This window comes from Neovison vison, chromosome X, assembly GCF_020171115.1.
Source record: "Neovison vison isolate M4711 chromosome X, ASM_NN_V1, whole genome shotgun sequence".
Lineage (NCBI taxonomy): Eukaryota > Metazoa > Chordata > Mammalia > Carnivora > Mustelidae > Neogale > Neogale vison.
The window spans coordinates 119662637-119723584 of NC_058105.1; the positions used below are offsets into that span (position 1 = coordinate 119662637).

Below are 60948 nucleotides of genomic sequence, written 5' to 3' on the forward strand. Positions count from 1 at the left end.
TACGTGAGATAAATTTGTCCTCAGACCTTGGATCTGGAAATGTGGCATTGGAGCAAGTAATTGCCTTTCAGGATGACAAAATTATCTCTGAATTTCCACCTGCATCTCGGCTTTCATGGCATTCACACCAATTTCAGCATCTGCGGTGGAGAAAAATGATAGAGGTATCTTTCCAGCAGGTCACGGAGAAGATACCTGCAGCTTCAAGGCACATCAGTCCACTTAACCGCTTCAGCAGCTTCCAGCAAATCAACTGTCTTCACTGCAAGTAACCACTGGTTGTTAATAAGCCCTGCTATGTTGGTATCATTATCTGCAAAGTACAGAAATCAGGTTCTTTTGTCTAAGTACCTTTTTTTTTTTTGAAGTTTTGATTTATTTATTTACTTAAGCAATCTTTACACCCAATGTGGGGCTTGAACTCACAATCCAGAGATTAAGGGTCTCACAGTTTTCCAACTGAGCCAGCCAGGGTCCCCCAAGTGATGTTTGTTTTTTTTTTAAAGCATGTTATTGCTGGTTTTACATCTTATTTGACCCACAGTTTGGGAAGCACAGTTGGTAGCACTTTGCATACTGTTAGGAAAGGAGTTCCTGTTTATTAAAAATGACAATGAATTAAATTCATGCTTCCTTGAGGTTAGTGATTCCCCAGGGAATCCGATTTGGTAGTTTGAGGTAGGACCTAAGAATTTACGTTTCTGCTGAGCTCCCAGGACACTCGGCTGCGGGTGGGGAGCCCACGCTTAGAATAGCTCTGAGTTAAATACTGACCTTGTCCCCGCCCACAGACTTCAGATGTAGGTCTGGCTTGCTGAAGGCATGTCCGTCTGCTCTCCTTGTTTTGCCAATTTCTAAGCTTCTTTCCTAGGAAACCATTCAGCTCTCCGTTTTAATTCTTCTTTTTTAAACAGTGGTATTGAGACACAATTCACATACCATGTAATTCACCCACATTAAAGTGTACGAGCCAATCATTTTGAGTATGTCAACAAAGTTGTGCAGCCACCAACAGACTTTCGGAATATCTGCATCACCTCAGAAAGAAACTCCGTATCTTTAAGCTATCACCTGCACTTTCCCCCGCCCCCCAGTCCCTGGCAAACACCAATCTACCTTCTGTCTCCAGGATCTTGCCTATTCTAGATATTTTAGAGAAATGGAACTGTACGGTCACCCTCTGCCGGTACATGTTTCCTTGAAGGGACAGGAGCTCGGTAATATTTGTCAGGACCGAACAAGATTAGAAAAACAACTCTGCTGGGCACCGTTCTTTAAGAAATGAGGCTCTCAGGGATGACATCTGCTCCTGAACAGGGTCAGTGGCATTGGCGATGAAGGTTATTTGGATTTTGGAGGTTTATTGTTTGCTGTTGTGCTGGGATCTACTTATCATATGTGGCCACTACCCCACCTTCTGCCACAACCCATTCTTTCTTCTGGAGGCCTGCCTTCCCTGCACAAACGGTGCTGCTAATCACAATACCCTCCTCCCAGCTCCCATCACCACCCCGCCACTCCGCAATCCATGTTATGGACTGAACTTTGTGTCCCCACAAAACTTGCGTTGAGATCCCTGCTCCTGGTGCGAGGGTACGAGGAGGTAAGATCTTTGGGAAGTAATTAAGTCCGGCCAGAGCTGCACGAGCGGGACTAGTGCCTTCCAAAGAGACATGACCAAGCTTGCTCCCTCTCCCTGCACTCTGCCGGTGCGAGGACACACCAAGAAGATGGCCATCTAGAAACTGGGAAGAGTGCTCTCACCAGAACCCGACCATGCCGCCCCTGAAGTTCCTGCTTCCCGACCTCCACAACTGTGAGACGGAACGGCTGCTCTGGCCACCAGCCCGCGGTATTCGGCGACAGCTGCCTGAGCTAAGACAGCCTCCAGCAGGTCTGAAGTCTCAGAAGCAGAAACTTGTGGTAAATGAACGTCTTCTGTCACCAGTCTCATGGCAAATGAGGAACTGTTTTGTGTCCATTTCTTATATCTGGCAAGCAGGCAAGCAGGTAGCCAGGCTCCCTGGTATGACTAAAAGGGGCTAAGAGAGTAAAAAGACCTCCGAAGAAGAGGCAGGTGAGTGTTTCTTCTACCCAGTAACATCGTCACTCTGCGCCCACGGGCCGTAAAGGGATCTTGGAGGACTCAAGGATGCCAGCCACATCTTCTCCTGCAGAAGATGCAGTTAAGGTGCATGAAGCTAAGTTTCTGTGTCTTTTGACATCAGCGAAAACACATTCCTTTAACTCTGTCTATGGCATCTTTCCGCCAACCATATCACTGCCCCACTGAGAAAACGGAGCGATGAATTATCCCAAGATCCTTCTAACAGATCCCTTTTTATCTAAACTCCTTCTTGGTTGCTTTATGATCTGTTTTCAAAAGTTCCAATGAATATAACTACTGATGCCAAGGAATTTGATCACCATTCTGCTTATCTAAAGCTAAGGCACTCGCTATACTTCTGTGCAAAATATGACTATATAGCACTGTCGAGCAGAATGTCGCATACCAGCTGTCAATCCGGGGCGGGGGTGCAGAGCACTGCGTACCAGCTATCATAGGACTCTAAACACTTCTGCCCATTTCATGATGCCATCAGAGTTGCCAGGGAAGACACAACACGGTCAAGCACCGTATGGAAAGATGTTGGGCTTACACGGGGGAAAACACAGAGAAGACCAGTGTTGATAGTGGGGGGTCGGTCCCCCATGGCCAGCAGGTCCCCTGGGCAGCCAGTGCAGGGCAGTTGGCCTAGGCACACCGCTCTCGTGTGACAGCAGAACTCTGACCACTCCCCATGAAGTCTGAAATACTGCAAGTTAGGTGTGAACCTGTGGGCCATTGACGTACAGGTTTAAGCAGAGTGAAGGACAGTTCACTGAGCATGAAACACGGAAAGACACTCCCACACAAGGCAGTCAGCCCAGCACAGGCTGCGTGGGCTCCTTACCCCTTGGTAAGGAAGTGTTCCAGGTCCAAGGCCCGGTCTTCTGTAACCGAGTGGGGAACTGTGTATTGTGAGCTGGCCTTCTTTAACAATAACCATATCCACTTGCAAGCTGCAGAAAACCTAACTCAGAACTGGCTCAGGTAACTGATAGGCTCCCACAGCAAGGGCCCCAGACCCCATTTCCTTGTGACTCTTTGCTCTGCCTTCCTACGTTGGGTCACAACTATTTCAAGACAGGCATTCTTTACGGAAGCAAAACGGGTGCAGATTTTGTCTCTCCCGACATTAGACTCTTCTCTAATTGGACAAACTCAGCATTCCTGAAACAAAAGGGGAAGGGATTAAGGCTGCCACCTGTTGCAAGAAGCAGTCGTAACGTCTGTCACATTGACCCTAGTCTCTGTTTGAACTTAGCTTAGTTGATAATGGCTCTACTTTCGCTCTGAACCAGGCATTGCTGATCAAGTAGCAACAGCCCTGCCCTATAGAAGAGCACAGGCTTCTACCCAATTCATAAATACTTTCTTTGCATGTAAAATCAAAATCTCATTTAAAGGCAACGTAAGAAACCCAGAGGAGGGTACTTCGCCTAAGCAAGGGTGTTGTAACGGCTCCCTCGTAAATATTGGTGGCGTCTGCCCTTGACGCTTCCACTCCCCACAGAAGCTCCATGAGGCCTGACCCCACAGTATCCGCTCATCCCCGACAGGGACTGGCTCTCAGACCATCCTTGATCTGTTCCAAACCAAGCCTTTGCATAACTGTATTCTAGCGCGTTCGTGGTTTTGTTTCCATTTTCAGCCAGTTGTTTGTTCGCTTGTTACATTCCCTTCCGCTACCTTCTGACAGTGTAACATTCTTAGCGGCCCTCCTCCCTTTGTTCTCACAGCTTTCCATCCTCTCCACCTACAAATGAACACTTAGTTTTCATTTTCCAACTCATGGAGACACAGTAGCACTTCTCAGAGCCAAGTCAGAGGCTACTGGAGAGGTGAGAACTAACATTTATTAAGCACCAACCATGTACTGGCACAAGAGTAGACTTTTTTTTTTTGGCATCCATTTCATTCTCAAAGAAGTCTGTGAGATAGATCTAGTCTCCCTGTTTTACAAAGGAGGAAATGAGCCCAGAGAAGGTGGGTAACTGTGGAGAGTTGTGCGGCTGCTTAGTGAAGAGGTAGAAATCTACATCCAAGGCCATCTGATTTCAAAGTTTTTCCAAAGCTGTTTTCTTCATTACCTATTGATTTCCATTTTGGCTGTAATAAAAATCATCTGGAGTTAACACACACACACACACACACACACACACACACACACGACTTGGGTGCCACTCCTAGACAGGCTTATTTTCAAAGGGTGGGGCCCAGGCCTCAGCATTTTCCTTCAAAGCTCCTTGGATGAGTCTCGTGAAAACTCGGGGTTAGAACAAATTGTATTAGAATACACTCGCCTCCCAAACCATATCAATAAATTTCATGAAACATAGCAGAGGCCGGACAGCACTTCAATCTCAACATCTAAAAACAGCTAATAGTGGCGCCAGTACACAGTATGAAAGGAAACCGGGTCAGTTCACCTAGGATGCTTCTCATGCAAAATGTTTATGACCGGCCTGGGACCAACTTAACAAACCCGATCCCAGACGCCTGCTCTGGACTCTGTCTCTGAGCCTGTGTATGACGTTTGACTTCTCGGCACACACCACGAATGTCCTGCCCCCTATGCCCTCTCCCCTCCCCCCACGGGTTCACTTGCCGCTACCGGCTCTTCCTAGCACTTCTGGAGCCATCCACACTGTCTGGGAAGCCCCAGGGATTTCTTATTGCCTGGGACAGCCCTTAACCAGCAACGGACAAAAGCCTCTTGATCGCCAAAGGGGGAAAACATTTCCGAACACCATCACAGGAGGGTTATGGGATGGATGCCACGAGCTTTAATTCTTGAGAGAAAAGTCTACTATTATCATAATGAAGACAGGCATAGATTCATACCCTGCTGACTCTATTTGACTCTTTTAGTGGGTCCTGCACAAGAAAAATGATCTATTCAAGCAAATATTAGAAATAATTCTATGGTTTTACACAGGAGACGCTTAAGTAATTAATTAGTGCACCAACATCAGTGGGTTGTGGGTGGGTTTTTTTACACTTGATCTTAGCCAAAAGGCCGAGAAGCGATTGTGGGTGGGTTTTTTTGACGGTTTATCATGAATAATCATTCATGCCTCATTATATAGGATTTTATGTTAAAAATATGTGTTGTGGAAACAGTCTTCATTGAGTTAAAAGCAGTATGACATGGGTCACAGATTAGGGATAATGGAAATTCTACATTTTTTTTCTGTCCTATAATTTAAATAAAATGATATTAAAAAGGGGGAGATCACTGGGGTTGCAACATGAAGAATAATATTCCTTGGCCATTACTTTGCAACATACAAAAGATTCTGTTGGATATTATAGCTTCTAGCAGTCTTAGCTGTAGAGAACTTTAGATAAAATTGACTAGCTCAAGGAGAGGATATTATTATTGTGAGAATAAGAATGAGCAAAAATGTACAGCGCTCTCTCTCTCTCTCTCTCTCTGAATCTAAATCCCTAATGAAATGTATAATCCTGCAGCAGAAGAATTCGATTGAAGCTATTATTGTCCCATCTGTGCTGAGTCAGGGCTGGCCACCTTGTACTTTTCTTCACAGAAAGTAGGGCTTCGTTCTCAGTAGAATTGCAATCTTTTTTCTTTTCTCTACAATTTGGACCTTTTTACTGCTGGTTGGATTTCTATTATTCATACCGTAAGGAATTTTAAAGCATTTCCTTAACAAGATTAGAAGTTTTAAGTCTCTATAGGAGGGAATCACCTTAACCACATAGTTAACTTTCTTCTGGTTTCATTTTTTTTTTTTTTAAGATTGCTATTTTTATGTAATGACTCCACACAACATGGGGCTCGAACTCACAACCCCGAGGAGATCAAGAGTCACCTGCTCCACCGACTGGGCTAGCCAGACACCCCTCATATTTACTTTTCAAGAAAATCAAAATGATTTCTTAAAATGTCTAAGCCACAATAACCACAAATGAGCACTTGAACTTCCAGAGTTGTTTTTTCTTAACCCACTGGCCTCTGACCTTACATAAAACACACTATTTCATTTCTCATTTGGGATCATTCATCTTTTGGTCTGAGTGGTCAAGATAAACTGGGGAGCAAAGTGGGTGTTTCCTTATAGAGTCTGGAAGTGTAAAGGGGCAAACTGCTTCTCAGGAAAAAAAAACAAACAAAATAAAACAGGAAAAAGTGCTGATCCTAATTGTGTGACTGAGAGGGCAGGCCAGATATGGAAGCTGTCTGTCTAGGCTCACTGAACCCAAGGGCATGCAAACTGAAGAGAGAGGAATTTGCAAACACTTAAATTAGTTTGAGGCAAAGGCAGTGGGTGGGTAGAAAAGAGACACTAGAAATCAGTGAAGCCCCCAGAGAGAAGGTGAATTTGCTAGTAACTGCGTACTTGACCACCTCAGTATAATCAGACTTTCTAAAATATATAAACAAGTCCTGTTTTAGTCCTCAATCCCTACCAGAACATTCTGTACAGGCTTGGCTCGGCCTATAGTCCAACGTTTTTATTCTTGATAATAATAATATGAAGACGTTCATGTATTAATTAAAAATGGTGTCAGTGTTCCAGATCGTGAGGCTTCAGGACAGACTGTAGAAGGTAAAATATTAAAAAATGTATTTATTCACCTGTTTTCCTGTGCTAAATTAATATGATGTTATCTTGAGGAAGCAGGAAGATGTAATTTTTTTTTAAGATTTTATTTATTTATTTGACAGACAGAGATCACAAGAGGCAGGCAGAGAGAGAGAGGAGGAAGCAGGCTCCCCGTGGAGCTGAGAGCCCGACTCGGGGCTCGATCCCAGGACCCTGGGATCATGACCTGAGCCGAAGGCAGAGGCTTTAACCCACTGAGCCACCCAGGCACCCCAAGATGTAATGTTTTTGTCGACATTTTTCTTTGGGACTTTTTCATCTTTACTCTCGGTTTTTAGATTGTGGCTAGAAATCATTTTCTTTTTTTTAATTCAAAATGCATTCACATCTTCTTTGAAGCAGATTTTTTTATCTAAAGGAGCTGATTATTTGTTATCAGCATTCCAAAAACACGTTTTGGGGAATTATTGCCCTCATTGAGCTGTGCTTATTTCTATAACTTATCAAATACCAACATTTTGGTTTGCAAGTAACGTTAAGAAACAAAAAGGTATTGGAAATACTGAGATTAAGAGAGATGGCAATTTTGGTGTTTCCTACCTGAAGACTGTCTGAGAATTAGCTCTGTTGTTTTAGAATCATTCAGTTGCCCCATACTGACCTGAATTTTTCTGTTACTCATGAAGATGTCATTTTATCCAGATACAGCCCCGAAATTTTACCCTGGACTTTAGACTGATTCCTGTTGTTCTCTTTGCTAGGGGTAAACACAGATTTTTGATATGTGAATTTGCACTTCTGAAAAGTTTTAAGTAATCAGTTAAGTTCACATACTACCGCATAACACAGAATTCTTGTTCATGTTTTTAAACACCAAATATTACTTCAAAATCATGCCCGCTGTAGCATTCAAATGAGTTTTCCGTTAGCGCTTGGAAATTATAATATTCTTGGTTGTTTTATTTGACAGCTCCCTTTCTCCTACTGCTGTTTGGGTGTTGGAGAAACAATGCAAGCCAAAAGACTTAAGTTAGAGTCATGGGAATGTTATAAATGGGAACAACCGGAACCAGACGAAGGACATAGATTTTTCTCGGTCACTGTATGCATTTTGTTCTGGGTCTGGCTAAGAGTTAGGTCCTTTGATATCAGCTAAAACTGTCAAAAGTAGTCAGTTGTGAAAATGCAAACCTGAGGAGGCATTCTTCATCTGAAAATCTGTGTTAATGCTAACTGTCCAGGCCCCCAGGAGAAAATCTGGTGAATAAGATTGCAAGAGCAAATTCGAATTTTCTAATGCATGTTTCCCAGTTGGAAACAAATCACTTTTATTACCTTTTTCTTATTTTTTCATTTGCAATTTGTGGACTCATAAATATTATACGTAGTTTAAAACTGAATGGAATTCTATGATTTACTTTTTCATAAATTTTTTAGAAAGTAATTGGCTTGTTCTTTGGTGCTCTCCTGATACTGAAGATGAAAAATGTTATATAAGCATTTTGATGGATTTCGAGGTTTTAAAAAATTTATGGTGGGGAAGTTCACTCTAGAATAATACCGTTTCTGATTTGGTGTCTCGATTGTACTTTTTCTACTCCCACCCTTACCCTCATGTGCACACTTCACTCATTCATTACAATAGGTATGGTACCTGGAGGGGCACATTCCTAGTGAAAGCTGCTCCTAAAAAGTGGAGGAGAGGGGCACCTGGGTGGCTCAGTGGGTTAAAGCCTCTGCCTTCAGCTCAGGTCACGATCCCAGGGTCCTGGGATCGAGCCCCGCATCGGGCTCTCTGCTCGGCGGGGAGCCTGCTTCCTCCTCTCTCTCTCTGCCTGCCTCTCTGCCTGCTTGTGATCTCTGTCTGTCAAATAAATAAATAAAATCTTAAAAAAAAAAAAAAAGTGGAGGAGAGATATCAGTACCTCAAGTGAAATGTTTGGTAACCGGTGGGTTTGAGTTTGCCAACTCAGAAGGAGACACACTGTTGAGATTTTCACATTCATCTGTTGTGGGATACTGGAAATACATTCAGGAACTTCGAGTGTATTCCTTGGTGGGCTACTTGGGTAGCCTCTGGGTTCTTGTTAAGGGCACCAGTAACTATTTTCGTGTTTATTTTTCTTAAGCAGGTATTTATTCCTTCCAGCTTTTGTTACACTTTGAAGGAAAAACTAGATCCTTAAAGTTAATCTTGGAGATCTATATTATATTATATTATATTAATGTGTTAACTGACCTAGAAAATCTCTGAGTTTTTTCCAAAGGTGGCCCATCTGACCCACTCTGAACTCGTGATGTTGGAGTATTTAGATACCCTTTGGGAGGAGAAAAAGAAGAAAAGAAAAAGAAGAAGGAAAAAAATCACAAATAAACATCTGATTAGGTTTTACTCATCTTCCAGGCTTGCTGCAATCTTTCAAAATCCTCATTCAGAATTTGGCATCCCATCCGCTCGGGTATTGTCTGAAAATCTGATCGATGTGCCAGCTCAAGAGAGCCAGATGGTCTACTGGAAGGGACTGCCTCCCCTCGGGGAACCTAGTGACAGGCTGTCTCACAGGAAGGACTTCAGCTGACAAGGGTGGTTGCCTTGTGCAAATTCCAAGACTGGGGTGACCCTCACTCAGCAGGGCCATTCCAGAGACCATCCACCCCCGGTCTTCCTAATTCCTGATGATGCATTCCCGATCGGATGCCTCCTGGCCCTCTCAACTTCTGCATGAGTACAGAGGAACACAGGCCTTCTCCCGGAGCCAACCCTGCTGACTCCAACTGTACCTTTCCCCCAAACACTTTCCTACAGGAAAGGAAAGAGAAGCGTTGGGAGGAGGGCACATACAACGCATGTGTGATATTGTCTATTGTATATTTCATTGGTCCTCTCTAAGTTTCCTCAATAAGCTTGCTTCACCACTGCATTATGTACTAGGTATAGTACTTGATGGGGCCTTGGGATTTCGGAGCTGGTACTCAACGTAGGGCAAACACCACCTGACCTAATGCTATGATCTTTTGGGAACACAGAAGGGTTCACCCAGGGGTGAGATACATGTTCCCTGGGGTTGTTGGCAAGTCACCAAGCTGAGCTGGAATGACCAGTGATAAGGTGATCACAAGGCTTATGCCCAAAGGCTGCAGAAGTCCTAGAGCAGTGTATCTTCGATGAAAGGAAATGTGGAATGATAAAGCTGCCCATGACTTTATCCCCTGGTTCCTTCTCAGCAGTCTGAAGATCGTTCCAAGCCCTAAAGATGGCAAGGAAGGTGTGGAAGGCAGAATAATGGGTCCCAGAAGACATCTGTGTGCTAATCCTCAGAACATGGGACTATGCTACATGTCACAGCAAAGGGGAATTAAGGTTGCTAATCAGCCGGCTTTAAAATAGGAAGGTTATCCTGGGTTACTGGTTGAGCCTGATGTGGGTTCTTTTTTTTTTTTTAAAGATTCCACCCATTTACTTGACACAGAGAGAGAGAGAGAGATCACAAGTAGGCAGAGAGGCAGGCGGGGTGGGGGAAGCAGCCTCCCCACTGAGCAGAGAGCCGGATGCAGGGCTCAATCATGACCTGAGCTGAAGGACCCTGAGATCATGACCTGAGCTGAAGGCAGAGGCTTAACCCACTGAGCCACCCAGGTACCCCAGTCATAAGGGTTCTTAAAAGTGGATGAAGGAGGCAGCAGAGTCAGAGTCCGTTTGTGCTGGAAGGCCACCTGCCTAGGGGACGAGGGTGTGCAGAGGCCAACACCTCCTGCTGTGTTAGATCATCACCCAGGCCAAGTCAAGCAGGCCCTGCAAGGCCTGAGGAAGCAGTCAAGCAACTCCTGATCACCTCCTGGGATATTGTCTTGGGTATGAGCGCACTGAGAGCTCCACAGAGCTACATGAGCGGCCCTGTTATTACTGTTATTACTGTTACTACTTTCTGGACTCTTCCTAGTAACACAGTGTCTTGTCTAACCTGTGACTTACTGTAGAAACCCTACTTATGGCCCAGTTAATTTCTGCCCCCGAGACGAAGCTTGTATTTAATGAGCTCTGGGAGGAACGTCTGCAAGGTCTTATGCCTGAACGAAAGCATCACCATGTATGCGATTGAAAGACTCATAACTCCTACAAAGAAAATGTCCCTAGATAACATCAAAGGAAAAAGAGTTCTCTGATGAGGGGGCTCATGGGGGGAAGTGAGCAGTGTTTACTGACAGTCAGTAGACGGGTCCGGGAAACACTGAAAGAAGTCATGGTGTAGAAGATCATGTTACTACCACAAGACAAACTAAAGAACCATAAAAAGAAGAAAATATAGGTCACATAATTTATGAATTTATGTTTAAATCTTGCCAACCAGGGCTGATGGTAATAGCCTGGAACACATTTAGGAGGCAGGTGCAGAAACAGAAGTCCCTGATTGCCCTGTTCATATACAGAAATGCCTTACTTTTTATAATTTTGAAGATTTCATGACAGAAACGACTGGAGACTCCAGTACTGTGAGGAGCATGGCTATGCAGATGAGGGTTAAGTGACAGGTAATCAGGTCAGTGGCACGGGCCTGTGATCTAGGAGTGTGAAGACACAGAAGAAAAGGAGAAAAGTCTTGGCACACAGACTGACGCCAGCTTGGACAGAAAGGAATTTTTATGATAACATAATAATGGCATAGAGGAAACATATTCTATACAACTGAAAAAAAAAAAGACTTCACATCATCACTTTTATTTCATTAATCAAAACCACCATTATCATCATTTTTGTTTCATCCAATTATCCTTGCCTAACCTTTACTATTCACGTAACTTCTTGGTGATCCAGCCTCTGCATTACTTTCTATGCCAAACAACTTTTATATGTTAAACACCAACACATCTACGATCGTAACTGGACAGGATTTACAGTATCTATACTATTATTGTACCTGGACATCCCTTTCTAGAAGTCATCCCCTTACTGCTTTTCATTTCTTCAATTTATATTTATCAACCCAAATGGGTGGACATACCACATTACTCAATGGATATCTGGGCAGCTGAATTAAATGAAACGTTATGCTAATATAAAATAAATCATCAAAACAAATAATTTTTAAAAATATACAAAGGACTTAAATAGACCTTTCTCCAAAGAAGATGGAGAAATGACCAATCAGCGCATAAAAAAAATGCTCAACGTTCGTCATTAGGAAGATGGAAATTGAAACCATGTTAAGATACCATTTCATGCCTACCAGGATGGCTATTTAAAACAAAAACCGGAAACCAGAAAGTAACAAGTGTTAGTGAGGATGCGGAGATACTGGAATCCTCGTATATCGCTGATGGGATTATAAAATGGCACAGCTGGTGCAGAAAACAGTTTGGCAGCTCCTCCGAAGTTTAAACATGAAGTTACCACACAAGCCAGCAATTCTACCCCTAGGTATAGACGCGAAACAATTACAAACAGGTGTTCAAACAAAAACTTGTCCACAGAGTTCAGAGCAGGACTATTCACAGTAGCCAAAAGGAGGAAACAATTTTCCACATTTCCATCAGCTGATGAATGGATAAACAAAACGTGCTCTATCTATATAATGGAATATTATTTAGCTACAAAAAGGAGTGATGTACTAACACAGGCTACAACATGAATGAACTCTGAAAACATGATGCCACGTGGGGAAAAAAACAACAGACAAAAAAGGCTGCATATCGTACAATCCCATTTATATGAAATACCCAGAAGAAGCAGATCCATAGATACAGAAAGCCGATTGGTGGCTGCCGGGGACTGGGGGAGGGGAGAATGGGGAGTGATTGCTTAAGGGGTATGGGGTTTCCTTTTGAGGCGATGAAAACGTTCTGCAACTAGATAGTGGTGATGGCTGCACAACATCGAGGATTTACTCAATACCACTGAACTGCATATTTTAAAATGATTAAAATGGCAAATTTTATGTTACATGCATGCAATAATAATAAAAAAATAGAACAAAGCCACCTAATAAGATGTCTGTCCATCTTGACCACAAGAATACCGAGACCTTGCCAAATACCTTGCAGAACTGTCTGTACGCTATTTGCTCCACATCACTTTGACCAACCACCCTAACACCATTAGTAAAGGTACATGTAACAGGAAATCTAATGACCGCTGTGATGTACTTAGTGACCCCAGCACCCTAGCTCCTACAGCCCACCCATTTCCTGTGGGTGCTTGTAAATCATTCTTTGAATATTGTGGTCAATTGCCTGGGAGTAATATCAAGTACCCTAGACTGTTATTGTTGGTTCTGTCTCATTTTTCAGAATGAGGCACCCTCCTCTTCTCCACACCCTTCCATTCCTCTGGTTTTCCTCCTAATTTCCAACTATAGGAATTCAGGGTCTCATTTGTAAGTTCTTGTTGATGGCTTATCGTATTTACCTGGGCTCAAACCCCAGTTCTTATGGCTGATCAATGCTGCCTTTTTGTTCGTATTTCTTCTTCTCCTCCTTCTTCTTCTCTTTGATCTCACCTCTCGCCACTCTCCTCTTCACTCACTACTCCAGCCTGGCCAGCTTCCTTCCAATCCCTCACATCAAATATGCCATGTTTCCTCCCACCAAGCTTGAAGATGTGGCACTCTCTGCTCTGTCTGTCTGGAAAGCTTATCCCCCAGATTCCACTGGTTCATTCCCTTACTTTCTTCAGATCGGTGCTCAAATATCACTTATCCAGGCAGGCCTTCCCCAACCACTCTATCAGAAATAACAGCCCCCTCTGCCCCTCTCTGGCATTTCTCTCCTGCTGTTTATCACCTCCTGACTTCTTTGTTTATCCACTTATTGTGCGTCTCCTGCTGTCACTCCCTTCCCCCTCACCTCTTGGCACTTCTCACTACCTGACAGAGTTTTTGTGTTTATTTTTGGATTGTCTAGCTCCCCTGGGATATCACGGGGGCTCTGTATTATTTAGGTAATAAATCCAGGGTGGCCTTCAACTCTCCCCTGGCCCATTCGCTCAATCAACTGAGGGTTTTGGGGCAATCTTTATACTTGACCGTATCAAGTCTCAGAGACCCGGAAAATGGAAAAACGTGGCCCCTGCTAGCAAGGAACCTCTGGACTAGTGGAAGTGCCTGGACAACAACAGGTCAGAGAAGGGACTGTGATCTAGGGAATGTTGAGGTCTCACAGAAGAACGGGAAAGGGCTGAGAAAGGCTTCCACAGGTGTTCAGTTACTGAGGAGGAAGAGAACACAGGTCATTCAAGGAACCTTAATATTCTGAGGCTGCAGCCCCAGATGCAAAGCACTTATCATCATCCGATCCTTTATCATTTATCTGTCCCCCACTTTCTTTCTCTTTCCTTCTTGGGCTTATCACCTCCCATGCAAACCCCAGGAGCTTGGCCATGAAAAGCCAGCACGCAGTTTGACACCTGCAGGAGACAGAACATGCGGTCAAGAAGACACAAAGGAGGAAACAAGGCAGGGAGGCCAGCGGCATGCTGTGTGTACAAAGCCCTCATTATTCCGGCTTGCAGATGGCTGCAGTACTCGAGAAAGCTGCCAGGTCAGATTACAATCAATCAAGAGTGTAGAATATGGGTCCGAGGTTCAACAGGCAGAGCCACTGGTACGGGAGTCATGGCTACACAAAAGCCTCCCTGTTTCAGGGTAGGCTGGAGCAGGGCACTGTTCGGGGAAAGGCTGGTTAACCAACCCAGCATATAATTGAGTCTGTTCTTTTCTCTGTTCTACTAATCATTCATTAAGCAGAGTGTACCACTCACTGTGATCCAGACTCATGACTTCAAATCAAACAGAGGAGGCCAATTTCTGCAAAGCACAGGAAGGAAACAATCAGTGCCCTGGGCTTGGTTAGGCCAAGAAGCCTGCAATTGCTATTCTCTGGGCCAAACATCCTGGGAAAACCATAGCTTCAGACCTAGGCACACAGCTGGCAGCAGAAAAGGTCTAGGATAATGAAAAACACACGCCTTGGACTTGGTTACCATCACACCAATTATTGTTTCAACAAATCTGTACAAAATTATGACGTTAGGACATTTTAGCAGTAGCTAAATGATTAGATTAGGGAAAGAAATGGACAACTGGCACAGAATATTTTAAATAGAAATATTATAGGGTAAGGGGCACCTGGGTGGCTCAGTGAGTTAAAGCCTCTGCCTTCGGCTCGGGTCATGATCCCAAGGTCCTGGGATTGAGCCCCGAATCGGGCTGTCTGCTCAGCAGGGAGCCTGCTTCCTCCTCTCTCTCTGCCTACTTGTGATCTCTGCCTGTCAAATAAATAAAATCTTAAAAAAGAAAAAAGAAAAAGGAAATATTATAGGGTGAGGGGCACCTGGGTGGCTTCGTTGGTTAAGCCTCTGCCTTCAGCTCAGGTCATGATCCCAGGGTGCTGGGGCTGAACCTGGAATTGGGTTCCCCGCTCCTCCCACTTCCTCTGCCTGCTGCTCCCCCTGCTTGCGCTTGCGCGTGCGCGTGCACACACTCTCTCTCTCTCTCTCTCTCTCTCATTCTGTGTCAATAAATAAATAAAACCTTAAAAAAAAAAAAAGAAAGAAATATTATAGTGTTAAACTAATTTGACCTGTTACTTTAAGGAGAGCTGAGAATTGTTGGAAAGTTGCTATTTGAAGAATTAATAATATTCAAATGCCACTTTATACCTACTATATCCAGTGCTTTATGACAGTTCCTTGGCATCCTCTATTTCATTCCAGCTTCAAAATAACTTTCTGAAACATATCTTTTGAAGACGTTTTTTTAAAGTAATCTCTATACCCAGTGTGGGGCTCGAACTTAGAACCCCGAGATCAGGACTCACGTGCTCTACTGACCAAGCCAGCCGGGCGCCCCTCTGAAACACACATTATTAACCTCATTTAACAGATGAGAAAACTGAGGTTATGAAAGATGAAACAAGCTGACCAAGTACAGGGAATAGCCAAGATTTAAAGCCCGACTCTGCCTGACATGCTGTTTTGGATGAAGCCCTGGAAAGCTTTCAGGCTTTCAGTACCTTAAAAAACAGACCCTGTTGGAGAAAGCAAAAGATGAGAATTAGAAAAGTATTTTTGCTGAATGCGAATTTGCAATGATGGAAATTGCAGTAAGGAAATACAGTTTCTTCAGTAGTTGTGAAAATGCAGGATTCTCCGCCCAAATTAGCAGATACCCGCAAGCAAAAAGAAAGCAGTTGAAAGGAAAGACTTTTATTTAAGAGAAAAGAAATCACCTCAATTCAAGGTTAAATCATGAATATAAATGAGGCATAAAATAAGAGAGCATCTTTATGAGCAACACAGAGAAGCTTCAAGAAAAGAGCCTCTTGGTTGAGTGCTTGTGCATTCAGCATTATGACGGAGAACCAAAGAAAATTCTAGACACTGGCCTTCTACTTAATTTGTGCCTGCTAATTCTAGACTTTTGGTATGCAACTCATGAAACATCTCACTTCTGTTTAGGGTAGAGAGAACACCAAAACATACACATAAATCCCAAAACAATGGCAGACTTCAAGTGGTTGAAAGGACCTAAGGTTCTGAGTGTCCAGCCCTTCGTGCAGCAGAGGAGTCCCCTCCACCATGTCGTTTGTCTGAACACCTCCAACAACCCAGAGCTCACCTACTTCAATTCCAGTCTCCTAATTATTAGTAGTACCTGCTTTATGTTATCTGAAATCTATCACCTTGTAACTGTCATCCATTGATCCCTGTTTTCCTCTTAGAACTAAACATAATTCTGCCTTCTATCCCATCTCTTTCAATGCTGCAAGAGAGACATCCTTTTGCCCCCTAAATACTTTATTCCATCTTTACTCATTTCAGTTTTTGCTCCTATTTCATGATTTATGGCACTAGATGGTATGACTCCTAGGAAGGAGTTGAAGTTGGTCTACGTCCCTCGTGAAATATGTTTCCCTGAATTGAACATAATAAATCAAAAGATGGTAAGATTGATTATCAAAAGCACAGAACAGTCAGAATACTATATTTCTATTTAAACAGCCCAAGATTCCTTTGGGTATTTTTTTTCCTTCTATTTTGTAGCCTCATCATGCTCTTGGCTCTTACTGCCTTCAGGCCCCTGTAATCCCCGAGCCTTTTTCCCCACATGCTGCTATTTCACAGTTCTCCCTATACCCTTAACTTTGGTTCCAAGGATAAAACACTCAAACTTGTCATATTTAAATTTCATTTTGATAGAGATGACCACTTACACATTTATTTATGAATTTATCCTGCCTTATTCTAAAAGATACTGGCTGATACATCATCCCTGGGACAGTGCCAGTTTGCAACCTGCTTTGCCGTCTGATTTATTCACACTCCCTCCCAGCTTCTTACTCTCCATGTACTGATAACCAGGTCCACTCAGTCCATATTCAGGTTACTTAAAAAGGACCATGCTAGGAAAACATCCCTGTTCAACACAGACCTGCAACAAAATCTGCCAGATTTGACAAAGATCCATCAATCAGGATTCTTAGGGTAGAGTGGTCATGCAGCTAAAATTTTCTTATGGTCTATCCAGTTTCCCCATCTCTTCCACAAGGATGCCATGGAAGTCTTTGAAAAATGCCTTGCAGAAATACAGAAACTCTAGGTCCAGAGAATTCCTTTGATCTACTAGTCTTTTTTTTTTTTTTCTTTTAAGATTTTATCCGTTTATTTGACAGAGAGAGACACAGCGAGAGAGGGAACACAAGCAGGAGGAGTGGGAGAGGGAGAAGCAGGCTCCCCGTGGAGCAAAGAGCCTGACACTGGGCTCCTTTCCCAGGACCCTGGGATCATGACCTGAGCTAAAGGCAGAGGTTAATGACTGAGCCCCCCAATCTACTAGTCTAATAAACATATCACAAAAGAAACCAAAGCCTGCCCATCAGGCTGTCTTTTCTTAGTTAATTCATGCTGGTTTCTTGAAGGATCTCCTCCTCCCTCTCTGAGAATTCACACACCACCCGTATATATTCTTAATGCAGAATTAACACTGAAATCCCTGTTCACACTGGCATCACCCACCTTCTCCCCCTTTTGAAAACCAAGACATTTGCCCATCTCCGGTCTTCAGGAAGCACTTCTCTTTCCCGTAGACTGCAGATATTTTAAGGACCTCTTTTGAAAACTGCTTTCATCTTTTCAGTTATGGCTTGTCCAAACCTGAAGACTCGTATTCTTTTAGTTTGCATCCTTTGAGTGGGAGTGATAGCCCAGAACGGTTTCCCTGGAGAATGGGGGTACTGTTTTTAGGAGTGAGGGATCCTGCGCAAACAAGAGATTCTACTGCCGCTGTGAACCTTAAATTCAAATACCCTTCAGCAAGTCTCAGTACTCTTGAGTTCGTCTTTCTTGCATTAGTGTTAGAGGTCTGTGTTGTTCTTGTGGTTTGAGCCTTTGATTGCTATCTCTTTCCTCCCAGGTTTTTAATGTGTCTCTTAAAATCTGAGCTCCTCCAAAAAGCCTTAGCCCCTCTTACCAGCACACTTGGTTTCTTGGATTACTTTCTCCACTCTTATTAATAAGGGTCTCTCCATGCCTTCATACAGACAACAGTCCCTTATGCTCACTTGTAACTGATATTTCCTGGACGTAGGCCCTGATCCTACAGAAAGTGATTCGCACACGGTCTGTTACTAACGTGGTTGAAAATTAGCCAAAGACCAGAAAACATGAAGCCATCGAGGGCTTCCAAGGTCAATAGGCTAGGAAAGATAAGGTATTCCATTATCAGGATGAAAACTGAATCCTCACATTAATGTTCCTAATGGCTTGCTTACCTTGTTTTTATACTTTCTAAGTGAACAGGAACAAAGCCACTTGCTGCCGCTCTCATTAACACTAATGATCAATAAGCAGAAAAAAATTTTTGCTGATTCTTATATTTCGTTCAAGATTATGTATGCTTAATTTAGAGCTTATTAGGGCATTGCCAATTTTGCTCATTATCTCCTCTCCAAGATGAATGTGTTTCTTAAGCAAGTAGTTACCATGAAGCAACAATGACTGACTCAGTCTTTGTAATTAAGCAAGGTCTTCAGTTATCTTTACTGCTAGGGGCGGGGAGGGAAGAAGCAAGCATTAGCATTTAATATTGACTTATTTTAGATACTCCCAAGAGAAAGAGGTGCTTATAACAAATTCAACGCTGTTAATGACCAGAGCTGACTTGGTGTCCAAAGGAAGCGTTTGCCTCACATCCTTCCCTAAGCTCTTTTGAGGTTCTTTCCACCCATTAAAATCATGCTTTGAAATGAAAAGCCAGTACACGCTACACCATGAAGAAGCCCTGGAAACACTATGCTAAGTGAAGAAAGCCAGAAACAAAGGACCATACATTGTATGCTTCCATTGAAATGAAATGGCCAGAAGAGGCAAATCCACAGACAGAAAGCACATTAGAGGGCTGCCTGGGTGGCTCAGTGGGTTAGGCCTCTGCCTTCGGCTCAGGTCATGATCTCGGGGTCCTGGGAATCGAGTTCCGTATCGGGCTCTCTGCTAGGCGGGGAGCCTGCTTCCTCCTCCCCCTCCCTCTCTCTCTCTCTACTTGTGATCTCTCTCTGTCAAATAAATAAAATCTTAAAAAAAAAAAAAAGAAAAAGAAAAAAGAAAGCACATTAGAGGCTGGTGGGGGGGTGGGGGGAGTGGAGGTGGGCGTAGGAGGCAGTGCTAGAAAAATTAGGGGGTAATCCTAAGAAGTATAGGGCTTCCTTTTGGAGTGATGAAAATGTTCTGAAATTGATGGTGGTGATGACCACACAGCCACGTCAATGAACTAAAAGCCGCTGAACTGTATACCATAGATGGGCAAACTGCGCAGCATGTGGATCACAACTCCATAAAGCCGGTTTTTCAAAATGACACCTTAGTCTTTAGCAACTGGATCACCGTCGCCTTTTCCATCAGGTCCTGCTGCCATCCCGAATGACTAAACATCCACACAGGTGACCCGCTACTCCACACCCAAGTGAGTCCGCTCCTTGGTCTTCTTCTTTTTTTTTTAAGATTTTATTTATTTATTTGACAGATAGAAATCACATGCAGGCAGAGAGAGAGAGGAGGAAGCAGGCTCCCCGCTGAGCAGAGAGCCCGATGTGGGGCTCGATCCCAGGACCCTGGGATCATGACCTAAGCCAAGGGCAGAGGCTTAACCCACTGAGCCACCCAGGTGTCCCCATTCCTTGGTCTTCTCTGCTCCAGAGAGCCTCACCTGCTTTCTGCTCGGCCCCCCACTCTGCCCTGACGTGTTGCATACCCCACCCGACCCCCATCCTCCTCCACCTCTGAAATAACGCATTCATGTATTTCTCTCCGAACACAACTTCCCATACTTCTGGCTGTCTCACTCAGTTGTTCTAATTACAACCTGGCCTTGATAGCTGTAGGGTCTTCCTCTCCCTCAGCCCCATTAGTTTCTCTCTTTCTGCTCTATCAGTATCCCCGAGGCCCCTCCTTCCCACCCTCCCTCCCTCCCATCCTGAAACTCCCCACTCTCCCTGTCACTGCTTCTCTGGTCTGGCTCGAATGCCTCCCCTCACCACTTCAGTCTCTTGTCTGTCCATCTCAGTCACCTGGCAAATCTCAACCCTCCATCAACGCTGCTAATTACAGAATGACCCAGTCCTAGATCTTGTCTCCACTGCACATTCAGCACCCTCAGTTATCCTTTCCTATCGCTGCAGAAGCTTCTCTCCAGTTCTCGAAGGTCTATAGTAGAAACCTGCTTCACAGTCCTCAACCCATCTCCACCTCCCTCTTTTACCCAGCAGATAATCCAACCTCCTCCTCTATGTCAGAGAAGAAGGACCTCCTTCCCTACTACCAAACTATGTGCTTTATCTACATACTTTCTTCCTCCTCTACCATTCACTGCTCATACCCTCATCCTCGCCCTCTCTGATTCCTACCCACCAGCAAGCAACAACAGCACCTCGAACTCGATGCCCCACCCTGTCCCAGCTACCTCTTTTCTTCCTGCTCTTTAAACATAAACCTCCTTAAAAAAAAAAGCTGTCTTCACTTCTCCCTTTCCACTTTTTCCTCCACAGGCTGCAATGACTATTTCTACCCATCACCTCACTCAAATGGCTCTTCTGTCTATACATCACTTTCTCAAATGGCACATTTTTTTTTTTTTAAGAGACGGAGGTGAGGAGGGGCAAAGGGTGAGGGAGAGAGAGAATCTTAAGGGGGCTCCAAGCCCAGTATAGAGCCCAACACGGGGCTCGATCTCACAACCTTGAGATCATAACCAGAGCAGAAATCAAGAGTTGGATGCTTAATTGGCTGAGCCACCCAGGCGCCCCTCAAATGGCCTTTTGGAATCCAGTGAGCTCCTTCTGTTCCTACTTGAATTCTCAGCAATATTTGGTACATTGGACAACTTTCTCCTTCTTATCAGGATCTCTTTTTTTAGCTTCGTGACTCTACACACTTCTGAACTCCTCCCATACTTTTGATCACTCCTTTTCAGTCTTCTTTTGAGGCTTTCCCTTGCCTGCCCCCTAAAAGTTAGTACTCTTGAAGCGTGCCCTGGTATGTGTATAAGCGATCTATTAATGTGTTACAAATTAACACAAACTTAGCAGTTTAAAACAATATCCACCTATTATCTCTCAGCCTCAATGGGTCAGGAGTCCAGGCACAAGTTTGCTGGGTCCCCTACTCAGCTCTCACGAGGCTAAAGTCAAGGTGTTGGCTGAGGATGCATTCTCATTTGGAGCTTGGGGTCCTCTTCCAAGCTCATTCAGGCTGTTGGCAGAATTCAGGCCCAGATATCTGATCTTGGAGCTTAAAAAATGAGTTCATTCCACCAGCAGTCTGCTTTTTCTCTGGGGTTCCCACTCTCAGAAAATCATCCCCTATTGTCATCCTTGACTCTACACCTGCTCCCTTTGCCCCCACATCAAAGCAACCTACACCAATCAATCCTACCTCCCAAACTTTCCAATCTCTCTCCTTCTCTTTACTCCTTGTTCAGGCTACCTTCACCACTCATGTGCATCATCAACCAGCTTCCCAACTGGTCTCTTAGCCACCAGTCTTAACCACTGCCATGGACATTGTAGACCTGCTTGCTCAATATCCATTCCAACCTCCTGGCAGTGCTTGTTCCAGAAAATGAAAAACGACATTCTTTAGCTAGGCTTCTGGTTGAGACGTAGATTCTAACAATCACGTGTACTCATGTAACATTTGGAAGAAGGCAGTGATAGATCGTGAAAAGTGGCCTTGCCTCTGCTCTTTTAGCTGGCAAGCTTGGTTACAGAAGCATTTGGCTTTCAGTGGCAGTTGGAAAGAGAGTCCAGACCCGAGCCATATAACGAGAAAAAAAGCAGTACCCAAGCATCCATTTCATTGGCAACAACTTCCTGATTTCTTGCACACAGCAGAGGAGGCATAATCCTGAAACCAGCAGTTACGGAGACAGCGTAACATTCCAGCTCACTGATCATGGCAGAAACAACAGCTGCCTGGCCATCAAGTTCTATAGTGTTATTCTGGAAGGTTTTCTGGAAACTGAGCCTAGGTTTTACTTTCCTAATCATTTTTAGACTTCTTCGGTCAGTATTGGTTCGAATGGTTCATTCTATCTGCAGCTAAACTCTGACTACAATATATCCTGCAATTAGCCACATTTCATCCAGCAAGATCCTTCCGAAACCCTAAAACTCAAATCCTATACCACACTGCCCTTGCTTAAAATCTTTCAATATCCCCCAATATCCTTGCAGGAAGCCCAAATCTTGTGAATCTGGTTTGAAAAGTCCTGCATGATATGGTTCTCCTGTCCTCTGCAGACTCGCCCTTCCCCAAGTACTCTCTGGCCACGCTTATACTCAGGTGTTCATCTCTTCAACCTTGCCCATGCTATTCTCCCTTCGTGGAACACTCTTCCCCTGTCTTCTCTTGGTTAATTCCTACCCCCACTTTAAAAAATAATAATATTTAATTGTCAGAGAGAGAGAGAACACAAGCAGAGGGAGTAGCAGGCAGAGAGAGAAGCAGGCTCCCCACTGAGCAAGGAGACTGATGCAGGACTTGACCCTAGGACCCTGGGATCATGACCTGAGCCGAAGGCAGACACTTAACTGACTGAGCCACATAAGGGTCCCTCAAATGTTGGACAAAGACTGTGTCCTCCAAACAATCTTCCCTGACTCCATCACACATCACTAGTACCAAAACTCTGGGTTAGGCCCTCGCTTATATGCTCCCACAGCACCCAGGCCTTTCCCCTTTGAAACAGCTACTCCGCTGTATTGGGATGGCCAACTGTAAACTGTACTCCCCGGACCTTTCCACCCCATGGACCTGGTGGGACGTTCCATCTAAGCGGTCCTCTATTTTATCCCCAGTACTGAGGGTCTGGCCCAGACTTGGGTGTATAAATTCAACGAAGTAACAAAGAAATTGAAGCTTTTTATTTTTTTTAATTTATTTGACATACAGAGATCACAAGTAGGCAGAGAGGCAGGCAGAGAGAGAGGAAGGAAAGCAAGCTTCCTGCCGAGCAGAGAGCCCGATGCAGGGCTCGATCCCAGGACCCTGGGATCATGACCTGAGCTGAAAGCAGAGGCTTTAACCCACTGAGCCACCCAAGAGCCCCCAAATTGAAGCATTTTAAGTAGAAAGTCTAATCTCTATTAGATTTATGTTTTAGAAAAAACACTCAGGTGGCCATGTGCATGCGGAAGAAACTGTAATGACATCATAGAACAATGGCATGTAATGTGGAAGGAAGGGGCTGAGATAGAAGGTCCAGTTTCTTGGTCTGACCTAGTACAATATTAGTGGGGATGGAAAGGATATCTTGCACGAAGGGGAAGAGGGGAAGGGGGGGCACAGAAAACTGGCAACATTCGAGAAGTAATAAGACGGGGCTTATTAAACCTTCTTCTGGCATGCCAATTCAATGTTCTCTCTCTCTTTTTTTTAATTGAAGTATAGTCATCCAATTCAATTTAACTAACATTTTTTGAGCGTCTACTTTATGCAAGGCATTGCATTAGGTTATGTGAGACAGAGATTCGTAAGATACTGTCCCAATCTTGGAGATTCCAATGGTTTCAGTTGGCTACCAGAGACACAAAAACTTTAAAAGAAAGCAGAGCAAACACAGGAGGAAGCACCGAAGACTTCACATTTTGAGGGGCTCTGTGTGTGTGTAGTTTTCCAGTTTATGTGTTTGTCTCTTTTTGCCTAAAGATAAGGGCTAGTAGTTTATGGGCAATAGCGTACTGTAGTGGAAAAAATATTGCCTAGAACCAGAACATAGGGGTCTTTGTTCTTCATGGCCACAAACCAGGTAGTATGATCTTGAAAAATTTGTTGAACTTCTCTGGGCCTTAATTTCCCTATTTGTAAAATGAAGTTTTTCAGTGAAATGACCTTAAAATGTTATTATTTCATATATTTGTTATATTTTATATATATGCAGTATTTCTAAAAGCTTTACAAGTCATTCAGTTAAAATGTTCAAGAATTCTTTTGGATAAATGTTTTAACTGTGTTTTATAGTATTTAGAAGACAAAAAAAGAAGAAGAAGAAGAAAAAGACAAAGACAATCTGGTCACAAACCATAAACTTTGGTTTCTTGATTCAAAGAGATGATGATAATATTATCCACTTTGGACAATTAGGTACAGTTTACTGGAATGTGCCCTCCACCTCCATTACCTTGGCTGTTTCAGCCTATGATTTATTTGTCTGTTTCATTTTGACTTATCAGGGCACCTGGGTGGCTCAGTCCTTTAGTGTCTGCCTTCAGCTCGGGTCATGATCCCAGGGTGTTGAGACCGAGCCCCACATCTCCCCGCTCACCAGGAAGCTTGCTTCTCCCTCTCCCAATCCCCCTGCTTATGTTTCTGCTCTTGCTCTCTCTCGCTCTCTCTCTGTCAAGTAAATAAATAAAATATTTTTTAAGTAAATAAATGGGGGTGCCTGGGCAGCTCAGTGGGTTAAGCCTTTGCCTTCAGCTCAGCTTCATGATCCCAGGGTCCGGGGATCAAGCCCCGCATCAGGCTCCCTCCTCTGCGGGAAGCCTGCCTTTCCCTCTCCCACTCCCCCTGTTTGTGTTCCCTCTCTTGCTGTCTCTCTCTCTGTCAAATAAACAAATAAAATCTTAAAAAAAAAAAATTCTGGGGGAACCTGGGTGGCTCAGTGGGTTAAGCCTCTGCCTTCGGCTCAGGTCATGATCCCAGAGTCTTGGGATCGAGTCCTGCAACGGGCTCTCTGCTCCGCGGAGAGCCTGCTTCCACCTCTCTCTCTCTGCCTGCCTCTCTGCCCACTTGTGATCTCTCTGTCAAATAAATAAATAAAATCTTTAAAAAAAAATTCTGGGCTCAGACTACATGAGAATTTTCTTTAAATTTCAATGGAAAGGAGCACAAAAAGTAGGTTTAGAATCAAGAAAAAGAGCTATCTTCTTGCTCTCCCCATCACTGTTTCTTTCTCTTTGTAACTAAGTGTATAACAGCTTAGGAGAATGGCCAGTAGTGCTAGCAACTGTACCAGATGAACCCAGAAAAATCACTGGCTTGATACAAAGTTCATCCTTTCTTTCTTTCTTTTTAAAATATTTTATTTTAAAGATTATTATTTTGAAGACTCAACCATCTTAAAAAAGAGTAACTTCCGATGTTGCCCTGGATGTCAATCCAGGGGACAAAAGTAGGGTTGAGGAAAAAGGGAGGGAGAAGAGGCCTTCCTGTGCAAGGTTTTTCTGGGCCCTGCCTTGATATCACACTTCACTTCAATCAGCCCCGCAGGATACCTAACTGGAGGGATGACTGAACAACGGGGTCTAGCTAGCTGTGTGCCAAGGAAGAAAAGGGGCAGATTTTGATCACTTTATGTTGGGTTTCTTCTATTTTCAGAGATACTGAATCTGTCTAGCTGTTACCTCTCAACTCTCTCCTTCCTACCTCACGTCTGTAATTGTTAACAAAATATTTCAGAGGTGATTCCTACTTGGCATGAGTAGTTGGAAAATATTTTTAGAGCAGTGATATTCACCAAGTAAGCACCTGATTTTTATGGTGCAACCTTCAAGTTTCTCTAAGTGCTCTAATTTCTAACTAACACCAACACAGTACATTAGTGTGTAGATGGCGAACAGTGCTCCTACGCGGGTTTGTACGTATCGATGTAGCTTCAGATTCATATAACTGGGAATATTAATCTCCTAATGTTATCAGACTTAGTAAGATCAGCCACAAAAAATATTCACACCTCAAGTTTCCTTAAGATCATCAGTCTTGGAAATTACATCAAAATTGCTGGCTTGAGAATTTACCAGTTAGGTATCTTGGGGGGGGGTTTTGTTTTGGGGGTTGGGGGGTTGGCATAGAGCAGTGGTTCTTCAAGTGCGGTCTCTGAAACAGTGGCAACAGCAGCACCTGAGAACTTGTGAGAAATGCAATTCCCAGGCCTCACCTCAGACCCAGTGAATCACAAACTGGGATGGGGCCCAGAATCTGTGTTTTTTTCATAAGCCATACAGAGAATAACTTAGGACCAGTCATCTAGTTGAATTAGATTACTGCTGAAATATTTCATTCCAAGGACCAGGTCAAAAGAATATTATCTGAAATCGTTTTGTTGAAAACACCTCGACTTTCTTAAGCTGCTGTGAATTCAGAGTGCTATGGAAAACTCACAGAATGAAAAGGTCCCTGGGAGCCCCGGGAGGTCATTAGGGCAAAGAGTTTCCAAAGGGGTCCGTCATGGAAATCCAAGGTTCTAAGAAGCACCTTTAGGCGCTACCCGAAAGAAAATGTGTTCTTATGTTTGATTGAGGACTGCTGCTCTAACCACCCAGAATTGGTCCCCAAATGACATGAAATTCTGTGTCAGGAGAAATGGTTTTAGAGCTTTAGGAAAGAGCCATCATGTTACTCATCTTTGTATCCCCATTATCTTCCAGAGTGGCCAGCAGAGTAAACCATAAGAAACATAATAAACCAGCATAATAAGCATCTATGTTAAATGAATGAAGGGATGGAACAGTCACCTCATGGATTCAGGTTCTAAATAATTTCCACGAATATTCTGGGGTCATCTAGGGAAAAAAAATCCCATTTTAAGAGTTTATTCTAGCTACCATTAAAGAATACTGACTGCCTAATGTAGGCGAACAGTCTTTTCAGCAGTTAAGAATTTTAGCTCTCAAATATTTAAGAAGGCCTCCAACTCCTCTAAGAAAGAAAGAAAAAAAAAAACAAAAAAACACAAGCAAAACTTATGTAAAGATAGTGCGTGTTCCGTTTCTTGAAATACCTATAAAAGCGCTCGGTTACTGCACGCTAACCTTTTTGATGACTAACTTGGAGCCCCTCAGCCTCAGCACTGTTGACATTTGAGGCTGGATCATTTCCCAGGGGAGTGTCCTGGGCACTGTAGCAACAGCACCCCCGCCTGCCCCACACCTGGGTGCCGAGATGACAACCACAATGTCTCCGGACACTGCCAGGTGTCCTCTGGGGTTGGGAGGAAGGGGTGGTGGATAAAATTATCACTGCCTTGGCCTAATATTAAAAAAAGAGTCATTTTCCCGCATTTTATTCAAAGCTCTGGAAACAGGCTTCAGGGAAAAGTGGATGTCCCACATTTATCTTTGGCTTATTGTTGGGGACTTTGGCAGTGACAGCTCTATCTATTTGAAATGACTGATCCACAAATCCTCATTATTTTGGGCCAGTTTTCTCCTTGGAACAAGTTTATCATTGGAGATGCAAATCCAAAACTCTAAGCATCTTTTTTACACTTACTGTGCTCTTCTACATTGATTCAGTGCTGAATTCCATTACAAAGGCATCTTTATTTAATAATTTCTAAGTAACAAATAGACAGGCTAAAGGAATGCTGTACAAGTCCATAATATAGTGTTAACACTAACAGAAGAATTTTTACCTACTTCATTACAATATTTTAAAAAATGGTCTAAGGAAAACTTGCACTAAAATAAAATATAATAATAACCTTAAATACATCCTGCCTCAAGATTCTGTCCCTGGAAAGAAAGTCATCATTGCTTCTAATTTACTTCCTGGTATCTAAAGAATACACTAATAATGCTATTTTTTTGGTTTATGTTAGATGTTATCTATTTTCTTATTGCCAGTGCCTGAAGATTTAGCATGATTTCAACATCCCCTCATTTCTGCTCCTCTGTATTCCCAATATAAATATATTACAATTTTTACCTAAATCACAATGAGCCAACAGTGCACCGAGACATCCTTGATGACCCCCTCATGCTAATGTCCCCTGTCTTATTGCCCATGTGAGTATATATATCAAACATTCCTCCTTTTTTTTTTTTTTCCGTTTAATGGCATTTTGCGAGGGAGAGTAGATAAAAGCATATGGCCAACACACATTTAACAGGAAAGTAAAACTAAAGCTATTTTTGAAAACTTTTAAAAGATTACATTAAAAGTCTCAAAATTTTATTGTTAGAAGGCCCTCAACTCTTGCATTTAGCATAAATGAAAGCTAAGCACTTTTTTTTTTTTTTAAAGAAACCAGTGATATTAACTAGAATTACTATGGTGATCATTTCACAAATGCATATAAATATCAAATTATGTTGTACACCTTAAGCTAATATAATGTCAATTATATCTCAATAAAAAAGAAATAAAAGGCAGTTTACCAGAAATACCTCATTTGTTCCCCTTCTGTATACTTGGGACACGGTTATTTTTCCCACTTAAGGACAGATCTGTTCTTCTTTCTTCTGACCTTGCTGAGTTTCCTTTATCCGCCTGGGCCATTGAAACCCGGGAAACATCAGGAAGGCTTGCACCATGAAAGTCCATGTTCCTTCTTGTTCCATGAGAAATGATGTTGTAATAAATGTCTCCTGTACCAAAAAAATAAATAAATAAAAATAAGTATAACATCTGATTTTTAATTTCTCATAAGAAATTATTTTCATATCAATATTAACCACCAAGAAATCAGGACCACCCACATAACAAAAGCAGAGGATAAAGATACCCTATTAACATGACAGATGAAGAAGATACTAGGTGAGAAGAAATATGTACATAAGAAAGCCCACAATTTGGAAAATGTGGGAATCAAAGTCAAGCAGTTAATTACTAACAGTGCTTCTTTTGTCTTTCACAGTGAATGCACAATTAGCACTTAATACTAAGACTGGGGAAAAACCATCTATAATCTACTGAAAAAGACCATCTGCTTCTATAAATTTGTTCTTATACACTTGCCAAAAAAAGAGAACATATTAACAAAATAATGGGCCCTGCATTGTTAATTGCTAGGTTGTTTGCAGTTGTGCTGCTGCTATTAGAATTTAATAAGCCATTCCTTCTTCTAAATTAATAAGCAGCCAAGATTATGTAATAGCTGCTTTCAGCTGCTAATTATTTTTCCCATAATTCCTTTCCCTCTCTATCCCTCACCCCCTCCTTTTCTTGGCTAGGATCACCAGAGACTGCCAATATGTCATCAGCAAGCCTGCCGTCTTCATTTTCAGAACCACAGACCAACATTAGGAGCATAACCAATGGCTTTAAACTTGGAGTGGTTAGCTTAAGAACGTTGAGGATATATGTGCTTTGTACAGAAAAAAACAAAAACAGTCCTTGGATTCAGAGTGCACGATTTCACTGCATAGTATTCAATCTATCTTTGAACTGGTTAATGGCATCTGTTTTGTGTAGTACGGGAGAAATGGGGCATTAATATGTGACTTTGGAGTACGACCGGTTAGGAAGCAGAGAGAAATCTGGGCAGGGGGCCTAAAGACCACAGAATGTCAGTTCTGTGCTTTGTGTCGGCCACTTGTTTTCCAGTACACATTATCCTACATATTTGTAGGAAATTTTCCTAGCAGTATAGTAGTGCTTAAAAAGAGAGAGGTATTATACATTTTTATTTTGCCAAATCGGGGCAATAAAAATGCCTTCAAATCCCTTTTATATACTATCATAGTTTTATAGACCTTTTACCACAAAAAAAAAAAAAAGAACAATCCCTAATAAATGATTCCTTTAAATTGATTAAATTTAGCTTCGTGAAAAACGTACCATTTCTTTTTCACTTTGGGTCATTAAAAAATTCTGGCGACTATGTTTGGGAACCTCTGCAAAAAGGGCATAGCGCAATAAAAGCAATTTTCCAGCTTCCTTTGTAAGGACCTAAGTGACTGGGGTAATGAATACCATTCAACAGGAGAAACCAGTGGCTGTTCAAGCAAGGTCACTTAATCCCATGGGGCTCCCCTTTCCTCATCTGTAAAAGATGAGTCGGACTAGATGATTCATCCGTCCTTTTCATTCAAAAAAATATGGACATCCATTATGTGCCAAGTATAATGCTCAGCACTACGGTTCTTAACAAATCTATCATTTTATAGTCCTCATCAGTCAACTCCCACTTATTAGATGTGTTATATACCAGGCAGTGAACTAGGTTGGGACGAAAAATGAAAAAAATTCAAGACGTGCTAAATAGAGGCAAATGGACACGTGGGGATGCAAAAATGAATAAAATTCAAGATGTGCTTAGCAGAGGCTAATGAACATGTGGGTGAAAGAGGGATTCGTTCTTACAGGGTTTGAGGGTGAGGCTTCATAGATTAACATTTGAGAGGAAGTACACGCCAGGCAGAGCAAGTCTTCGGCAAGGCTAACTGGAACCCAGGCGGCTTTGGGGCGGAGCGGCGGGGACCGCGACTCCGTGTGAAGGAAGTGGGATCTCAAACACCAGATGCTGTCTGGGCTTCTCAGCAGAGGACGGACCTTAATTCATTAGGTCCGCAGCACTGAGAATAGGCGAGGCAAGCCCAGGGAAGAGACACTTGCACAGCTTGGGGCAAAAAGTGTCTGGGGCTGTAGCAGTGCGATAGGTCGGACCGGCTGGAATCCAGGCGGGTTGGAAGCAGAATAATTGCAAAAGGCCCTCTGAACGCGTGCACTAGCTCCACGACAGAGCTGACTTGTTTTCCCCAGAGGTGCAGCACTCCCTCTCTCCCCTCACCATCATCACGGGCAGTCACGCCTCCCCGCCCCACCCTCTTTGGGCTCGGAGAGTTATCGGAGCTCGAATTTGGCTCTTCGCAATCCTGACCTTCCCTGCCCCGCACGGCGGGGTCGACAAAGGGCACCGCAGAACCCTGACCTCCCACCACCGGACAGCCGGGGAAGCCGCCTGCCCGAGTTCGAAATGCACAAGCAGGAGCACGCAGGCGCGCCGGCCTTGGCAGCAGCCGCTTCCGGGTCACGTGGCCTGACTTCCGGCCCAGACCACCCCTCTCGGTAGAGACGCGGCCAATCGGCTTTCTTAGATTGTGCGGTCTCCGGCGCTGCCTCCGGTGCCGTTGGCGAAGGCCGAGCTGCTTCCCGCGCGCCGCCCCGCCCCCCCTCCTCTCGCCGCAACCCCGGCTCCTCCTCCGTCCGGCCCACGGGGCGGGGTCTGCCGGCTCGCCCTCCCCTCGCCGCCTAAGCCTTCCCTCCGCTAACTGGGTCCCCTCCCCACAGCAACACGGCTTCTCTTCCTCAGCCTGGCGACAGGGGCTTCCCCTCAGCCGCCGCCGCCGCCGCCGCCACCACCGCCGCCGCCGCCGCCGCCGCCGCCGGCCGAGCTCAGCCGCGCCCGCGGCCCGCGGCCGCCGTAAGTCCCGGGGGACGAGCGGGGGCGTCGGGGACAGGGAACCGGGAGGGCGGGTTGGGCGCGCCCTCAGACGCCCCGCTCGCGCCCCGACGACCCCACCCCGCGCCTGGCCGCCCCGGCCCGCCAGGGGGTCGCCGCGCCCCGCAACTCACTTCTCTCCGCGTCCGCGCCGGTCCCCACTCCGCGCCGCGCCCCGGGAATGCGGGGGGCCCCGCGGCACCTGTGGTTTGGGAATCACCTCAAGTTTTGCGGGGCATTTTCCGGAGGGGCCCGCGCCCGGGGGCGGTGGCGGCGGAGGACCCTTGGCGCCCCCTGCGCGGCGGCGAATGCCATTGTCTGCCCCGCGCCTAGCCTGTCACCTCGCCCGGGCTGGGTCAGTGATGGACTGCGGCCCCATGGGGCGGCGGGGAGGCGTCGGAGACGGCCGGACGGAGGAACGCTGGCCCTGAGCCGGCTCCGCAGCTGAGCCTATTGTTTTTAATACCCAATCTCGAGGAACTGAGGTGCCCTGTGATTTGCGGCAAAATCAAAGCATTAGTTTTTAACCGGAGGAAAGGAATACTTGTGCCTCGCAACCGGGTATCGTCCCATGTTAGCACATCATTTATTTTAAAGAGTGAATTACTTATTCTATAAAGTGGTAGGGAGGGGATGCAGACAGCCTCGAGCTCATACTCTTTCAGAAAGCAAACCGCCACTCCCCCAGGTCGTCGGGGTCCTGGAATAGGGGTCCGTTATTCTCAAAGTTCCGGTAACGGGTTTGCATTAAACGTCCAGTTGATGCTTTAGTTGCTGTTCCCCTCCGAATGCCGCTGTCTTAACAGGACCTGTATGGGAGGCACTTTGACATCAAAAATAGCGTTCGTTTATTTTGTGCCAGTGAAGGTTTTAAGTGAGGCGTAATAAGCCAATTTTGACTTTAATAAAGTTAAATCGCCACATCATAAATTTCTAAATACCTTGTCGATGCCCGTTAATTTCTTTGCGAAATTTGGAGCCCATTTTTATTCTAAATTGGCCGTGTAGATTCCCCCACCCCATATTCAGATCTAAGGTGGTGTGGTGCATATTAAGAATCGGGCTGCAGTCTTGTAGTAACACCGTTGAAGGAACTTAACAACAGTTGGGGGGGGGGTAGACCTGTCTGAATTCTACCTTTAAATTACTTTTGTAGAAACAATGCTTAATGTTTGCGATTGGGAAGACCGGTTGGATTACAGGAAGCTTTCCTTTAAAATTAAACATGTAAACTAATCAACAGATTTGAGGTTCCAAATACACGTATACAGAATAGTTTAAGATAACAGTAGAATTCAGCATCCACTCCATCTGTAGATGCTTGTTTTAAAAATTGTTTTAAATGAGGTATTTTGCGTAATGTCTCTGCATGTGTGTCTCTAAATTTTGGCTTTTTAAAGGTTTATATTCTCTTTCATATTGTTACATTAACCTACTTCTTTATTGTGTGTATATTTATGTTGGAATTTTAGAAAGCAAAGATGAGAAGAGACACTTAAAAGTCAGGCTTTTATTAAGAAAAATGTGCATTTATGGGTTTTTTTGTTGAATATTTTAGATCTTTTGTTTTGCTTAAAATGTGTGAGCATACACTGAAGAGGGCATTCTGAGTGATAGCAGTCTAAATACAAGTAATTCAGCGGGGACTGGAACAGCCTCAGGATGAAAAATAGTTGTAGATCTGCTGTTTCTTTCAAATGTATCTAAACCAGTTGATGTCAACAGTTCTCTTTTGAAGCATACAGAGAATGTGAAATGTACAGCACAGGTAGACAGTAGTTGTCTTAAATTGCAAGAGTTATCTTTTTTTTTCCTCAAAAATTTCACTTCAGCTTTTTACCTGTTTTTTTAAAATTATGATTATTATTTTTTCCCACGCACTACTCTCTGAACTTAGTGGAACGGGGTGGGGTGGGGAGATTTGCCCCTAGTGGGAAGATCTTTCTACAAGCATTTTCCTGCTATTTTAACTGGCGTAGAAATACTGATGGCTGCTAATCATTTGTCAGTTAAAGACCCTGCCCCTTAAGCTTCTCTAGGAACCATGTCATCTTAATCTTTACGGAATGAAAGTGTTGCATGTAATCTTGGCTCTATTTATCTTAACAGATGCAGTTTATGTTGCTTTTTAGTCGTCAGGGAAAGCTTCGACTGCAGAAATGGTATGTCCCACTATCAGACAAAGAGAAGAAAAAGATTACAAGAGAACTTGTTCAAACCGTTTTAGCACGGAAACCTAAAATGTGCAGCTTTCTTGAGTGGCGAGATCTGAAGATTGTTTACAAAAGGTATAATTTTCATTTATTGGAAAGGCAAAATTGGATTAAATGTTCAGTCATTTATAATGTGGCAATGGCAGACTTTTGAGCGATGACATTTACAAGTAATGATTAATAATGATTTAGGTGGAAAAGGTTTAAGTTAAAGCTTTATGTCTTTTAAATAACTGTTGTTTTGATTGATTGTCCAGTCAAAAAAATAAAATCAGAAAAGTCGATTTAAAACTAATTATGTAATTAAAGGCATAAATGATTATTTCTACTTAATCATCTTTTTAGAAAAATTAAATGAATTTCATTGCAGGTGAAAATGGGGTCATATTTTAAATGGTGTAATTCTCTGAATTTTGACAAACCTTGCTTAAAAATCTATACAGTAATGACTGATAGTTGACATGCCTTTTTTCTGACTTCTAGAATCTCACTTTTGAACACCTTGGATGCATCGATCATTTAGTCATATAGAGGTTTTGAAACTCTCTATATAAGAGTTCTTTGTTAGTAGTATTTATTAATTTGAAGTACACTTGTTGCTGTCATGGAGGTATAATTAGATCTGATAGATAATTTTGTGAAGAATAGATTTTTAAATTTTTGATGTTGAAAAATGACTCACACATTGGCTTTGAACACTAAAATTTTTAAAAAATGTACATCTTTATTAATATCTAGAAGTCTTTTAATACCCTAAAATAACATTTGTCAAGATTGGGCTAATCAGGAGTTAAAAGAAATTAATTACTTTGTTTCTTCTCCATTTTCCCTCCCTTACAAATAATTTACTCTATTTAAGAAGAGTGTCTCTGCATATAAAAAATTGTCTTCTATAGGGGAAGTTCAGGGAACTAACAGTATGGGCTGCAAGGGGGGGTTGAAGAGAAGTCTGGGTTTTTACCTCTGTTCCTTTATTCTAGGTGTGGATGGGTTTTGTGTATATGTGGGGGGTGGGTAGATGGCAGAGGATGTGATGGGAGATTATAGGACATAGAGAATGTTTTAAATACCATAGAACTCTTTGCAGTAGAATAAATTTAGTCATCTTTGGGTGATTTTGGTTTAGTACTTGTTAAGAAAACTCATAGCATTTTAGAGCTGGGAGAAGTTTTGGAATAATGTAGTCAGGTGATAAAAGCTTTTTGCTGGGCACCTGGGTGGCTCAGTGGGTTAAAGCCTCTGCCTTCGGCTCAGGTCATGATCCCAGGGTCCTGGGATCGAGCCCCGCATCGGGCTCTCTGCTCGGCGGGGAGCCTGCTTCCTCCAATCTCTCTCTCTGCCTACTTGTGATTTCTGTCTGTCAAATAAATAAATAAAAATCTTTATAAAATAAAATAAAAAGCTTTTTGCCCAAAGGTTAGAACCTTCGATGAATCAAGTGGAAGTGGAGGTGCTCTCATGAAAACAGAACCGGGATCTCATACCTCTGCTCACTTGGCTTGTGCCCTCTGCCTCAGAGATGGTTCATGAGCTTTAAAATCACTACTGGTTCTTTTGTTGTTGTTTTTAAAGATTTTAATCATTTTATTTTATTCATGTGACAGAGAGATGCACAGCGAGAGAGGGAACACTAGTAGGAGAGGGAGAAGCAGGCTTCCTGCCGAGCAGGGAGCCTGGTGCGGGGCTGGATCCCAGGACCCTAGGATCATGACCTGAGGTGAACGGCAGACGCTTAATGACTGAGCCACCCAGGCGCCCCAAAAACCACTACTGTTGATTAAATTTCAATTTTATGAAAGGAAGAATTTGGGAAAAGTGACTTGTCCAAGGTCATATTCCAGTTAGTGACTGACAAGGGGCCTAGAACTCAGTTCTGAAGTGTGGAGGCAAAGGTTTTAAAACAGGGATGAGAAAAGAGCAGATAATGCCTTTTGAAAGGATCCTCGTAATTGGAGAATGAGTAGGGGGGAGGGCTGAGGCTGGCACCCGAGACATCTCTTAGGAAACTGCATTATAATGAGGCCCTGAAGGAAGACCTCTGCTGTGGGCTCAGCAGGTGGAATGAGCTGTTCCTACTAGGTAAGGTTTTTTGGTTTTTGGTTTTTGGTTGTTGTTTTTTTTTTTTTTCTGCCAGAAGCCGGGAGGGCAGGGATTCCACACTTCTGTTCCAGCTGACAGTAAATGTGAGGTAGCAGACATGTTGACTTTGAGATGCTTGGTTTTCTCTGAGTGGGCTTGGAAGTCAGGGCAGAAATTAGGCATAAAGTGGTAAACCACCAACATTCAAGGGGCAAGCAAAGAGGGAGAGACTAAGTATAGGGTCAGTAATGTCAGGAAGTGGGAGTGAGTTTTGAAAATTAAGTCACCAGGGCCAAATGTTGCAAAAACAATAAAAGTGAAGAAAGAATCTATTAGGTTTTACGTGAGAGTTCAAAAAATGCCATTTGTCGGAGGAACATTTTCAGTGAAATAGTAGAAACTCTCGAAGAAATGGGGCAAAGTGTGAAGAGGTGGAGACTTTTAAACAGCAAATGTAGACTATTTCGGGAGCTTCCTCAGATGCAAAGAGGTGGTAACTGCCCATAGACACAGGAGTGAGGGACAGAGTTTTTAAAAAGGCGTGAGAGACTTCAGCTTATTTCTAGATAGGGGAAGGAGTCCCCCGTGTGGAGGAGGAAAATACCAGCAAGGGAGTCAATCCCAGGAATCGAGTTTCCTGCCGCTGAAGGCAACGGCCTGTTCCGACCGAAGGAAGGCAAGCACTGGCTGGGGTTCGGTACGCAGCACTTAGTCCGCCCGCGCTGGCCTACCACTTTTTCTTTTAAATAAAGGCTGTAAAGGGTACTCTCACCGGAGTCTGATACTTTTATGAAGCTCCTGTAAGTAAAAGATGTACTTTAAAAAAACAGCTTTATTGAGATAAGAGTCACATATAGAACTTAGAAATTTTAATCAGTTTTTCTATGCATCTGCCCTCATTTCATACTGAAAACCTCATTTATCGTACTTAAGAACATATTATTTGTTACATAAACGAGTGATTTCCCCCCCCCCAGTCCAGCTGGAAGAGAAGACCTTTTAAGCAAAAGGATTCTCGCTTCTGAGAAACTCTGAAGCAGCACTGTCTCTGTTCCTGTCAGCAAGTGGTCTTTAGGCCTGCCTTCTTCCACTTGTCTCAGCCGCATTCTTCTGGCTGAGCATTTCCCATCGCTCCCTCTCTTGGGAAGGGTGCCGGTGGGTAGGGCTCCATAGGGAGAATATAGCTAAAAATCTGGGCACTTGAGTTCTGTTTGGTTTGCACCCTTAGCTAGTTTTGTGACTTGGAACAAGTCATTGTGTGTGTGTCTCCCCATCTCTGAAATAAATGCTCTTGAAAATCCCTGAAAGACCTAACACTGTATGCTTTTTTGATTCCCATTTTATGCAGCGTGTTAGAGAAGAGGCACTAGATTGAGTTATACAGTGAATTTAAACATACATTTATCTTACTAGTTTGAGACTTTGCCACAGTACTGTATTTTCTTGACTAACTAAAGAATATTTAATGACATACCAGTGGGTACTGAGAATAGTTGAGTTACATTCACGCACAGTCAGCTGACACTTAGCTGACTGTGGAGAAGTCCTGTGTTTTGAATGTAAGAATAGGCACTTTCAGCTGGTCTCTGAGTGCCAGTAATTAGAGTAAGCCTTAATCCATTCTGCTAAAAATAACCAAACATACCTTTCTTCTTACTAGTCTATTATTAATTTCACTTCAGGTTTAGACTTACAAATAGGTACTAAGAGATCAAAATGAGCTCATAATTGAATTTTTAAAAAGCATTTGGTTCTAAAAATAGGGAGTATGCTTCAGGTTCTCTTGGTAATCTTTTACTAAATCAGTATAACAATTTTTCTCTCCCTCTTCAAAGCTCTTAAATATTGCTTATTCTGTTTTAATTTTTGCCAGGTGCAGGATTACTTTATTTAATACAGTTCCTGGCTATAGTTTTTAATATAAACCCTTAACAGGGGCTTTGGAGTCAAATTACTATTCCTGGGAAGGTTACTCAGTTAAGCTTGGGTCTCCTATAAATGCAAGTTAATAACAATATCTTTCTTGAAGAGTTGTTGTGAGGATTAAAATGGCAAAATATGCAGAAGCCTTAGAGCTTAGTGTCTCACTCGGAGTGAGGACTCCGTGAATGTTACCTGTTAACTGTTCTGTTTCTTTCTTCCATAAGCTTTCTGTAGAGAGGGGCATTATAACCATAACTAGATAATCACCTACAACAAAGAATTTGTCTGACTGATGGCTCTTTTTCCATTCTGAGTGAAAGCAAGCATTAAGGTAGTATTGCAGAATTTTTGTATTTATTTATTTATTTGGTATTGCAGGATTTTTTTTTTTAATATCTTATTTATTTGAGGGAGAGAACAAGCATGGGGAGCAGCAGAGGGAGAGGGAGAAGCTGACGTGAGACTCGATCCCGGGACTCTGGGATCATGACCTGAGCTAAAGGCAGACACTTAACTGACTGAAACACACAGTTGCCCCCCTGTATTGCAGGATTTTAAAAATATTGGTTGATGCTTGGACACCTCAGTCCTGGTGATATGTAAATTAATATTTCTAAATGATTCACACAATTAAGGACCATTGACAAGTGCTGTTTATTTGTAAGTCAAGAGGCAGTACTGTGGGTAAGGAGCAAGGATGGTATAAGCATTAGATTGCTTAACAGTAGCATCGTAGGAATGCTGACATTAAGAATAAAAGGAATTTTATCCAAAACTATTAATAAATTCCTTCTAATTGGGATTATTTAAATAGCTCACTCTTCGTGTCAGCTAGTCATATCTGTTTTTTATCTACCATTTTTAATGTGAATTCCTTTAATCTTTAGTTTTCTTGATTTGGAGATTGGTAACATGTCATTTGTATCAGTTTCCTCAAATTCAAAACTATTTGGTGAGTATGGGTTGGAGAGGATGGAGAGTTGGAATTGCCTTTCTTTTTATTATTTTAATTTAATTTTTATTTTTTTAAAGATTTTATTTGTCAGAGAGCACGTACAAGCACGGGGAGCTGCAGGCAGAGCAGGCAGTGGGGAAAGCAGGCTCTCCGCCGAGCAAGGAGCCTGATGTGGGACTCAATCCCAGAACTCTGGGATCATGACCTGAGCCGAAGGCAGATACTTAACAGACTAAGCCACCCAAGCATCCCTAATTTCATGTTTTTAGAGAGAGCGTAAGTGCGCATGAGCAGGGCTAGAATGGGGGGTGACAGAGGGAGAGTGATAGAATCCCAAGCAGATTCCATGTTCATTGCAGAGCCTGACACAGGGCTCAATCTTGAGACCCTGAGAACATGACCTGAGCCAGAATCAAAAGTCGGACACTTAACTGATGGAGCCTCCCAGGCGCCCCCCCCCGCCCCCATTTTAAACAGATTAACACGAAACCTTAGGGTAAGAAAGAGAGGATGCACTTTGTTCAAGTTGGAAGTGGTACCCTCTTGGGCCCTTCATGCTAATAAATGAACACATTCAAAAGCTTCCTCTTCAAGATCACAGGAGACCTGCCATTTTAAATAACATATTAATTAGGTAGAGTGGACAGGGCAAAAAAGGGCAAGCTGTGTGTGAAGAGGGCGTCCCTGCAATGGAGTGGGAAAAGGTCTGAAGATCGGATTTCTTGTCCCAGAATGACCACGTGGCCGGCCTGGACTCGGGCCTCTTTTTTTTTTTTTTTTTTCCTTCCCCCAGTCAAGAATGATGGTGCTTGCTGTTGGAAAGATCAAATAATTGATCTTTATTTGGGCAAGTTGATAATATGAATAGAGCATTCTGTAAATACCAGTTACTCTCCTATTGTAGAGTAGGAGTTCATTGAATTCCAAAACCGAGTTTATATGTACATGTGATTTTCCATTAATGCTATGAGCAGTAATTGCTCCTTATGTTTTCTAAAAATCACCGAGATGCTCCTTGGTGAAAATTACAATCGAAACTGAGACTTGTTTAGAATGTCTTGGGTTTTCTGCTTGTGTTTTTTTCCAAAAGCCTGTAATACACTTAAACTATTTGTAAAATGCTCTTTTAATCCTCCTCAAAAGACTTGGTCATTGTTTGTTATGCCTCAGGGTTGTATGTTAAGTTTGGCTTCCTTGGGTCAAGTACAATGTAGCCTCATGTGCTAGAATCCTAATTAGGAAGAGAATATGAGTTTTCCAATGTTAATATTCAAGGGGTAAATAACATAAACTTTCATTTAACAGGTAGAAGTTGGAAAATTTGAGAACAGGTCTCAGTTTCCCCTGTTCTCTTTCTCTGACTTCTGTAATAACTTAGAACTGTTCTTTTCTTGGAATTTATTCCACAGTCCTAGAAACCTTTAAAAACAATTCTATGCCGTTGGGAGTCAAGATAGTAGTTACCCTTGGGGGTGGCAGATTGTGACCTAGAGGGGTTAGGAGAGGGGATTTAGGAGTTCCGTAATTTGTTTCTTGATCAGGGTGCTGGTACACGGGGTGGGTTCACTTTGAGAACTCCTCAAGCTGTACATATGACTTGTGTTCTTCTCTGCTGTGTATACTAACGCTTCAACAAAACGTTTCAGTCCTTGGCCTTCACATTGACAGAATCTTCCATAAGTCCTGCAGTCGGAGAGTTTCTCTTCTTCCCTGTTTACTTGATGTTTGAATTAATCACACAGCGCATTTTGTTTTAATTAGGTAAACATAAGATGATATTTCATACAATTTAGGACCATTTCTTTCATTGTATTTCATAACTGGGTCCAGCTATGTTTTAGATATTCATAGAAGGCAACCTAAAGAAGAAGAGCAAAACGAGTTCATCTTTCTGCATTTCTAGATGGTATGATTGAGTGATTGTATTTTGGTATTTTGCTTGCCTGTACTTTTCATACTTTCTCTACATGCATTCATTCCTTTTGTAGTGCAGGAGAAAAATCTATACTGTTGTGAAAGGGGAAGTAAATTGTGTAAGTATGGGATCTTTCACAATAGGATATGAGAACATATTTAGGTTATAGGGTAAAATTTCTTCCACATTTGCTCTGTTACAGATATGCTAGTCTGTATTTTTGCTGTGCTATCGAGGATCAGGACAATGAGCTAATTACCCTGGAAATAATTCATCGTTACGTGGAATTACTTGACAAGTACTTTGGCAGTGTGAGTAGTATTTTGTTTTAGGAAATTGAATGTCATAGTATTTTCTAAAAATCTTCCCTGTAACAAGTTTATTGTTTGATTGCCTTAGGAATTCTGTTTGAAAGTAGCTGCAGAGGTGGGGAAGGGCTCTCTTTTGCCAGCCGGCCCAATCACTTAACTCCTGCAGTGCTTGACCCCACAGCAGCCCTGCTCATTTAATGATGGTTGTGAGAATGAGGTTTAAAATAGTGAAACAGAAAGGAGTTCAACTGCAAAGATTAATGTTCTGGAAGTGCTTAGTATAGAATTTAGATTTGGTAAGCAGTTACAATCACATTATATAGGAAGTATGTATTTAAAAAGATCATTGTTTATGAGTAGAGAATTACTAAGTTGCCCATGTTGAGAACTTCCAGAATTAAGTCTTATTTCGTTTGTAGGCCTTGTGTTTCCAACTACTTGAGACTTGAAAATTAAACTGACTAAATCAGTGATACTTAATTATTGGCAAGATTGCCATTTTTAGAAAGAATTAAGATCGATTCACTGATCACCTTTTTATTCACTGCTTGATCGTGGGTAAGTATCTTTTGCTTTCTTCAATTTTAACATTGTTTTTCTTGCTTCTCAGGTGTGTGAACTTGATATCATCTTTAATTTTGAGAAGGCTTATTTTATTTTGGATGAGTTTCTTTTGGGAGGGGAAGTTCAGGAAACATCCAAGAAAAATGTCCTTAAAGCAATTGAGCAGGCTGATCTACTGCAGGAGGTAAGCTAATTGGAGTTCTCTTTACTACACATTAGCATGTTTTGCTATTGCTAGGGAAGTCTCAGTTATGTTCCCCCATTCTTCAAGTTTCAGAAATTACTCTGAAGCATGCTTGGCATGTAGTGTCCATGAGCAGTACATTGATTGGAGTATGTGTCAGTCACATCAACTTAGTTGTGAACGGATTGATTGCTTTAGAGATGGTCTGTCATGTTGATGGCCCAATTTTGGAGCCCAAAACGCTAGGGTCTAAACGTTTAGAGGACAGACTAAGAAGCGAAAAGATTTTGTCCAACAGTAATTTGAGAAACCTCCATCCATTGTTCTCAATTACTGCAGGTAACTCCTTCTCGCATAGTGTGGATGGGTCATCAGCCAACTGTGAGACTGTGTCATTTTCATCCCAGATTGGTTCATATTTTCACCTCATGTCCATTACGTGCAAATGTAGCCAAGCCAATGATAGTGTTAAAATTACACCCTTTGTTGAACTCTCTAGTTCTGTGTTAGCAAAACCAACTAAAAAGTATTTGGCCTTTTCTTTGCTCTCTTTAAAGGTTTTATTTATCTGTTTATCTGAGAGAAAGAGAGAGTGCGCGAGCACAAGTGGGGGAAGGGGCAGAGGAAGAAGGGGAGAGCAAGAATCTCTTAAATGGACTCGGCACTGAGTGGGGGACCCAGCTCAGGCCTCAGTCTCATGACCCTGAGATTGTGGCCTGAGCCAAAAACCCAAGAGTCAGATACTTAACCAACTGGGCCACCCAGGCACCCCTCTTTGCTCTCTTAACAAACCCTGTTCTGTCCAATGACTATATTCTTACTTTGCCTTGATAGCACAAGAACTGTTGATAAGCCCCTTCCATTTCCAGTTTCCACAGTTGTTCTGAGTTCATTGTATATTTGCTATTTCTGACTTGCAATTTCTGAAGTTTAAAATTTCATAGATAAGGCCACCTTTTTCAAAATACTTAAGAATACCTTAATTCAGATACTAACTTGAATTATGCTTTAGCGGTCATTGTGGTTTTAATCAAATAGAAAGTCCGTAGCACAAGGAGGAGCTAGTCAATTTAAAAAAATGTAGTGTGTTTTCATCGAGTTAATTCTCTTTGTTAGTCTTAAAGGAGGCTTTAAATCCAATTTTTTTTAGCATTCCTGTTGTAACTGAAATGTGAACTAAAAAGAGTAAATGTCTCTTTCTTGACGGTGGGCCTCAGTGGGAGGGCGGGCCTTGGATGACGGCTCTGCGTGAGTCACTGCCCGGATCAGTTGGGAGGATTGCTCCAAGTGGCGGTGACGTCATCAGAACATACATTTATTAAATGTGAGACAATACGCTGTACATGTCTCGATCTTGAGTTAACCAAACAGTGGTTAAGGTGCCTGCAAAAGCGGAACCTTTTTTGGCAGCCCTGACGCTAGCCACTGGCAGTAGTGAAATGAGCACAGCCCCTTTTCCATGTGCGTGGTCTGCCACAGTTCTCTATTTAATTGACTGCAGATATGTCACTGGGGAGATTTTTTATTTTTTAACATCTGATATTGTGACCTCAGGCTCATATTCTCCTATTATAAAATTGGTTTTGAAGTTAGGACCTCCTTATTTTGCTATTTACCAATCAGACTTTTCTAAAAATAAGGTCAAACCAGAATCAGGAACTGGGAATTTTATATATTTGTCTCTTTCCTTGTTCACTTTTATATTTCATTATTATGGAACTGTAATTTGCTCTGTCAGATCCTGGTTCTTCATCATTTCCTCCAAGTTCTTCATCATTTCCTGATTAATGACATCTGTCTTAAAACATTTCTAAAGTTATTGAAGTTCACCTTTTAATTTTTATATATTTTTTTCTGAAGACCAGTGTTTAGGGCACTGATCTTTCCTGTGTCTGGATGGTTTTTTAAATTGTACTCATTGCTAAAGACTTGAAAATATGCCCGATATACTAAGTTTACTTTATAGCTTGTATTCGGGATAAAAATGTCATTCCAAGTCCATATTTGTATATGTGTGTGTATCTCCCCTATTGAAGTATCTTTTTTTTTTTTTAAGATTTTATCTATTTATTTGACAGAGAGAGATCACAAGTAAATGGAGAGGCAGGCAGAGAGAGAGGGAGGGAAGCAGGCCCCCTGCTGAGCACAGAGCCCGATGTGGGACTCGATCCCAGGACCCTGAGATCATGACCTGAGCCGAAGGCAGCGGCTTAACCCACTGAGCCACCCAGGCGCCCCATTGAAGTATCTTTTTTTAAAATAAACTTTATTTTCTTAAGATTTTATTTATTAACTTGAGAGAGGGAGAGAGATCACAATTAGGCAGAGGCAGGCAGGGAGAGAGGGGGAAGCAGGCTTACCACTGAGCGGGGAGCCCAATACAGGGCTCAATCCCAGGACCCTGAGATCATGACCTGGGCCAAAGGCAGAGGCTTAACCATCTGAGCCACCAGGCGCCCCTCCCCCATTGAAGTATCTTAATAGTAAGTACCATCTCCTTTTTTGAAGTAGTATTTTGTATCTTAGAGAAAGGAGGAGTGGAGAGAAGCATAGGATGTTTGTGGTCCACATTAAGATTTTTCTTTTCCTGGGGCGCCTGTGTGCCTCAGTGGGTTAAGCCTCTGCCTTTGGCTCGGGTCATGATCCCAGGATCCTGGGATCGTGCCCCACATGGGCTCTCTGCTCAACGGGGAGCCTGCTTCCTCCTCTCTCTCTGCCTGCCTCTCTGCCTACTTGTGATCTCTGTCAAATAAATAAAATCTTTAAAAAAAAAAAAAGATTTTTCTTTTCCTGTCTCACCCTAGTTTAAAAAAAAAAAGTCGACTACTGTTAAATATGGTTTCTTATCTTTAGAGGAGAGCTTTGGCCTGGTTCTCATCTGTGGCTACCTTAACACTGTTTTGTACATGAACCAAAGTGATAGTACATTAAGACATCTTCTCTTCAGTGGTCTGAGTGAACCATTTCTCTTAATTTAGCCATTCAGGTCTTGAGGCAGAACACCACTGGTCCGTTCTGAATTCAGAGGGAGTTATCATACATGGCACACTAAGGCCTTTATGAAGCCAAGCCGAATCTCTTTGGGGCAGTAAGGCTTCATGTGATTCCGTTCAGGCTAACCTGTTTCTCATTCAGGTTATTTGCCAGCACACTGTCGCACATGCAGGGATGACAAGCTGCTTGTTTCCTAAAGTAGATTCGTTTCTATGTTGATACATGATACATGTCTGCATCTTCGGGAGAGTATCTAAATGTGTTCATAAGTTCATAAAACAGGTGGTGGAGTAAGATGAGAAAAAACTGCTAAATTTCTTTCAAGTTTCCCTTCTACCCAAGTTACATAAACTTCTTCTGGTCTGTTTAGGCAGTCCTTCATTTTATAGGCCAACGGAACAGAGAGTTGACAAAGTAGGTTTTCTCTTAGCATATTCTATATAGTCAGTAATGAGAATAGGTCTGGACACCAGGACAGCAGAAGAGAACAGGGTGCTAGCTGGCGCTTACTGAGCACTTAGATGAGAAGCACCCTGTGCTAATCCTCGGGGTGTCCTGAGCAGGGTCCCGAGCACCTTTTAACAAACGAACAAGCAGACGCTTGAGCAGTGAGCTTCCGGGGACTGGTCCCAGCATTCCAAACACGCTCTGCTGGCCTTCAGAGCTATGTGAAATCTTGACCACTGGGCAGTATCCATGTCTCCCCCCGCCCTATTTGCGTATTCCCTTGAAATGTGTATTTTAAACCTGTTTCTGGTACCAACTTAACGTGTTTTCCAGTAATTAAGAGATTCATCATTCTGGAGGTTTTTCTGTATGGAACAGAGTAGACTTCCTAAGACAGATGCTATTTTTTACCTCTTACACTGAAAATGTTCATTGTCTAAACTATCAATAGTTGGTATTTTCAAATTGGATATATAGATACAAATAATACATTTTTAAAGTCATTTCTTATTGGAGTTATCGAAACTGGATGTATGGTATCTTTTTTTGGTATTATAATTTGGGATATAGCATTCACTTAGCCTATGTCATGAATGTGATTTTGCTTCCAAAATTGTAAATATAGCTGCAAAGGCACTTAGCTAAATGTGGCCTTAAATTTGTAGAATTCCTAATTAATTTATTTTAATCTAGTTTTCTTTGTGTTGTGATTTTTCTATTTGGTATCAGCTCTTTTACTTGAATTGATTATTTCTAAACACCACGGACGACTTTGAATTTATAATGAAAATACCTGTTGGCTTAATGCATGGAAATCACAAAATTATTTTGATTTTAGCCCTTTTAAAATCTGTGACATACACATTTCTATCCTTAAGAATGTTTATTTTCTTCAGAAAAATTTCTTTAAAATTTCAGTCCTTCATGTTACAGGCAAACGGCACAGTCGGGAGAAAGTAGATCTCCTATTAGCATATTATAGTGAGTAATGAGAACATAAGTGTGTATTTGAATAATAATTGCTAAAACCTTGGACATAGTGATTAAATAATAAAGATACCTTTTTTAATTTTACTTAGCTACTTGGTAAACAGTGGTTCAGTTTTGACATTTCTAGAGTGAATTCTGAATTCTGTATTTTTGGTATTTGGGTCTGTGAATACATAATTAAATTTGGGGATAAAGCCCAGAAAAATTGGTCCATTATCCAATTTTTAATGTTTGTTGGAATTTAGCACAGGTTTTCTTAACATGCCACTGGTACTTAACTTGATTCCTAAATTACTAAGGTGCAACATGCTGAGATTACGAAATTGACATTCTTTGCAATACTTGGAACACTTCCCCAACACCACCAATTAAGTGCCTATTTTAAGCTAGTTTTCTGAGGGGGAGGACTTGGGGGAGTGGTACCGTTGATTTATAAACATAGATCTAATGACCAAGGAAATACAGAGTGCATTTTCTTTGTAAAGTCAGGCACTTACCAGTTTTTCTCTGCTCCTTAATTTTATAGAGCCAGAATGAAGAATGGGGAGGTTTGTCTGAGGATATCTTATGATAAAGAGCAGTCTAAGGCTTTAGTCCCTTTGACCCCCAACTTATTTATTGGTAACTACCAAATTTACCGTTTTTGTGGCATGGATAAGATGGGGTGTTATGCAAAGACTGTTGCACGTGAGATGATTTCAAGTCCTTGCCTGATCTGTGAAGATCGAATAGTTAAAACACCGGGCGTTGGGCTTTAACCTCAGCGGTAGCTGCATGATGGTGTTGATCGGCGCTTGGAGATGTGTCAGCCTTTCTTTTTTATACTAACAGCATCATTTTGAAATTTGTGGGGGTTTTCCTTTTGAGCTTTGTTTGCTGTTGGTATCATTTCTCACTAACGTAGCCTGAGCAATGAAAAATAAGTGAGGTACCAAAAGCAAGCATCACACTCCCCAATTGGCTTCCACTCCGAGATGACCCACTTTATGAATAGATTCTCTTGGATTTGCCGTTGTTAATCTGCCTCAGCGAGAAAATGGTGCTCTATGGAGAATTAGTGCTGCTAGAATTGATCTGTTTTAGTGCTGGGGCTGCATGATAGATCTTAGTACTATGCACCATCTTTGTGGAAGTAAGAATAAATCTTTTGGACTGCATAAAAATGGAAAGGTAAGAATCTTAGAAAAAGTGATTTTTAAAAATGACTTCTGTACCTTAAAATTATTTTAAGTGGATAAGTACTTAGAGTGTTTAATAACATGCTTCTTAGTATGAAGTTTTGGGATTTTTAATTAAAATCTTGCTAATTAAGAATATTTGGGTATGCTAATCAAACTCAAGAATATTGTACATTGTTTTATAACAGCTAGGTATGTTCAAATACATACAATAATGTCACTTAACAGCAAAGAGTATTTTGATATAAATCCTTGTAGGTTTTGGTCTAATTAGACAAACTCCTAATTTCCACTGTTTGTTAAAACCTTCAAGCCTAAACCTTTTTCTTTTAAATTAGGCTAAAAGTTAACAAGGCTATATACTTTTATGCCAGCGTATTTTAAAAGGGCAGATACAGAAAAAACAGAAGGCAGAACAAATCTTGCTTGTTAACGTGTTATAAGAAATTTGGCCAATGTCCTTGGTCACTGGTTTTCAGCTTGCAATCATTTTGCTCTATGTGTAGGGTTTTTTTTTGAGCTCTTTGTTCAGAATTTTGAGGCTCCCCCTTCCCCTTGTTTCATTCTAACTCATTTTGAGCCTATTCTTGCTCCTCTGGGCTATTTGTAATAATGAAAAGTTGGAGTAACTTAAACATCAGCAGCTGTAAATCTGGTTTTCAAAGATACTTGACAAGAACCCACAGTAGTAAAATACACTTTTATGTCATAATAGTTACATGCACATAAACTGAAAAATATTTTATTAAATAATACTTTATTTCGTTTTGCCATCTCACATTTTCTATTCTGTCCTTTTTTTCAATCCTGATCCTGATCTAAATGATTGCATACACCCTAGGACCTGCAAAGAGTCTATTCCTAGTTGTTGGTGGTGATTTTTTTTCTTTCTTTCTTTATTTTTTTTTAAGGGTTTATTTTTATTTTTATTTTATTTGAGAGAGAGACAGTGAGAGAGAGCATGAGCAAGGAGAAGGTCAGAGAGAGAAGCAGACTCCCCATGGAGCTGGGAGCCCGATGCGGGACTCTATCCAAGAACTCCGGGATCTTGACCTGAGCCGAAGGCAGTCGTCCAACCAACTGAGCCACCCAGGCATCCCATTTTTTTTTTTTCTTTAAAAAGTACTTTCTCGGGGCACCTGAGTGGCTCAGTGGGTTAAAGCCTCTGCCTTCTGCTCAGGTCATGATCTCAGGGTCCTGGGATCGAGCCCCGCATCGGGCTCTCTGCTCGGCACAGAGCCTGCTTCCCCCCTCTCTCTCTGCCTGCCTCTCTGCCTACTTGTGATCTCTCTCTCTGTCAAATAAGTAAATAAAATCTAAAAAAAAAGAAAGAAAAAGTACTTTCTCAAAATTTCAGGGTTTTAGTTCTTTTTTTCCCCTACTGACACATTCCTTAAAATTTTCTTTTATTGTTTCCTCTGTTGCCTTTTTTAAAAATAAAAGTTCCTATTACAGAAAAATTAACAAATACAGGCAAGCACACTAGAACGTCATTTTACCTGTCCATCAACCGGAGACAATTAGATTAACTCAGTGGTTCTCAGCTGGGGTGGGGAGTGGGGCAGTCATGCCTCCTCACGGACATTGAACAATGCCAGAACGTATTTCTGTGATCGTCACGACCAGCAGTGGGGTGGTACTGGCGTCTGGTAGGTGAAGACCAAGGGTCCTGCTAAACGTCCAGCAGTGCCCCGGACAGCTCTCCTAGGACAAGGAATCATCCAGCTTCAAGTCTCAGTAGTGCTATAGTTGCAAAACCCTGGTTTAATTTAACACGATAGGATGTATAAAGATTCCACTTACATTTATAGACTGCTACATCTTTTCAATATAATATGTAGTCCAGAGTACAAATGACTGGCTGAAATGAATCAAAAGTAGAAGGGGGGGAACCCAAAGAACTGTAAAAGAAGGACAAATGGTGATAAAAATCACCACTGTGAGTCACCAGATCACCTTTACTTGCTAACCAGTGCCTGGGGTGATAATCTGTGGTTGACTTCAGCACCTAACCCACAGCAGAGCTTGTGGGATGTCACTGTATAATTCCATTTCCTCAACCCCAAATCAGTTAATGTCTGTTAAGGTAATTGGGTTTTTCCCTAGAAACAGAACTGAGTATACCCTGTAGGCAATCAGAATACTTTTTAAAATTTTCTGCTCATTTCCCCATCCACCTTAGGGACTTGGCAATTTTTTTACAGGGGAACTAGTTTAAATGACCAGAATTTACATATATAAACTTTTATTATTTTACATGTAGACTTTTTGTTGTTGTTCTTTTGTACCTTATTAGCCTTAAAGAATTTATTCAGTACAGATCTAGAGTTTGAATATTTGAAATTCAGTGATAAAAAGAAATCTGTAACGTTTTTGAAAACCCTGATCAAATTTAAAGCATTTCACATTATGATCCAAATAGAAGACCTAGGCAGATATAATATGGTATCCCTAAAATATGCTTAAAACTATTTCTTTACAGTCTAAAGTTAGTGTTACTAATTAATCTTTTTTATTTAAAAAGTACAATGAACTGCCAGAGAAAGTAACTTGTTCTTAGTATTTTATAACTAATAGGTTTTAGAGTAGGGTTTACAAGGTGTAGTTAAGTTATTCCCATCATTTTAAAGAAACTTCACATATGTGATACGGATCAACAGCACAATAGAAAAAGACAGCAGTAGATATAAATAAATAATTCACAGATGAAAGAAAAAAGAAATGGGAATGTAAGGGAATGTAATAAGGGAATGTAAATGAAAATATGAATGAGAACTTTTTTTGGTTCTTGAATTGGCAAGGATGAGTGACCCTCTTGTCTGCTGCTTGTGAGCACTTAAACTTGTATTCCACTTTGGAGGATTAGTTGGGTGATACCTGTTAACAGATAAATTTGTATACTTTTGACCCATCAGTTAAATTTCAAGGAATTGTATCCAATAGAAATACACAATGCACTAAAATTCAGTATAATATTAAGCCACTGGAACTTACCCAGATGTTAATCAGTGGGAGATAGGTTAAGAAAATTATAGTATGGCCATACATGAAACTTACCCATCTGTAGAAGAAGTGAGATTGATTTCTGTGCAGTGATATGGGAAGACATTCAAGGTGTATAAAGTGAGAAAAGATCAGGAGTGGGACATTAACTTAGCAGCATTACCTCTGAAAATATTTGAGGTCCCCCCCCTTTTCTAAAAGTGTAAAACAAACCTGTATTAGAAGTATAAAATTTTAATTTGTAAATTTTTTTAGTGACAAAATGAAATTCTGTGAGTGGAAGAGTACACATTGTGTTGTCCCATTAGGTAAAGTTAGAGTAGAATTTGCTAAAAAAGAAAAGCTTCAGCATATAAAGTGAAGCACTTGTGTGCTCTTGGCCATTTTAGACACTAACCACCTAGAACAACCATATTGCTCTTGCTACTCAGTGCTAAGGTAATGTTAAAAAAATAAAAAAATTATTTGACTTTACTAGCGCCTCACAGTTGCTGGTGGCATCAGACTGACACCATGAGCTATGTCATCTAAAAGGTACCTCAGAAGGGCTTTCAATTCTCTGTATTCATTGCTAAACATAGATCTTAGTGAATTCGGACGTTCTCTGGCCCTTTGGTCTTTAAGCATAAGGAATAGTGTTCCAGAGTCAAGAGTAGGGACTTTGCCACAGAATTCAGTGAGGGGCAATAAAAAGGACCACTGTATTCTAGAACGTGAAGATAGAGGATGCTACTTCTAGTAAAAGGAAAAAGTGAGGCCCCTTCACAAGAAAAACGAGTAGAGCAGTAACTTCAAATTACACTGAATTCCTTTTTCATTAAATGTAAATCATTTGCTCTTTGAACACATTGTGTGCTAGAAAGAGAAAAACAAGAGACTAGGTTTTCAGTTTTGGGTCCAGTATCAGTAGTTTACTTAAGCACCGATCTCAACAGGACGTAAGCCTTCAGAGAAGTGCTAGCTTCCAGTTTCTTTCTAGTTTCCCAGACTCTCTTACTTTTGAGGCATCAGCCGAATATGGTGAATATCTGGGGATTTTTAAGGTTAATAGGGTTTGTCTTAAGAATGTAGACGGTGTTAAGAGGAGGTATAACTTAATTCCTCTGCTGTGTTAACCTGCACTTCCTACTACCTCTGGTTCCTTTTGTAGGGGACTGAGAAAAAAGTCCCTTTTGGTGTGGAGGAAAGTTGAGCATACGTGGTTCAGTTTTTTTTTCTGTTTTCCTTCTGGCCTTTATTCCCATATAATTGCAGTCACTGAGGTTTTCGCGGACTGAGGCACTCAGCTTGCTGCGTAGTGGAACAAGAGTAGTTCTGCCTCTGCCCGGGACCCTCGCGTGTTGTGACAGACTTGGCGCTCCACCTCCCCAGTTCTTAATTAAATTAATTAGTCCCTGACTCAGAAGATATCCTGGTGGTGTGAGGGCCCAGAATACTGGAGTTATAGTCAATCAACTATAATATTTTCTTTGTATATAAGAGAAGAGATAACTTGGTTAATACGGGCATACCTGTATCACTTAGCTTAAAATCAACCTTCAAGGTTAGGTGGTCATTAAGGCCTTTTTAGCACAACTTTTTCAGACTCCGTCTAAACAGAAATTACTGAAAACATGTTACAGCAACTTACAAGTGGCCAAAGAATACATTATTTTTGTGCATTTTAGGGCTTTTCCTCTTAAAGGAAGCTTTTCCAGTGAAGAGGCTTTTCTCCCTATAAAGAATATTCCTCACAATTGCTGGATTCTCATTTCTTGCTTAAGTATAACAATATGGATCGTTGGCTCTAAAGAAGTTGATCTTATCATCTGTCCTTTCCTTCACTAATGTAGTAAAAGGTCTGTCAGAAATGCCAGGCCGTCTTGTTGAAGGCTCGTTTGTTGCCTTTCCTCGCGAGTCTCTTCCGGGGAGGAACAGTGCTGTGCTCAGCCCTGTTTGGGGAAACTACCTACCTTTCTCCTTTCTTGCAGTGGGCATAAGCTCTCCCTGGTTGGTTTTCCCATGTGTGTATAAAATTAAGAGAGAAAACATAAAAGATGAAAAGCTGTAATTTTATAGAGTCTCAAAGAACTGGTACGTAGGTGGAAGGTTGACAGACTTAAACTTTTCTTGTTCTCTCTCCAGAAAACAGAGACTATGTATCACAGCAGGAGTTTCATTGGGTGTAAGAAAGCGTACTAGAATGCGTGCTGGAGTACTGAGATGCATCAGATGTAGCAGGATCTATGAACTCAGTTTGTACTTACAGTCTTGTCAAGTTTGTTATTTATATTTTAGCATCACCTGAAAAGTCTTACTACATTCAATCCCAAGGGATAGTCCCAGTCCTTTCTTTAACTGATTATTTTCATCGGGAATTTTACTCCGATAATGATCCATCATTGGGACTTGGAATTTATTTTTTTTACAGAGAATATTGAAATAGGTTTAGAGGTTCGTTGGCAAAAAATGTATTTTTAAATACTGTGAAGCACTAGTGTCATGGGTACAGAAATAGATAAATAGAATTCCCCTATGAAAATGAGAGCTTCTTTAAGAAAATGAAGCATTTGGGGTTCATTACTAGTATTATTTTAACTTGCTGGCTTATGCCACTGTATTCTGAATGGGGGAAAAAGCAAAACTCTTTTAAATCTATCTCGAGAATTATCTGAGGATTAAATTTAATTGGCGCTTCTCAGATACTTTTGTATTTAATGGTTACTGTATAAAGGATCGGTTACATATTTCAACAGTTTACACGACTTTGTAGCCTAACATTTCAGAATGCCAACTTTAATATTAAAATGAGGATATTTTACAAGCCCTCAAATGAGCAGTTTTAAACTTTGAGTCACAAGCCTTTTGGCAGGGGTATAATCCCTTTGAGAGTCCGAAGAGCCACGGGTCCTCTTCTCAGGAAAATCTGTAAGTTTGCCGCTAGTTTCAGGGATTTCTTTGAGTCCCCAGAAATCCATCTCTGGACACTCTCGGGTCAGTTTAAAACCTCATCTCAGGTTACCTTGTTGATATGAGAAACCTCTATTCACATACATTTGTAGGCGTAGGCGTTTAACAAATCTTTTTTGGAGAGTTCTTTAAAATCTATCTTGAGGATTATTGAAAAATAATAATAATATCCTTCGTCTCAAAGGCATAGTCTTCCGAAGTTAAGCTAAGTGAACCATTAAACACCTCCATTGCTACTTAAAATACCGAATAGGTGACTCCTTTTCCACTTTTTCTTGGCAAAGATTTTCTTTTAGGATCTGTAGAAGAGTTTATGGTCACCTAAGGATGTAGAGATTTTCATTAAGGGATTAAATTCCTTTCCTTCGTGTAATAAAATCCTGACATACTTGAAGACTGGTAGCATTCTAATTGAATTTTCAGTTAACTCAGTACTGACCAGATGATTTTACACTGAAAATCTTTTCAGCCTGTTAGTAACAGTGCTTTTGGATTTTGTCAGCTATAAGTTATTATAGAGAGTTTATCATTATACAGAGTTACTATATCTGTATCATTTATCATTATATAGAGTTACTTTAAGAGGAACTGGAACTCCTAAGCACTGTTTATAAGTTAAATGTTCAGCCATAAACCAAAGAACAAAAACAAAACTTTACGTTTCCATTTTCTTTACTGTGCACTAAACATTCTAGGAATCTGATTGTGTCTGTCAGTTTGTATACTGTGTAAGAATATATGCATTTCTTTTGTAGCCACGTCATGAATATTTTAATGTCCCTGTGTACTAAATGACTACTCGTCGTGTATGCAGAATTTCACAGAGGAAATAGAGAGCTGATATACTTATGAAAGAAAATGTCCTCAGCTTGGTGACTATCTTGTATAATAGAGCATTTCAGAACCAATACCTTTACAATTGTAATTGCTTTTCCTGACTCGCTTTTCTTTTTGTTTTATTTTCGTTCTATATGTGATCTTGATGTAGTTTATTCCTGCTCGCAAACTCGTTTGATTTCTTGAGATATGACCTATGAATGTTTTGCGTAGTATTTCATCTTACATACGTACATGTCCTCATTTACGAACCATCTATGATTAAAGTCTCGTAAGAGGAAAATTCAGCCATCGTTAAAATGCTCACCAAAGAAAACAGAGTGGAAGTGCTCTGGCGGAAAGAGCAGTGCAGTGACCTAGTGCAGGGCTCGGTCTTCACGTGTTGTGGGAGAAAAGAAGTTCTATTTAGGGACTATGATAGAGCCTGTATGGGCCAACATATTCTAGTGTATCGCAGAAAAGAGTATTTGGAAATACTTCTAAAAAGTAAGCTCGGTACTGTTACGTAGTATTTAAGGGTCATACATTCCCAGTTCTTAAGTTCGTGATGCCACCTGGATTCAATCACATTTGTGCTGGACAGTATTGGCCAGTCCCTCGAAGAGTGATCAGGAAGCTGTGTCAGAAGTCTCTGTGACAGTATCTCTCTTCGATAGGAAGTAACATTTTCAAAACGTTCATACTGACCTGGTTTATATAGTAAAAATTCTGATACTCTGCTCGAATACTAATATTTTACTAGTTATGGTTTTATAGTATATATTAAGTCTTCCTTTAATACTTAATGGTTTGTTAAGTGTGGTTTTATTTTAAGACTTTCAATATTGATCGTTATTGTGTATACTTTTAATAAAACATGCAACTTAATTATAAAAGGAGAAGTACCAAGTTAACTCACATTGTTTACAGCTAGAGAGTTTAAAGCCTAAAAGTAAGTTAGCATTAAACAAATTCAGGAGCAGCTCCAACAGGCTTACCACTGAAGGAAGACCTATGAAAATGTAGGGCAGGCAGGTACGCAGAGCAGGGCTTTCCATTCGCTATGGCCTGCATTACATTTGAAGCATCTGGGTGGGCTGTCAAATGAGAAACTCAGCTGCAAGCATTGGGAAACACTGGTCTTTCATTTCCATTTTTTCCCTCTGTCGCTCTCCCCACCCTGCAAGATGTTACTCCTCTGGTTTTAATGCTGAATACGCATTGTCTCCTGCCAGTACGCTTTGGATGCTGTGTGCTGAGCTGTAACAAGATGTTGCCTCTTTTGTTATTTGTATACAGCTGCTTGCTTTCAGTTCATAGATTCTGAAATCGCTTTTCTTGCACGTCTAAAATAAAAGTATTGCATGTACTTTGTCTCATGTGAATGACTTTTTTCTTCTCCATCCCTTTGGACAAATAAGATACATTTTGGTTTTTCCAGGTAATTTTATTAAATCGTGTAAAAAAACCTAAAGCTGGCAAGTTCTGTGAAGTGTACAGTTCAGTACTGTTAAGAATATCCACAGTGTTGTGCATCTGACTTCCAGAAATGTTTCCTCCTGTGAAACCGAAACTGTATCCATTAAACAACTCTCCATTTCCCTTCCCCTTAGCCCTTGGTAACCACCATTCTACTTTGTTTCTAGGACTGTGACTACTTTAGCTACGAGTTCTTCTAGGTAATTCTGAGCCACAATTTCAATGTTAACATGCGAAAATAACATTGTATACTATGGGCACAATTTGTGAAAGAAACTAATGTACTATTTGTACAAGTCTCAAGGAGTAAAATGTATAAATAATTCCTTTAAGCCAGCCCTTTTAGAAAGGACACATTTTAAATAATGCATATTTGATAAGTAACATGGTTCTCTTCATGAAATGCTATACAGGACTGCAGGCAGCGAGCACAGAAGGGAAATCGTGCCAGCCCCAGCGAATAGAATGGGAGACATTTTTACACGGATAAGCAAAGAATGTTAGCCGTGTAGAGTTCAGTGTAGGCGTCTTTTAAGAAATGCAGTGAAGGCCGTATGGTGTTTTTAAGATTATCTATGAACAAGAAGGGGGGTTAGGAGCACTGACCCTCCCAAGCAGTTGAAAACCCACATGCAGCATCTGACTCCCCACAAACTTCATAGCCTACTGTTGACTGGAAGCCTCACCGATAACCTCAACATTCCAGTAACATAGCTTCAGTGTACGTACTGTGCCCTGTATTCCTACAGTAAAGCACGCTGGAGCAGAAATGCTAAAAAAAAAAATCCCTAAGGACAATACACTTAACATACTGCACGGTAAAAAATCTCCATATAAATGGAACCGTACAGTTCAAATCCGTGTTGTTTGAGGGTTAAATGCAAATGATTATTTTTGAATCATTTCATTTATTTATGATATATGTGATTCATGGTCTACATTCTTCGGAGTGTTGCATCTTTTCCATTAGACTTTCTTTAAAAATGATCATGAAAACTCTGAGACATGCTCGAAGGAACCTTCCTGTACACACCCCTCAGCTTCAGCACCCTTCAACTCAGTACTCCTAGTAACAACGCCTGTTGTGTCATCTGCCTGCACACCCCCCCCCCAATTTTGGCCTCAGTGTTTTAAAGCAAGCCCTGGACTTCATTTCACCTTTGATACCGCAGGCTATATCACCAAGCGACCAAAGTACCACCACCACCCCAAAAATTAACAGTAACTCCTAATATCTTGTTTCTGGTTCAGTTTTTCCCAATTGCCTATAGGAATTGCATTTCTGGAATTGGGTTACTAGAACCAGATTCCTAATAAGGCTCTCATTGTATCAGGTTGATGTCTCAATTAAGTCTTTTCATCTTCAACAACTCTGCTTTCCTTCCCTTGCCCCCCCCTTTTTTTTAACCTGAGTCCCCCATGCTGTAGAACATCCTCCACTCTGTACTCGGTGGACATCTGGTGGCAGTATTGACCTCGTTGGCCCATCCCCCATATGTATTTTGATGTAGCCAGGTTAGGCTGAGGGGTGGGGGTGGGGAGAGCAAGGTCAAGAATACTTCATAAAAACCCTTTTTTTTCCCCACCAAAGCTGATTTTTACCCATTTTTCATTAATAAACCTACTAAAAGATCATGTGAACTTCATACAGCATCGGTTAATAATATTTTTTTTTATTTTTGCAGATTTTATTTATTTGACAGAGATCACAAGTAGGCAGAGAGGCAGGCAGAGAGAGAGGGGGGAAGCAGGCTCCACACGGAGCAGAGAGCCTGATGCTGGGCTCGATCCCAGGACCCTGGGATCATGCCCCGAGCCGAAGGCAGAGGCTTTAACCCACTGAGCCACCCAGGTGCCCGGTTTATAGTATTTTATTTAGTACTGAATGCTAAATACCTTCATGTAGATAGGTCTCAATTGTGTTATGTTACCAGTTAACATTTTTTGAGCATTTTCTAGAAGTCAGGCACTAAGCCTTCTCTCCCTTAAATGTCTATGCATGAAGGTAAGTACTGTGATCCTTGTTTTCCAAATCAGGAAACAGGCTAGAGTTTAATTTACTTAAGATTATTACTCCATGTGATGCTTACATATAATTAAACCTAATGTATAGATTTATGGTTTAATATTTTTCTTCTCCTTGTTTTGTGCTGTACCACAATTAGGATGCAAAAGTAAGTTAATTTACTACTGGAAACTAAAAATTGCATTTTCTCCATTAAATTGTCGTATGCCTTTTAATTACAAAATTATTGCAAGTAATAACTGAATTTGACCTGGTCCTGGTTTTGTGATGTGCAAAATCAACCACTTTGGAAAATTTTTAATAATTTTCTAGATATGCCTGCTTTGTTTTTGTCTTCCTTTGACATTTAAAAATGAATATCAGTTGTGGCATAAGACAAAAATGTGCCTTTGCTCCTAGAGTTTTCTTTCTCATATGTTGCCTCCACTGAAGCCACTGGTTGCCCGGGGGAGGGCTGGGAAGGTGAGTTTCTGAAGCTATGCTGCTGGGGACAGTTAAATCAAAAACTAAGTAAAAACGCAGAGGAAGACATTTCTATTAAATACATGTGACCAAAAAGAAAAAAAAAACCATGAAAAACAAAATTATGTGAAGATCTGGGAGAACTCTGGGTTTCCCCTGGTTTTTACTTAGGGGAGGCTTTGGATTTTAAGACTAAGGTAACTTACCTTTCCTATAGCTAATTTAATAGCAGTGATTTCCTAAATTGCCAATGGGTTTGCCTGCTTTTTGTGTGACAGCAATGGTGCCCAGCTCACTGGTAGGTAATCACTAGTTATTCAATGCATGCTGAAAATAGCCTTCTGTGGTCTCTGACATTTGGGGCACAAAACCCTAAATAACTGCCTGCTTTCAGTATTCAAATGTGCCCGAACCAATGACCGGCTTGCATTGTTCTCTGAAACTTGCACATCCTTCCGTGTCGGTTTCACATTCTCCGGCCTCCCCGGATCTGCTTACCAGAGTCTCACATTTTCCCTCCACAGGAAGCTGAAACCCCACGTAGTGTTCTTGAAGAAATTGGACTGACATAACTCTCCTCCCTTGTTGATGACTTCTTGTGGCATTTCACACACTGTAGACGGTCACTGCCTTCATGTCCGTGTTAGCTATAATGGTGTAAGATGATGTCTTGTCAGTAGTACTGTTTTGCTAAGCTGCTTCATTCAGGCCTACACCAATTTTTTTTTTTAAAGGGAATTTTTGGTTAATCAAGTGATAACTTAAGGGACTTAAATAGAAATTAGAACGATGCAGAAAAAGAAAGGTACCTTTTCTGGATATTTTAAAGTTTACAGATCTGTTTCTCCCAATCGAATCATGTTATCTATGAGAACGACAGAATCAGGCAATTTACATTCATTAATTACCGTCTTTGGCAAAGGAAACTGTTAAATTATAATATGCAACCTGGCTTTATGAAACCAAAGACTAGTGTGTAGCATTTCAGCATATCTGAGAATAAAGGGAATCGATACTCACATATCAAATGAATTAAAATTTAACTGTTTATATTGAGACTTCAGAAAAAAACCAAATTTATACCAAAGACCCTGATTGGAAACTACATACTTAAAGGGAATACACAAATGACTAAATTGAAATGATGCGTTTTACGCTAAAAATTATTTCTCCGGCATTCCAAACCGGGGTCGAGGAACAGAGATTGACTGTTTAATAGTGAGCACGTTACTTTTAAGGCCAAGGAACGTTCAACTCCCGAGACAGATTTTTTTCGTGGTCATAATGATTTAGTGACTTAGACAGCTTTTGAGGCCCCCAAATAAAAACGGAAACATTGACTTACCAGAATTCTTCACAACAGTATCTGTGAAGAGAAGAACACATTATCTGTAGATAAGTTATTTTCTGTAAGATAAGTTAAGTGTAAGATAAGTGTTGCTTAAGTCATTGTTTCAAGCACGACTTGTTCCTCCTGGGGTGCTTGTTATGGCCAAGTTTATTTTGCTCCCCTCCACTTACAAGTGCTGCAAACTTGAGGGCAGCTTCCTTCCCTTCCATGGCAATGCCTAGTTATCAGAAATCTTATAAAAGCAGACACCACGTTTCATGTAAAAGTGAGAGTCGAATGAGGTCAAATGACATTAGTGGGCCCTGTATTTTTAAAGGCTATACAGTTGTTTCAGTGTCAACTTTTATACATACTTCTGTGTATGTAGACACGTCTTCACGGTTTACACTTTTCATTTGTATCTGCTGGGCTGGATTAAGCTTTGTTGTGATTGTGACCAATACACATATTCAGGCCATGTTAGCTCTGTCTTACCACATCACTGATTAGTTGTAATAAACGTTCGACGTACACCACTGTAGTGTGTTTTTATCTTTCTCTTTGCAAAAGTTTGTCAAGCTATGGGGAGCTGCTGAAAGAATTTTTTCTCAGTAAAATGTCAAAAATTCACCTCCACGTGAAGGTGGATGCTAAAAGCACACATAAGACAAATGATAAAAGATGTAAGTTTTCATGTACTTCGAGCTCACTAAAGAATAATGTGGCTTCCATGCTGAGAGCTTATCAACACATTTATTTTCAATCAATAAATGCCGCTTTTAAAACCTTGATGCAGCCGACTTTTCTGCTTTCTGAATGAGCAACTCTCATTGCTCCAGGTAATCAAAGGTACTGCAGATCAACAGAACCCCAACCCTAGCCCCACCCCGGAGGTGCTAGCATGCTCCCCAGACTAGCACCTAACATAAGCCACAACTCAAGCTTTGATTGTGATCGTTACGGGACCTCTTACTAACTGTAGATGGGAGATTCCACATACTGAAGTGAGGCTATTCAAGAACAAGGCATCAACTCCCATGGGATTCCTAGTCCGCTACACAGGTACTTGCAGACACGGAGAGTCTCCAGCGCTCATCTGCTTTATTCCCTGAACACAGGCCTGATGGGCTTCTGCTGGTACTATAGAGCTGGAATGTTTAAATCATAAATAGTAATCAGGTTATAAGTTTAAAAAACATTAATACATTTAAGTTCAAGATGGACATTTATCACAATAATGAACCAGTTAACTGGTTTAAAACTCCCCCACACACACACACACCACAGCGCCCATGGACGTCGGAGGGAAAATGCCCATCATCTCATGACCTTGAGCACAAGCTGGTGGTTACCCCGTTTTGTTTTCCGTGACCTATGAAGGCTGTTCAACTTGGAATACCACCTTTAATTATGCATATCTTGGCTGTATTTAGGGTACTGAAAAGTATTGGATTCAGTGAGTTATTCAGCATTAGTGAATCTAGTGGGTAATTACAGACATTTTTCAATCATTTTTAGGATAAAGCAAGAATTTAAAGTTGAACAAATCAATTATAAAGTAAAATGACTTCTGGAGCATACTCCCTTTTCTAGACTACGTATCAACAACTCGCACTTTCAACGGCTAACCACTCATTCCGAAATCCCAACATTGCAATTTCCTTCCCTGTTAGCTTCAACACTTTGTGCATCCTCAGGCCCTTATTTCCAAATCCCAGGTTGCCAAAAGTCACATACTCTGAAATTCAAGATGTCCAGCATGGCAATGGAAAGGTTATGAAGGAAATTAAAAACGTATAAGGGGTGCC

At 41.5% G+C, this 60948-nt stretch overlaps 1 protein-coding gene across 7 annotated transcripts; it reads left to right on the top strand.

Moving 5' to 3' along the window:
* Positions 1–31186: 31186 nt before the first annotated feature.
* Positions 31187–59931, top strand: AP1S2 (adaptor related protein complex 1 subunit sigma 2). Of its 7 annotated transcripts, XR_006382398.1 has the most exons (7): positions 31261–31304; positions 33432–33610; positions 40610–40718; positions 41329–41466; positions 46424–46518; positions 57488–57496; positions 58335–59931. XR_006382398.1 is itself a non-coding variant. In XM_044234285.1 (6 exons), the coding sequence occupies exons 2-6, from the start codon at positions 33432–33434 to the stop codon at positions 58380–58382; spliced, it is 483 nt and encodes a 160-aa protein (XP_044090220.1). In that variant the 5' UTR covers positions 31187–31304; the 3' UTR covers positions 58383–59931. The 7 variants fall into 7 exon arrangements, 6 of the variants coding, with proteins under 6 accessions (XP_044090220.1, XP_044090218.1, XP_044090219.1 ...); XM_044234285.1 differs by lacking the exon at positions 46424–46518 and having other exon boundaries at positions 31187–31304; XM_044234281.1 differs by lacking the exons at positions 31261–31304; positions 46424–46518 and adding an exon at positions 31868–31883.
* Positions 59932–60948: the final 1017 nt, after the last annotated feature.

Coding starts and splice junctions, on each gene's coding strand:
- AP1S2 (XM_044234285.1), top strand. CDS start 33,432: ATGCAGTTTATGTTGCTTTTTAGTCGTCAGGGAAAGCTTCGACTGCAG. Junction 33,611..40,609: donor CTGAAGATTGTTTACAAAAG/GTATAATTTTCA, acceptor GCTCTGTTACAG/ATATGCTAGTCTGTATTTTT. Junction 40,719..41,328: donor TTGACAAGTACTTTGGCAGT/GTGAGTAGTATT, acceptor CTTGCTTCTCAG/GTGTGTGAACTTGATATCAT.